General features: G+C 34.3%; 1 protein-coding gene across 1 annotated transcript; it reads right to left on the reverse strand.

Annotated features, from left to right (window-relative positions):
• Positions 1-14,579: 14,579 nt before the first annotated feature.
• On the reverse strand, positions 14,580-37,591 carry LOC146997052 (uncharacterized). Its single transcript, XM_085816456.1, has 3 exons — positions 37,446-37,591; positions 36,004-36,103; positions 14,580-24,986 (listed from the first exon to the last, which is right to left on the reverse strand). Exon 3 carries the CDS (start codon positions 16,092-16,094, stop codon positions 14,937-14,939), a length of 1,158 nt encoding a protein of 385 aa, XP_085672582.1. The 5' UTR covers positions 16,095-24,986; positions 36,004-36,103; positions 37,446-37,591; the 3' UTR covers positions 14,580-14,936.
• Between the last annotated feature and the right edge of the window lie 34,498 nt (positions 37,592-72,089).

Below are 72,089 nucleotides of genomic sequence, written 5' to 3' on the forward strand. Positions count from 1 at the left end.
AAAATTAAACTGATTGTAAATAATTATTTTTTTAAAGGAGGCATAATAGGCTATATTTTAAATTATTTTCCCTCTTTGGTTTGGCAAATTTAATATTGACTTTCAGGCATTCTGCAAAAATAAAATTTTCATAAAAATTTGCTAGTTCATTTTATAGAATGCTTCATATTTTTTTAACTATTAAGTGAATATACATGAAGAGGAAGATTTTCAAACATTTTCCTGTTTGAAGAAATTTCTCATATTTCTTTATCTCATATCCTCAACATCTTTTAACGTTAAATATGTAATTGAATGTATCCCTCCCAAATTCTAAGATTATTTAGTACCATTCCATGTACACTGCGTTAAAAAAAAAAAAAAAAATCTGAAATGTTTCAGATTTTAAATTACATCCAAAGAGGCGTTTTTTAACATTTTGTGTGTTACCTTTCTTTATTAAATATCATATTCTTCGCACTTAAACCATAAGATCCAGTGCAACAGCAATATCGCAAAATAGTTTTAAAACGAGCATATCTTTAGAATTTCCGATACAGAGACTCACGCGCTGGAGATATAAATGTTTTTTCTGCACAACGTTGCCATTGCTCGCTTTGAAATCCTTGAGTTTGCTAATCAAAAATTCGTCAAAGTTTTAAAATATAGGAAATCGATCATAAAACAAATTCCAAATTTCAAATTTGGTCTTCCACATGCTCATATTCGTTGGAGGATTACGTTATTCAAAATTGGATGACTCTATGTACCGTTATTTTATGACAATGTGAGAAATATACATACATTTACGCAGATTTTTCATTATTTAATTTCTTCAAATATAATGCAGGACTCTAACATTTTATGGCAACAGTTTGAAAAGTGAACCGACATTTATAGGAGTCCGACGCAAAATGCCAAAACGAAAGCAATAGTCCTTCGGGACTCAAGTCCCTTTGGACTAATAAATGGGACAGTTTTATATGTCCCGTTCTACTGGGCCGATTGGCGAAATTCAACTTGCGTTTTTCATCTCTCGAAAGTGCGACTTGGGATATGTATTATATTTATATATAGCATTGTTCTAACGTAATTTTGACCTAAAATCGGATCTTTTCTGAAATAACATACCAATTGTTTTCTATGATTCAAATTATGCCAAAGTGCAAGTTTTCTATAAATCGCACAAGTAGGTTTTAAAAAATTAACTCTCAAAACTTTAGCCCCTTGACATTAACCCTTTGCGGCGCACTATACGTTAACGTCGGAATTTCAACAAAAAAAGTTGTATGCAATCTATTTAGTCCTAAAGGAGTATACAGGTAAAATTTTGTAAAAGATGCACTTACCGTTTTAATTCTGTAGGTGTTTCATGAGGTGGAACACTGCGCCGCCAAAGCTTTTAAAAGTGCGACTAAGCGAGCATTGCAGTGAAGCACGAAAATCAGTAGAAGCGTTTGTATAAGAATGAAAAAATTCTGTATTATGGCTGTATACATGGTTTCCTGGATATACACGATATTCTTGAATATATACGGATCAATGCGATAAATATCTATATACACAAGTCCTATATACAAAAATATTTACAAATTTTCGGAAAGAGTTAGACCTCTCCGCGCCATTTATGGAAAATTAATAATAAAAAAATTAACTACGATTAATATTAACAATAAAGAAAAATAAGCCTATGATATATACATACACGAAAAATATATACACAATTATTGAAAATAAACGGGAATGAGACTAAAAAGCGACAGCAAAAAATTCGCTCAGGTCTAAGAAAAGATGATGAGTCAAGATACTAATAAAATTCCCGCCTAAAAAAAAAAAAAAAAAAAAAACTAGTCCCAAAAAATTCGAGATGTTAATATTAGGACTTTCATAACACAAAACACATCTCACCCCTCAATACTGCTTTGTTTGAATTCATCCCCCCCCCCAACAACGGAAACAGAAAACGTAAACAACGGATGCTCTCTCCTAAGCACAGATGTTCTGATTCGTAACAGCATGAGATCGCTAAAGGCGGTGTTCCCGCTAATGGAACATTCATTATTCAGTGATTCTGCGTATAGTTTTTGTCTGAAAGATTAAAAAAAATATAGAACAGATAATTTGGAGTACAGCAGCAAAATTATGGCTATTTTTTTTTTCCAAATAAAATTTTTTATATCATCAAAAAAATAAGAGAAAATTACTTGAAAAAAGTGGATTTTAATAACACACAATAAATGAAAATTCTGTGTCTCCTTGTAATATGCCGTTATCTACTGTTTAAAAAGAAAAGTTCAAAGTATATTATAAAGGCATTTTTATCTATTTACGGTCGAATTTAAAGGTTTCAGAAGCGATTCAATTTGGGTGTTCCATGTAGTGGAACACTGAGCCGCAAAGGGTTAATTGAATTTGATATATATTTATTAATATAGATTTTTTTATTACGCTTACTTGATTCCTTCTTCCAGAAATCGAAATTTAGGGCAAATATAATTGGCCCATTTTTTGTTTTATTTTTAAATATGTTTTTTAAATAAATTTTCTAAATATTTCAAAAACATTTTACATTATAACCAATAAAACGTTTATCATCTTAATGTAGCATCATCTTTCTATGTACACCTGCAAACAATTAGTTTTTTATTTAAAATTTACAAAGATATCCGGCTTTATATTTTCGTGCATTTTGAAGTTTGGCATATATAACATAAGTGATAGTAACGAAAATCTGGTTTACACACTTTGTTAAAATTATTTGAAAGAATGAACGACAAATTTCTTTTCCTCTCCTGCATGAATGAAGAAAAAGGAAAATAAGTAGGTTACTATAAATTAAGAATTCCGCGAAATGAATTGGCGCAACTGAAAAAAATGCGCCAATATAAATTTTTAAATTTCTCACCAAAAATTACAAAATTTAGTACCTAAGCATAATTTGAATTGTAGAATCGAAATATGGAAAAAAATTTATATGTTATTTCAGGAAAAGTCTGGCTTTGTTTCAAAATACCTATGCTAGAGTAATGCTATAAATAAATCTAATATATATCCTAAGACGTGCTTTCGAAACATGACAAATGCAGTTTGAATTTCGTCAATCGGCCCAGCAGAACGAGAAATACAGAACTGCCATATTTTTTTGCTCAGTATACATTAACACATGCGCATATACGTAGCTAGACATAATGGGGGAGTGTCGGATGGGTGTAAAAATCACTGGAGTTGTTAGATCGGCATTTTGGGGAAGCTATTGCATGGCATATATCAATTTAAACGACGTCGAGTTGCTGCATCAATGTGAAATGTCGAAGAATAAATCTGTTAGACATATCGTACGCGAGCAACCACAGCAACGGAAGAGCGTTATACATATTGTCCTGTAGGCATGAAGAAACAACAAACAGCAGGAAAAATCTCAAGACATATGGAATAGGCGTGTTAGCGTGGCCATGAAGCTGCACAGTGGCGGTCTGTTTGTATGATGACCTATACGGTGTATACCATTAACGCCTGCTCGTCGGGGAAGGTGTTTTCTGTGGTGCAGGGAACATCAGAATTGGACCGATAATTAATGGGATCGAGAAGTCTCTATGGATGAGAGCAGATTTAGTCTGAGTTGCGATTTTATACTCGTACACTTTATATCCCCTACTAAGGGCTGGATGTTTCTTGTTGGACACCTGTCACATGGATGTTCCGGCTTTGTGTTGCATTGTGCTCCATTCTGTTTTTCCAATAAAGTTTCTTTCTATCATTTTGGTTTCTTTTTTTGGGACGTTTTGCTTACATTACCTGTGTTCTTACATCTTGGGGATCTTATGGTATTATTTTTGTTGATATGGAAAGCTTTTGCACAACGTCTCGTCCTTAATTTTTACACCACCAGCATTGAAATGAAATTCGTCTCATGGATTTTTCAAAGTACAGAAGATGTAGATCTGGAATGGTATTATTTTGTTTTCTTAATGAACCTGAATGAAACCACAAAACTTCCAAAATAATAGTAAAATATTTATAACATTTTTTACTTTATTTTTAATAATGTTTACTACCTTTCATTCACCGTGCATTGAAATAGTTTTGGTAAACAAAATTTCAGAAAACATTATACGCTTATACACTTACAGCAATAATAAAATCAATAAATTCCAACATTATCAAGTATTACATAAATACATCAACTAAGAATAAATGATAATTCTTTATAGGTTTAACATTTTCAATTAAACATGTCTATTCATATCAAAATGTATAAATTCATTCATATGTCAAGATAGATACAATTTTATATGATATATTTATATATTACAAAAACAACATTTGACATATACGTTTTAATTTTTTATTTGAATTCATATACACCGAAGTGACAAAAGTCATGGGATAGCAATATGCAAATATACAGATGGCAGTAGTATCGCGTAGAAAATGTATAAATGCGAAGTGCTTTGGCAGGGCTTTCATTTGTGTTCAAGTTACTCATGTGAAGAGGCTTTGACGTGATTATGGACGCAGGAAGAGAATTAACAGACTTTGAATGCGGAATGGTAGTTGTAGCTAGACGCATGGATCATTCCATTCCGGATATCGTTAGGGAATTCAACATTCTGAGATCCACAGTGTCAAGAGTGTTCCGAGAGTATCTAATTTCAGGCATAACATCCCACCATGGACAGCGCAGTGGCCGACCACCTGCACTTAACGACCGAGACCAGCGACGTCTGCGTAGAGTTGTCAATGTTCACAGATAAGCAACACTACGTCAAATAACCGCCGAAATCAATGTGGGAGGTAGGAGGGACGTGTCTGATAGGACAGTGTGGCGAAATTTGTCTTCCTTGGGCTATGCCAGCAGAAGACCGACTCAAGTGTCTTTACTGATAGCACGACATCGCCTGCAGTGACTCTCGTGGGCTCGTGAGCATATCGGTTGGTCCCTAAATGAGTGGAAAACCGTGGCTTGGTCAGATGAGTCACGATTTCAGCTGGTAAGAGCTTATGGTAGGGTTCGAGTGTGGCGCAGACCCCATGAAGCCATGGACCCAAGTTGTCAACATGGCACTGTTCAAGCTGGTGGTGGTTCCATAATGGTCTGGGCTGTTTTTACATGGCATGGATTCGGTCCTTTGGTGCAACTCAAACGATCATTGACTGGAAATGGATACCTTCAGCTAATTGGATATCACTTACAGCCGTTCATGGACTTCATGTACTCAAACAATGATGGGATTTTTATGGATGACAATGCGCCATGTCACCGGGCCACAAATGTTCGCGAATGGTTAGAAGAACATTCTGGACAATTCCAGAGAATGATCTGGCCACCTAGATTGCCCGACATGAATCCCATCAAACATTTATGGGACATCATCGAGAGGTCAGTTCATGCCCCAAACCCTGCACCGTCAACACTTTCACAATTATGGACGTCTATAGAGGCAGCATGGCTCAATATTCCTGCAGGGGACTTCCAACGACTTGTTGAGTCCATGCCATGTCGAGTTGCTGCACTTCACTGGGCAAAAAGAGGACCGACAAAATATTAGGAGGTATCCCATGACTTCTGTCACTTCAGCGCATATGTTCATATGTATAATATTCATTTATATATTCATATTATACTTCTTCAGTTATTTACATATTATTACATAGTTCTATTAACTATAAATTTTTAGCGAATGACATATGATATGTAGTAAAGTATATAAATTACAGTTGAATCTTAAATAAATGAATCTCTCAATTAAATATATTTTTTAAATAAAGGACATATTATTAGATATTATTACTATCAGATAAACATTTTCAAAATAATTTTTTGTTCAAAAATAGTGTAAGTACTAAAAAATTTGATAATTAGGCTAAAAATAGTGAAATTGTTGATGACCAAGTGCAAAAATTTTTCAAGCAGAAACTAGATTGCGTATTGACTGTCGAACATGTAACCAAATTACTAAGAATTGATTACTATTCCTAGAATTGATGTTGTCTTAGATCAGTCAACGGATACAAAAATCTTTTTTAAAAATGATTCTCCTTATAAATGGACTACTGAATGTCAAATAGCTTTTCAAAAGTTAAAAAGATGCATTCATTTCAAGACCTATTTTAGCTTTGTTTAATCTAAAATATCCATGTCATGTATTTGTAGATGCATCTATAAAGAAGCTGTTATTGCAGTTTTAAAACAAGAACATTCTGATGGTAAGCTACATCCAATTGCTTTCCATTCTAGAAAATTGATCTTTTGCACAAATTTATGCATTTACTGAGCTAGAATGTTTAGCTATTGATGCAATAGATAAATTTTATTATTATTTACATGGTAATCATTTTATTGTACATATTGATCCCGCTGCTTTAGTCTGGCTTAAGAATATTAAACATTCTACAAGCAGGTTATTCAGATGGTCTTTGAAATTATCTATCTATGATTTTGATAAGCATGTAATTATTGAAAAGTGTGCAGATCTTCTGAAAGATTCTAATGGTGTCTTTACGCATGTGTCATCAAATATTCAAGATTGGAGTTCACATTTGAGTTTTCCATGCCCTAAGTGCAAAGTGACTATCGGTGCTTCAAAATTTTTTCCAAAGTGTATTTGGTGTTAATTCTTCAGAAAAAGTGTGCATCATTCTATAAATTCATAAAAATGTATATGATGATATGTAAAAATATATATGTTGCATATACATAAATTTTATGTATCATTTCACAATATTTGAAATATTCGATAGCGAAATTGAGTCAACAGCTTATTATTTAAAATGACAACTCCTACTCTTAAATTTAATTCATTTTTCAAAATTCTTCATATATATATATGTGTAAATTTTATGTTTCATTTCACAATATTTGAAATATACATTCGCTTATTTCAAAAATGTTTCACTAGCTCCATAGTTAACAAATTTTGTCGAAATCTCAGATACTCCATTTACTTATAGATTCAACTGTGATTATTTTCTTAGAGAAATTGTGCAATTTTGCATGAAGACATTTCATATAATGTTAAATTTTCAAATGTTACACTTTAATGTAATTACATATAAAAATGGCATTCATTCTGGAATTTGATGGAAGCAGTATAAGTAATAAATTAAAATTTAGTAGTGACAAATTTGCTTTACAGATATATCATAACAAAATCATACAAATTGGCTTATAATACAAATTACACATTTGTAGTACTATTTCGATAAAGAAATTCAAAAAAGCAAATGTTTTGGGAAAACAATTCTGTCAACAGGTTATTATTTAAAATAAAAAATATAGTCTCCTATTCTTAAACTTAATTCTTTTTTCAACATGTGGCATGTAAACAACCTGTAGGTTGAAGGATATGTGTTTGCGCTTTCAGGAAAGAAATAACCTTATCCCATAATTGAGAAAACTTTTTAAATGCGTGGCATTAAATAAAAATGATTTATCAGAAAGAGAAAAATTGTCTCTATTATTACATCTGCACGGAATGAAGATTCCAAGTGATCACCCGAAAAAACAGGTACTGCTTCTAAAGTTAAACTGTTGGCAAAAAGAGAAAATCCATCGCTACAGACATTAAAATGTCTTCAAATACATCTGTACCAAAAATAAATAAAATAATATTTTTTTAAATACATAATTTTTTTAATTTAATGATTTTTTGCAAGGCTGCGTGCGTTCATTTAACAATAGACGGGCAGAGAAAGTGGTTTTCGTTTTCCCGTCTACAAAACATTTTGCAGCGATGGACAGAATTAAAAGAAATATATTTCGATTTGTTTTCATCACGATTTGGAAGACAAGTTCCCAGCTACTCTTGTTTGTGCAGTGTGAACGTGAATGGAGAATGAAGGATATAAAACGGGAATTCTCGGGCTGCAGAGTTACTCGTTCTGAATTCTTTTACGCAGTGAAGGTAAAGGAAACTTGTTAAAAAATAGTTTCCGTGTACGGCCAGCCAGAGATGAGTGACGGTACTTTGCCCAGCACTGCAACGAGGAGAGAGCAACCAGAAATTCAACCATGCCCAGCTAGTGGAATTTGCAGAATCGAGAAGAATTACGGATGTGCAGATTTTGATGTGGGAATATGCGCACTTAGCGCACAGAGACTGCGATAGAACCGACGAAAATTCGAAACAGCACGACGAAGACCACATTGAGCAGATGGAAAATGCTAGAAAAGTTCTTCACCTCCCTGACAGAAAACGAACTGCAAGAAATGCAATTGACGTGACTCGAGCAGCCATTTACACGGAATTAAACAGAATACCCAACATTAAATACATTGAAAATGAATCGCTGATTCTAGGCAAGAAGAGACTTGTGCAACAAGTGCACTTTCAGGCTCTAGTTGGGCAGGCCATGTTTTACCTGTTTAACGTCATTGATTTCCACAAGTTAAAGTGCACAGCAGTGATTCTTCTGAGCTTTTTTATTCATGCCTATCCAAAACGAAGATACGTGTGTTTAAAAGGAAACGTGAATTCGCGGGCTGCGGAGTTACTCGCGCTGAATTTTTTCGTGCAGTTAAAGTAAAGGAAACTTATTTGTAAATAGTTTCCGAGTCCAGTCAGCCAGAGATGAGCGACGGTACTTTGTCCGGCACTGCAACTGAGAAAAGCAACCAGAAATTCAACCACGCCCAGCTGGCGGAATTTGCAGAACGAGAAGAATTACGGATGTGCAGATTTTGATGTGGGAATATGCGCATTTAGCGCACAAAAACTGTGACAGAACCGACAAAAATTCGAAACAGCACGACGAAGACCACATTGAGCAGATGGAAAATGCTAGGAAATTTCTTCACCTCCCTGACAGAAAAAGAACTGCAAGAAATGCAGTTGACATGCCTCGAGCAGCCATTTACGCGGAATTAAACAGAATACCCAACATTAAATACATTGAAAATGAATCGTTGATTCTAGGCAAGAGACTTGTGGAACAAGCGCTCTTTCAGGCTCTAGTTGGGCAGGCCATGTTTTACCTGTTTAAAGTTGTTGGTTTTCACAAGTTAAAGTGCATGGCAGTGATTCTTCTGAGCTTTTTTATTCACGCCTATCCAAAACGAAGATATGTGTGTTTAAAAGGACCATACAATTCAGGCAAGACCACATTTGCTTATGCATGGAGCTCGTTCCTCAACGGAACTGTTTTATCGGTAAACATAGACCACAGCCGCAAGAACTTTACACTGGGAAATGTGATTGGCCATAGGTACGTTTTGTTCGACGACGTAAAAGGACAAGAGACGAAGGACAACTATGAATTTTTTTACAAGGGATCTGGTTGGTCGAACTTAGATAACTACAGAGATCACATTGATGGGCACATGGAGCTTAATCTGGAAAGAAAAAATGAACAATTTAGCAAGCAAAAGTTTCCTCCAGGCATTATTACCATCAACAATTATTTGATACCATCTACTCTGATGGAGCGGATACAGGCCATAAATTTTAAAGGAAACAAACCTATGTTTGACTTGCATCCGTTCACTTTGACGAAAGAACACATTTACATCATCCTAGTGATGCTTAATTTAATCCCAGCAAAATCTCACATAATAGGGTTAATGTCAGAATCTTTCATCAAGTAGCAAATGGAACACGATACAGGCTGCAAGTTCCTTCAAAAGGTAAGTCGACATTTTAAATGGATTTTGGATTGCATTTTAAAACTAACCAGTACATTGTTAATCAGATAATCATGTTATTGTTAGGATTTAGGATTTAGGAACAGGGAAGACGGGCACCACACTTTTACCATTTGGTTATTTGGTTTAGCGCCGTCTCCCCACTACGTGATACCAGCCGTTTATTGATATTAGCAAACAGATACATAATTTGAAATGAATACAAAATTTGGAATGATATATAATTGAAATGAATACAAAATTTGGAATGATATATAATTGAAATGAATACATAATTTGGAATGATATATATAGCTCAAATTTGCAGATTTTGCAAGTCAGTAGGATGTAGTCGGCTCAGTAGGATAAGGTTCTTACATTCAATAAAAAAAAAATTTTACAATACAAACTGGCAAAATAGTTGGGAGCCCGATGCAGGCTAATGTGACAAATTCTTACTACATTAGATTAGTTCAAAATAAATAACTAACATGATGCCATCAAACTAACATTTACAATTTCTGGTATGGTAAAGAGCTGACAGAAATAATACAGTTGAACATATAGTACAATAGTACATAATAACATAGTGTATTGATAATGCTAGATTTGTTGACTGGATGATAATGCATGCTAATATAATATAAAAAGAAAAGCATACAACAATTATTTTCTTATAAACAAATATATAAATGAGAAATGCGTAATAACAGTAGAAAATACAGTACAGTACAAATACACCAACATAAAATCTGTATAAATGCTTGGCTCAAAATTCGATAGGTAAACAAGAACATATACAAATGCTATATGCTATATAATATATATAATATTTACTTTTTAATTAAAAAGTTGACAAATTCATACAGCAATAGATAGTACAATGCAATTAACTAACATGATGCCAAACTAACATTTACAATTTCTGGTATGTTAAAGAGCTGACCTAACGTATAGTACAATAGAACTTGGTAACATAATATACGGATAATGCTATACTTGCTGACTGAATGATAATGCTTGCTATTATAAAATTAAGGGGGAAAAAAAACAAGTAACTAAATGAAAAATGCATATGAACAGTAGGAGAGTACGGAACAAACAAACAAGTTATCTGTAAAAATACTAGGCTCAAATATGCAATAGTTAAACAAAAACATATACAAAGGCAGAAAGTTGCTTACAAACAAAGAAGAATTTGCGGAAAAAGCTATACTTGCTGATTGAAACTATCCATATTGTCAACAATAGCTATAGTACCAATAGAACTATATTACTGACTGAATGCGATATTTGCAGACCGATTAGAATTATTTACTGATAATGCTATACTTGCTGACTTAAGAATGAAACTAGCTAACATGACACAAGAAACAATGATATTGAAATTGTGTACTAAATAAAAAGTAGACAGATTCTTACAACATGAAACAGATATTTCAATGTAATTAGATTAACATGATGCCATCAAATAAACATTTACAATTTCTGTTATAGTATAAAAGCTCACTATAGATTACAATAGAACATACCAACATAATTTACTCATAATACTATACTGAATGAAGATACTTGTAAGCATGATACAATGATTAAGATAATGATTGTCTTATAGACAATCAACTTAATAAGAAAGCATGGCTTTAATAATAATAATAATAATACAAAATCTATTACAATATATATAAATTTCTAACAAACCTAAAAAGGTGATAGATGGAGTTCGATACACTCAAACTAACGTGATGCAGTCAAACTTACATTTCATTTGTTATTAACAGTCTAGCTACAAAAAGCAGATAGTACATGGTTAATACATTTCCTGAAAAGTATTATTGTCTATAGAAATATAGCTTTAAGTACAAATACAACGTCAGTCTAGAATAAGGCTGTGTAAAAGTTGTATAAAAAGAAGAACACTCTATAAAGTGTGTCCTTACACTATCCGCAACTAGAATTATATAATAAGAAGAGCATCCTGTAGAGAGTGTTCATATGTCACCTATTGCTAATAAGACATATAGTGTAGATTAAACTTGACATAGGTCAAGCCCAATGCTGGAGACTTTCTCCATTACGCAATTTAGTTTGCGGATCAGGTGTCTTTGCTTAACTAAGAGTTTGCAAAATGCCTGATGATTTTGCGTAGGAAATCGTATGTGTAGGCCTTTTGTCAGGGGACAATTGGCTAAATAGTGCTCCGGGGAGCCAAGTACACCACAACTGCAGACATTAGTGTCACTAATGCCAAAGCGTGCGAAGAGTTCAGGAAAAGGTCCATGCCCCGAAATGTAACGGGAAAGATGGGCATTCCCACAGCAGCGATCTGTTGACACATATGAAAGATGGTAGACAGTACGTCGACAGGTGAGGCTATTGTCCCATTCCTCTTGCCATTTACTAATTGCTCGAAGACGTAAAGTTCGCTTGAGAAAAGAATGTGGCCAAGGAATGGATATATTCTCATCAGCATCACCAGAAGCCGCTTCCTTGGTATAAACATCTGCAAGTTCGTTACCATATTCTCCCACATGCGCTTTAACCTAAGCAATATGAATAGTGAAAGACGGAGAAGCACGTAAGTCCTGTTGAATGTCTCGTATAATTGGAGAGGAATGATCAGGATTGCCAATGGCGTGGATAACAGAAAGGCTATCAGAATTGATTGTCGCTTGTGTTATATTCTAAATCAGCAAGTAGCGGATAGCGCATGCTATCGCCACTGCTTACCCTGGAAAAACACTATTCTGCATAGATAAATGTCCCTTCCAGTGGGCTAGAGGAAAATTATCATGAAAAGCAACAAAGGCGCTTCCTATGTTATCATCTATCTTTGAACCATCAGTATATATCACGTGGCTTGAAGAATTACGAAACACTGATAGTGGAATATGGAGCCTAGCTCCAACCCCATAGTCTGCTGGATGAATACTAAAAGGTGTCAATTTTGCTTCATAGTCATCAGGCAAATAATGTTCTCCATCAAATGTGATAGGCCTGCATAGTTGCACAAGTCATTGAAGAACAGCCTCTTCCTCAGTTCTAATATGAAGAGGGAGTAGACCGGCTAGAACATTTAGTGAGTCCGAAGAAGTTGTATTATATGCTCGAGTTATACTCAGGACAAAAGGGCATTGGATGGTTGAAAGATGTTTCACTTTTCTTCCCTGCATGGGAAGTGCCCAAACAGCAGCGGCGTAAGTGACAATCTTTTCTGTAACAGTAGTATAAAGAATTTTTTGGATATGGTGGTTTAATCCCCACCGATATACCTGAAGATAATGAAGCTGTTTGGCAATCATCTGTGTTCATTTTTTAATGGACAGAATATGTGGGATCCAGGTTAACTTATCATCAATGATAATTCCCAAATATTTGATTTCTCTGAGGATTTGCAACCTGTGGCCATTGAGGACAATTCTTGGTCGCCTGACCAAGGAACCTCCTTTCTTAGGTACAAGAAGTACCTTGGATTTGTTTTCAGCAATAATCAATTTCAGATTATCAAAACGCTGTTGAAAGAGTTGAAGAGACTCATCGCAATTTTTCTGTAGAACTTCACGAGAATGTCCCCGGATAACAAGGGCCACATCATCGGCATATGCATATACATGTGTATGATCAGGCCAGGGAGCTTGAAGGATCTTATTAAAAGTGAGGTTCCAGAGTTGAGGACCCGCACAAGAACCTTGCGGGCATCCTCGTCTGTACTTTTTCGATAATTCCCGCTGGATGTACTTCAATAAGACGTCTGTCTTGCAAATAGTGTTCTAAAATTTTATAAATATTACTCGGACAATTGGAGTTTACCAGAGCTTGCTTAATAGCTACCCACCACAAACTATCAAATGCACTTTTAAGATCTAAGCTGACTAATGCGGTGTTGTAGCCAGAGAATTTATTATTCAGGATGTCTTGTGTGATATCATGCAGTGCATGTAATGTAGATGAACCGGGCCGAAAGCCATATTGTCGAGAACTAATAATTTGGTGCTGATGTAGATGAAAATGCAGACGAGTGATCAATATCTTCTCAAAAATTTTCCCAAGTGCCGGAAGTAGGCAAATGGGTCGAAATGAAGTAGCCTCAGTCGGGTTTCTATCCTTCTTTAAAAACAGGACAACCTGGCCTATTTGAAAAGACCTAGGAAAAGTACCAGTTGCCAATAACTTGTTGAAAAATATAACAAAAAATACTGGTGAGGCCAAGATGGCATTTTTGACAATGGCATAGTCAATGCCATCTGGGCCTGGAGCTTTCCGTTTCGGCAAATGGGCAACAATGAATTTTAATTCCTTTAAAGTAATTTCTTTGTCTGGAGACGCAGTGGATGAGAGTTCTTCTTCAGATATCGATAAGTGATGGGAAGTACCCTCATAGAGATCAGACGGTCCAATAACAGTATCCAAGATATGAGTCAGAGTATCTTTGGTAAAATCTTGTGAGGCTGTTGAGCCAAGAGGAAGAAATAATTGAGCAGGTTTGAATAATTTGCCTGTCATTATCTTATGATGAATCCCATATGTATCATGCGATTCAGTACAGAAGGCATGCCAGGAATTCAATTTCGCTTGTAAAATTGAACGTTTATATTTTGCTCTCTCCTGTTGATATAGAGGGAGCGAAGTTGGTGGCAGATGCATTCGTCACTCATATTTGATTTGCCGTCGTAAAGCGCGGCATTTCTTCTGCTGGGAACGAAGTTCACTGTTCCACCATTGTATATTATTTAGCTTTTTGGCATGGCGTTGTGGTAAAAGATCATTACAGATTTGTTGAAGACCCCTTTGTAAAACAACTATGAAATTCTCCAAATCAGCCCGAGTATTGGCTGAAGAAAGTTGATTTGAATGGTTGTAGGCTGAGCTATTGAAAATGTAATATAGCGATGGTTGCTAAGACTAGGGATAGTTGATAGAAAAGTCGATGAAGGAAGAATGGACTCGGATGGAGATGAATATTGTGAAATAAAAAGCATGGAGGTTTCCTGTACATCAAGAAGAATGGCTACATTGTCCCTATTAGCTGCGACGACAGTCGGTTTCCAACCCTTATTGCAATTGATAATGATGGCCCTGGGTGGTTTCTCCAAGTCGCCTGTTTGAAAGACAGACCACTAAAGCAGGAAACCCACAGCAAGTCCGTCCTTAATATAAGGCTCCTGAACAAAGATGAGATCAGCCTCACGTTCTACTGCGTAACGCGTAAGTTGAAGAACAGCAGCCTTAGCACGTTGAAGATTGATCTGTATACATTTTAATTGAAAGTCCACTGCAGATAAAATCCATGTTTATAGTATCAGCCAATGCATTTCCAATATAAGGCAAGGATTGATTATTAGTTCTCGTGGTTTGTCTTATCTCGGATGGATTGCACATGACGTTGGTACTGGATACAGGCTGAGTCGTAGGCAGGATGGTCGTAGTCGAAACCAGTTCCGAATCGAGCATTGGCATCACTGCAGTTGATACACAGTGGATTTTGCGCTGTACAGTCCCGGATGCCGTGCTCCTCAGCACAGTAGGAATAAAATTGTTTTTGACTCTTGCAGTTGGCTTGTAGATGACCGAACTGCTGGCATTGGAAGCATCTGCTAATTTCAATGTGTTCCGAGACTCTTTGTGCCTGCCAGCCGAGGAAGATCTTGTGTTGTTGCATACGTGCACAGAAGCCTCGTGCCTCGCACTCGAAGATCCACTTAACGTGCCCTTTACGGAGCTCTCTGAGTCGATGTAGAGGCTTGAAGATGTTACTGGGCATGCCAGTGGCACCACTGATTTCGGCAGCGACATCCTCTGGCTTGATGGATTCGGGCAGGTCATGAACTGCGCATCGAGATCTGTGCCGGTGGGGACGGCTAATCTCCGCTGGGATGTCCTGGTTTTGGATTTCTTTTTCAAGGACATTGGCATCATCATTAGAGTTACAGATCACCTCCAAACCGCCTAGGCGGGTTTTAATAATTCTCTCAATGCCAACCTTAAGTTTTGAGCGAGGAACTTTAGCATTTAATTCAGCTTTGAGCTCAACTTCTGAGACGTCCGCTTTGGGATTAATATATATACTAGGCTTGTTATGTTTTCTAGCAATCTCCGCAAAATTAGGTATTGGTGGAGCAGGCAAAGATGTAGACTCCGGTAAATCACTTAGCAAAGGAACAGAAGGTAGTGATGGCGAGGAATGAGCTAATTCGCAACAAAGTACTGTGGAGGTGTTAACACCAATATCAACCTTGGTGGGTTTTACTACAAATTCAGGACCCGCTGAAGCAAGAGTTTGTAAAGCAGTAAGAGAATTTAAGAGTCTAGTGCATAAATCCGTGGGCAGCAAAAATTTTGAACTTCGTTTAGTAGTTGCAATTCTTCGAATGTCGTCACACAGTGCAGTAATTTTATCAGTATGAGGTAAATCAGATGCCAATACTAACGTAGGATCAAGTCCATTTTCTGGATGTGCTGAATCACCGTCAATCGGGAAAACTGATTGACAGGACATATTTCAAAGAAGAATTCTGTAAATACTTAAAGTACTCAATGACTGATCAATTGTAAAAGTGGCACGCAGTACTTAATAACCTAACAATGTTGGGTGCACTCCAAAACTTGTAACAAACTTGGTCGTTAAACTTCTCTGTTTTTCATCTGTTTTAACACTTGCTGTAATCCAAAAGCTGTTATATTCAGGTGGTACACACTGAGCACACACTATTTCAAATTGCAAGTGAGTCACAAAACACAATTTTTACTAAGTCCAAAAATTAGTGCAAAAATTTGTATCTCCGTTTCTAATTAACGGATCTGTTTCAAATTTGGAAATTTGAACCTTCCGTGTTCTTATTGGAAGTATGGCACAAGTTTCAAGTTGATATAATAATTAGCGGCCTAATTAGCAGTGGCCTGATTAAAAGCTTACTATGAAGAAATTCGCCATTGGATTTGGCCTTGACAGCTTCCTCTCCTCACGGGAGGGGAATGCGCAAATCGTCTTCCGAATCGAAATGTTGCGATGTAATTAGAGTAATTTGGCCATAATTAATTTTGCAATTATCCAATTGTCTTCACACATATCTTGAATTGAAGAGGGAATTTATCTCTACAAGATGATGTAACTTTTGGTTGCGACGGGTAACAACAGCTCCCTCAGAGGACTTCAAAGGTGGTATATCTGCTGGGAATAACACAGCTCAATGTTAATTTGTTGTAAAAATTATAATTAGAGAACTAATTGACCCACATATACAAATGAGGTATCAAATTGTTCCTGTTGATCTTAGGAACAGATAGCAACTACTATCAAGTCGATGTGAGTAAAATTTCCGTAGTTATTGAACAAAAAGACGGAGCTCAAATAGTGCGACTTACCCTTAAGATGATGTAACTTTTGGTTGCGACGGGTAACAACAGCTCCCTCAGAGGACTTCAAAGGTGGTATATCTGCTGGGAATAACACAGCTCAATGCTAATTTGTTGTAAAAATTATAATTAGAGAACTAATTGACCCACATATACAAATGAGGTATCAAATTGTTCCTGTTGATCTTAGGAACAGATAGCAACTACTATCAAGTCGATGTGAGTAAAATTTCCGTAGTTATTGAACAAAAAGACGGAGCTCAAATAGTGCGACTTACCCTCACGGAGTTTCCAAACCCATGTTATTGTTATTGTAATGGGGAAATTTGCCCAAAATCATAGTACTACTTTTTAAAGTTTCCTAAAAACTGTAGAGACATTAGGTAATTTTTGGAAGTTGGAGACATGAAAAATCAGCAACCGCCTTCGCTGGGAATCGGACCACGGACCTCTGAAATACCAGCTCAGTGTGCTGATCACTACACCACGGAGGCAGGATAGGAAAGCAGGAGAAATACCTTATATATACGCCCCTTTTTAAAGGACGACTGGGGATTTCAGGGGACCCAATCGCCAAATCCTGAGTGTCGAGAATCCTCATCCAACACCCTTTTTAGTTCAGACGCTACTGTAGAGACATTAGGTAATTTTTGGAAGCTGGAGAGATGAAAAATTAGCAACCACCTTTGCCGGGAATCTGACTACGGACCTCTGAAATACCGACTCAGTGTGCTGACCACTACACTATGAAGGCACGCTAGGAAAGCGGGAGAAATACCTTATAAAACAAATATGTTTACGAGAAGGGTCACACATTTCAAATTTAATTTCAAAAAAAAAAAAAAAAAAATACGCATTATTTTATGTATCCTATCTAGAAAACAAGAAACTTGCAGTACCTTTTCTAGTGCTATTGCAATTATTTCAGTGTCCTAGAGTAATTGTTGTTTCCTCAGTTCCATGTTACTTATATCATGGTTGCATTATTTTCTAAAATCCTATTCATGTTACGGTATATCCCAGTTTGGCAAATTAAAGACAAGGACATGTCCGAAGAACAGACAATCGCATTGCTTCACTCAATGAACAGCGATGCTGATAACGATGTATAACTGCATTATCTGCAAGAATTAATGTGCAAAAATCGTCCAAATATGTACATTTATAAATATGTACATTTGTTGTTCTCACATTTTTAAAATGAGTTTGGGATTTAATTAATGTTTAAAATGTAACTTCGTACCTGATTCCAGGCCTCTTTTAAATTCCTAAAATTTTTAAGTCACCAGTCTGATAGCCATTTTTCTGTACTATCCATTTCCTGCATTATGATTTCCATAATAGAAACATTTTTTTTTAAATTTCCGGTTGGGGGTACTGATTTTCATTCCTCAGTGTCCTTCAGTCGTGGTGGGTTTGTACTTAGGAAGAGTTCCTTTTGAAAGACTAGAAGCACAATAGAACTTTCTCTTGATAATATGTCGGGTCGATTTTTGCATATTTTTTATGCTTTTTTTAATATCCCATTGTAAGAAAATCCAACATAAACATCTCACTGAAATTTTATTTGCATTGATGGAATAAAGTTCTGTACATTTTTGTTGATAAACAGACCTTTTTTTTTATTTCAGTCATTTTTCCATCCCTGAGAGCAGCCATCATCATGCTAAATAAGTCCTGGACTCCACTCGTTATCAAAGCACACAGAGATGCACCATATCCATAACCACAGCAGAATCACAAATGTACCTCACTAGCGCCTATGCGTCACCTATTGAAGACCTCGATAACACCCTGCAAGAAATAAAGATGACTCTCCACAATAGCAACGTTCCTCGTGTGATCAATGGTGATTTTAACGCACAGAACAGCCTGTGGGGTTATTAACGTACGACCCCAAGAGGAACAGAAATGGAGGACTTTATTAACTCTAACAATCTAATCCTGCATAACGACCCTGAGGACTTACGCACTATTACCACAATCAATGGAAGAGGATGGCCCGATTTAACTCTCAGTACACACCACCTAACTCACAAAATCCAGAATAGGAAGATCAGCGAAGACTATTCTTTCTCCGACCACAAATACATCACCTTTGAAATTGCCCAGAAAATAGAAAACATACGGACGAAACGCTTTCGAATTTGTAGCAGCACAGAGAAAAAGTTTATCAAACTATTAAGTCTAAAAGTTCAATCCATTCTACAAACCATCACCCAGACTAATTCCAAAGAAGATGTCAATATATATGCAATACACCTCATGCGACTTATTCAAGAATGCTGCCATGCATCCTTTAAACTAAAGTCAATTACCAATCAAACAAAAGCTAACTGGTGGACCAGAGAACTGCGTGCAGATCACCAAAAGACCAGAGCGCTAAGACGAAGATTAAAATCCCGCACAAACGACAAAGATCGCACAGCAGCATGGGCCGAATGCAACAGGCAAAGGGCAATTTATAAGAAGAAAATCACGGAAGCTAAACTAAAATCTTGGACCTCCTTTTGCACCAGTAACCAAAATACTTAGGGAGTACTCTATAAAATGGCCACCTCAAAGATTTTCAAGCTGACACAGATACACACCCCAAATAGCATACATATGTACAAGAACGCCAACGTTACGACAGAGGCCTTAAACAACATCCTAGACCATATTTTTCCCCGTGACAACAGCGAAGAAGACACCTCAGAGCAACGAGAATTAAGAACCTCCACTAATTCACCAAGCACCCCAGATGGCACACAATTTACAAAAAAAGAACTACTACAACTCATCAAAACACTCAACAATGTGAAGGCACCTGGCCCAGATGGGATTTCAAATCAAATTTTGAAGATGATCTAAAGTCAGCCCAGAAATACTCCTAAATCTGTACAATGAATGCCTGAAATACAACTGCTTCCCAGACTGCTTCAAGCATGGGCAAATTATCCTCTTCTCGAAGAAAAATAAAAAACCAAAGGACCCTCGCTCATACCGACCAATAAATCTACTACCAGCCATGGGAAAGCTCCTTGAATGACTTCTGGTCAATAGACTAAAATACCATATATATATAAAGACAATAGAATAAGTACCAACCAGTATGGATTTAAACCCGAAAGCTCAACAACTCATGCAATAGATATAGCAATCTCTCAAATACAAGCAAACAAAAGCCATCAAATGCATTCGGCTCTCCTATGTCTTGACCTGCAAAATGCATTTGATTCTCTCTGGTGGCCAGCTGTCAAGCAGGCCCTCAGGGAGATGCAGTGTCCAAGAAACCTGTACCTTACGATTACGGACTATCTCAAGAACAGACAAAGCACAGTAATCTATGACAATACCATAATCACCAGAAAACAAACTAGAGGATGTCCCCAAGGGTCATGTATGAGCGCGGACCTCTGGAACATCACCTTTAATAATATTATCGATTATCAGTGGCCAAATCATACAAGGATTGTAGCCTTCGCTGATGATGTTGCCTTCATAATCCAAGGATCTACACGAAGACAACTAGAGGAAAACTGCAACACCACCCTTAATATATTCAACTCATAGAATAAAACTCCAAATATCACACATAAAATCGCACGCACTTATAACACACAAGCCAGGACAAACAATAACCAGGAATTCCACGCTATCTTGGAAACAATAAAATGAAGACCATTAAGTCTGTATAAACAAAGTATAATACAAGTAAAACTTAAACCCTGGCACACATGCTGCTCAAACAACCAAGATGTCTACGAACCACTCTACAGAATAGCCACCAATAAAATATTTGCCCCTACTCAACTCCACGCAAGCAACAACCAACCAAACAGCAACGGAACAACAGAAACAACCCTCAATGCCATTTTGGACGCAGTAATGCAGAGACGACCCAGAAGATGATAACCCTACCCAGCAAGAACTACGCAACAACCATCAACCACCAACCACCATTAACCATAGACAACCCACCAATAACAGCAATAGAAATAGGCAAAATCATTAAGCAACTCAACAACAAAAAAGCACCAGGCCCTGATGGCATATGCAATAAAACTGATCCATCAAATTGAACCCAGTCTCTTCCTAAACTTAATTAACAAATGCATTCAGCTAGCCACCTTCCCAAATTGCCTAAAAACAGGACAGATAATTCTATTCTTAAAACAACATAAAGCACCAGAAGACCCCTCATCATATCGCCCAATTAATTTCTTACCCGCCATTGGAAAAATCCTAGAAAGATGTCTTGTTGGACGACTAAAATTCCACCTCCACAGCCAAAACTATATCAGCGACCACCAATACGGATTCCGACAACAATGCTCCACCATCCACGCCATCATCAAGCAAATCAACCACAACAAAGCCAATAACCTACACTCTGCAATTGTCAGCCTCGACGTTCAATATGCATTCGACTCAGTCTGGTGGCCTGCCATCCGTCAAGCACTAAGAAACATCAACTGTCCCCGCAATATATACAACACCATAATCGACTTCCTACAAAACAGAGCAAGCACCATTTTATACAACAACACTATCATCACAAGGAACCGGACCCGAGGATGCCCACAGGGAGCCTGCATGAGCGCAGACCTGTGGGTACTTACCTTCAATGAAATTATAAAACAAACTTGGCCACAATATCCACAAATTACAGCTTTTGCAGACGACATAGCCTTCATTGTTGGAGGAACACACGCCATACTTGAAAAGAACTGTCAAGAAGTAGTTAACCTCTTCAAAAGTCACTGCACAAGATACAAACTAAAAATTTCACCAGTAAAATCACGCATCATAACATTCCACAAACCAGGCCAAAACCTCACCAAGTAGTTATCAGTCAAGCTGATGGCAACAAGATAAAGCATACAAAAACAATAAAATATCTGAGAATCCTCATTGATCAAAAATTAAACTATATTGAACACCTCCAAAACATCAAAACAAAGACACATTCCATCAGCCAAAATCTCCACAGAATGCATGGAACAAACTGGGGCCTCAACCCACATATCACAAAGATTCTGCTCCAAACCGTCATTACAAAAATAGTAAACTATGGAGCAGCAATTTGGGCCCTACTGATGACAGAAAGAAAGAAGATCTTAACCACCATTCAAAGACAATTCACCTTGAACATCACAAGAGCATTTCAGACAGCTCCAAACTCAGCATTAGACATACTAGCAGGCACGACGCCACTCCACCTGGAAACAACATACGAAGTGATCTACTCCACTGTTTCACAGCTCCAAATTCTAATCACCTATGAATATACAAACTACAACCTGCAATACTATGAAACCAGATCCCTACCATACAACAGGCATCCAGCAACTCCGCATACGAAAATAATAACAATCAACAATAACAACCAGCAACTCAACAATAACTCAACAATAGCCTTTACAGATGGAAAGATAGAAGAGAAGGTTGGCTGCGGTGTCTACTTCCCCATCCAAAACCCCATTAGCCAAGAAATTAAATGGAAAGGTTTTCTCCATAAAAACAGGACTCACCATAGACCAGAAATTCAATTGGATACCACATCTTCAAAAAAAAGCTAACCACAGCCAAAATCGCAAAAGCATTAAGGGCGATGAAAGGATATTCCTGGGGCCTTAATCATCGCATTATGAAAATTCTATTACAGACAGTAGTCAATAAAATAATCACCTATGGAGCCGCTATCTGGACCTTTCCCATGACAGCAAGAAAAATTCGGACCCTTAACTCAATTCAAAGACCTTTCTTGATCAATATTATCCGATCATTCTCAACAACCTCCACCAACGCACTACGAACAATAGCCGGGGTGACGCCACTACCAATTCAAACAGAAATCGACGCACTGTCCACAATCATCCTACAACTCAAGAAAACTTCGACGTACAATGGCGTAATTTTCAATTCACAAGAAGATGAAGAAAAGCCATTGAAATATAACAGACATCCCGCTTTGGGTCTTCACAATCTCCATTGCAACCTTGACAAGCCACCGCCATCAATTGATTTTATACTGCATACACGGATGGCTCAAAGATCGAAAATAAGGTAGGAAGCAGAGTCACCATAAAAAGGCCTCCACTGCAAATGGCAAGGTTACCTTCGGACGCAAAATAGTGTATATCAAGTAGAGCTCATAGCCATACTAAACAGCATTATGCAACTTAATGACTTAAATACAGATACCATCCACGTAATCACCAACAGTCAGTCTTCCATACATGCCATCAAACAACAGCACACAAATTCTCCTATAGCCCACCAAATTCAAGACATCATAAGCACAAGTAATAAGAAATTTGTCCTGTCATGGAACAGAGGGCACAACGCCTGTGAAGGCAATGAAAGGGCCGATTATTTAGCAAAACAGGCAGCTCTAGAACAAACAGGATCTCAAATTCATATCCCATGTCCTAAATCAGCATTAAAATACAAACTAAAACAAATGGCGAATGAAAAGTGGCAACGTCAATGGGAGCGAGGACCACAAGGACGACGTACATTCGAACTACTACGGAAGGCTGATGAAAATAGTACAATTTCAACATAATTCCTCACCCAGTACATCTCAGGTCACGGTCCCTTCCCCAAGTATTTTTATGATCGCAATATGGCTACGTCGGATAAGATGCATATGCGGAGAATGCGGAGACCCTGAACTTTACATATTTCAGTGTCCACTAATGTCAGCCCATCACATTCGCCATCCCACTGACACTGGAATAGAATTTAGAAGATTCATTATTAAGCACCGTAAAGTTTTCCAAAACATCAAAAATATTATTGATTTCTTACACCGCCAAGGACTGGACCTGTGTCATCCATAGCTTACAACCCCAAATAATCCTCTAAGTTCATAAAATGCAAAAATAAGAACATCCACTCTCACCCTCATACTATACAGAAGTGCTTTTAGAAAACGCACTTAAATATATCCATTTATTGAGACAACCGTAACTTTTCTCATACCATGAACTATGAACTACTTCATACTGTGCAATGTGTGACAGATGCACCAGTACTACGTACTCAACGCTATGTACCATGAAATGAATTCATAAACTGTATGCTGTATTATGAATTGCACTATGAATAATAACTTATAAACTGTGAATCGTGTAACAAAAAAACCAAATAAACAACGAACCACATACCATAAACACTCCCCCCCCCACCAACAAACCTCCAAACCGAAACACAAAAGAAATATGTATATACATATGTAAATAACTTATTGTAATTATGCATTGTAATTATTGTATCTATCCATTCAACTGCAAAGTACCCGTGTAAAGTATATCTGAGACAATATTGTCTGCAATGCAAATTATGCACCATTAATATATAACAGTGTATTATGAATGCTGCTTGCTGCAATGTAAACTAATTCCCGAGCATGGTGTTAGCGTGCCCGGTCAGGGTACACTTCTATAGATGGTTAGTGCAGTGGGGCGATACCAGTTTTGCCCATGGCGATGTTTTGGTGCCTCCTGTACTTCTTTCTGTCTGTCTGTATTTGAAGACTTTTAATGTCTGTAGCGATGGATTTTTCTCTTTTTGCCAACAGTTTAACTTTAGAAACAGTACCTGTTTTTTTCAGGTGATCACTTGAAGTCTTCATTCCATGCAGATGTAATAATAGAGACAGTTTCTCTAAAATTTAAAATTTGTTTTCGATAGCAGATGAAAAAATGAGTCATCAAATGGTGAAACACTGTATGTTATTTGCTGAGAGGTGCTAGCAATCCCTTCATCTGAAGCTTCACACACATTTCCGAAACCTTCGTAACTGGTTTGGAATACTTTCCAGGCCTCGTTTAAATCCCTATAATTAGCAAAAGCTTCGTCTAAGTGGTCAGCATTCTCATAAGGGTTCCATTGACAGTTCCTGCGATTTACTAAAGCTCTAATTTCCTGAAACATCAGCACATCGACGTTACAACACAGCAGGCGACACAGCGTTAGGCGAGCCTCCATAAACATCATCAGTCGGGATGGACCGTCCTCTGTTATTGTCCGAGACTCTTGAGAACTGAGGGAGGATAATATTCTTTAGTAAAATTCGAATTAACAAAAGTGAACAGAATACTTTAAATGACTTCACTTAAAAAGTATTCTTCCCTTAAGGGGACTTAAAATACATTTTAAGTTATTTCTTTCGATTAAGAACTTTCATCTACTTTTTATGAATATTATTAAGTGGTTTTATAAGACAAAATGATTTTAAGCTGAAAAAAAAATTTTTTTGCTAGTAATTGTTCTTAAATTTTAATTTTCTGAAGAAAACTTTAACAATAAAAATTCTTTCTTCTCCCACAATTTTCAATGTACTTGTCCCAAATTTTTTTATTGTATTTATTAGTGTTCTTCATAACATTAAGGGTTTATTTTTAAATTAATGAATTTATTTCTGAGAAAAAAAAAGCAGGGTTTTATGTAAAAACTTCAAAACAACATATGATCTCAAATACATTTTCACTTCTTATATTTTTTCTTTTCACTATTTTGCAAAACTTATCCTTGGTTCTATTAATCAAATAATTTTAAATAAGCAGTAAAAATATTAAATAATTTAGTCCATATCGGTACAAGTTTAGGACTTTAAGTAAAAGGATGTATTGAAAAATAGCAATTTAAAGAATGTAAACTGTCTGAATGGTTATTAAATCATTTCAAATTTCTTTAAATTTTTATTACTGAATTTCAGTACACACACACATATTATATATATAATAAAACCTAGTACTGTTCAGTTGATATAAGCATACGATTGATATAACTGTTGATATTAAAATAAATTACAAGCTTTAATTACAAACCTTAAGTGGCCAGAAATATTGCCAAAAAAATCATAAAATGCAAGTAGAATTTTTCTTTACCTGTTTTTGTTTCTAAAACATGTTCAAAACACATTTAATATCAGAATTAATTTTAATATATTTTCTAAAACATTTATAATCAATAGTAATAATATTAATTTGTCGTTTTATTCATTTTTTTCAAAAAAGTAAAATTTGAAATTTGAATAGACATAAAACATTTAAAACCCCTCAGTGACATATGTGATTTCTTTTCTTCTTTTAGCGATTTGTTCTCCTATACAAATCGCATTTTAAATTAATTCAGGTGTATTTTAATTAATAAAAAGTTTAATTGTTTGTTCCAGCAGCATTCAATAATGCTACAGTCAGGAACTTGATCACTTTCATTACACCCCCACTTCTGTTCTTATCGTATCACAAAGGGTATTTTTATAGAAAAAAAAAAAAAAAAAAAAAAAAAAAAGGAGGGAAATTTTATCGATTTGGGAGTACTAAGTCCCCTTTTAAATTAGATGTAATCTTCTTCGAATAAATTATTGCTATCCCAAATTGGCAGACTGAAATGAAGGTTAAGGAAACTATACGGAGGTTCCAAAATAATTTAAATATGTGGGTGTACCCCAACACAGCGAATCAAAATTTCGTCCCCCTTTTCTAGCTGGAGAATTTAACGACCACATAAAGCAAAAGTTTTTCTATCCCCTTAGAACACTACAGGGAGTCTTCATACTTTCCGAAGAAGATTAAGGCCATCTTGATGGGATTAAGTTAGTTATAAAGTTTTTGTGTAATCCGTTATTGAATATGATGTATCAGAAATTTCTAAAAAGGCTTTTTGTGAACTTAAACCCAGTTTTCTGAAAAAGTCACCTTTTGTTAAAACTTATCACACGCTTAAACTTCTTAATAACCTCATATCCAAAAATGCGTACACGGATCTACTGTAACATATAACAAGATAGTTTTTTCCAAATATCATTCAATTTGAATTAAAAATGAGAAGCATTTTCAAGACATGCGAACTGCGAAAAGATTTGTTTTGAGAAAACCGAATTTAAAGCTTTCTTCAAACTTACCTTTAATACATGGTCATGAGAATCAGCAAATTAACTTTAAATATGAATATATAGACACTGGATAATAGTTTTGTGTGATTTAACTATTTTTAATCTCATAATACTAAACTTGAGAAAAATAAACATGGCAAATTCATATGTGATTCAAAGTTAGAGGTAGAAGCAATTTATCCATTATGGAAAAATGAAACTGTTAAAATTCACCCGCATCCTATGTTTTACCTTCATTTACATTATCTTTTAATACTTTCCGAATACAATATTTTTTACTATTTCTATTTTTCCAGTTTTAAACTTCTCTTTTTGCTTTGGTTCAAGCGACGTTGATCACGCTTCCTCCTGTTCTAAGCCTATAGCATTTACATAACTAAAGTTAAATTCATTAATAGTTGTCAATACTGACATTTATAGCCTTTTTCTAAAAAATAAACACTTCTTTTGCCAAATATATAAATTATAACATCAGTAAATAACTGTTGAAGTACATTTTTTTACATTTTCTCCAAAATTTAAAGAGCAAAGTTTTCGCTGTTTACACATTTTAAATGCTTGTAATTCTTTAAAAGTTAGACTATTTCAACTCGTTTTTTTGCATATGATGTAGTTACGTATGTGGAATATTACGAGAGAATCAAAACACAGATTCAATATTTTGGTTGATTTTCAGCTATTTTAAAGTACACCGTCCCTTTAAAAAAACTGTGTGCTCCAGACAACACTGCCTCCTTTTCAGAATTTTTGAAACTTAATAGCAATATATTATCATATGCATGGGCAATAATGAAAGCATCTGATTCTATACTTTTTGCGTATTGAGTTGAAGTGTTGCCCAGCAGTGACTGTGTATTTAAAGTCGAGCATGATTTAACTGTTTCAGTTTTTCGTGAAAGTTTAAATATAACAAATATGTTTTAATGTCTTTTGGGAAAAGATATACTATGTAATAAATGGTCAAAATTTGAAAACCTTTCAAATCAATTGAACAGTTATAAGAAAACCTCAAAAATAGTCGAAGAAATGCTGGATTTGGTAACTGAAACTCTTCAGACGTGTTCTGAAAGTTCATCAGAACAGATTATGATATACCGATTAAGTTTTTAGGGAAAAGATTTCATTATTGAAAGCTAAATTCCCAACCTACACAGCTGAAATGATGACATGAACTTGCACATTATTTTAAAGCAGTCCTACGTGTTATTCTCTGATACAAGAAAGCTCGTCCTTGATTTTATGGCATCCTTCTTTCTTAAAAATGTTAACATTAAATGCTGGGTACTTATGAGATAAATACTTTGCATTTAACCCCCGACAACAAGGTTAAATGCAAAGTATTTATCTCAAAAATCTTCATGACTACAAAATCATGAAGAGGTTGGGAATCTTTTACTTGATAAGATTTGTATTAAACTTACTATTGCACATAAGAATGGTAAAACTGAAGGTTTGTCTTGTACAGATGTTCCTCAAAAAGCTCTTACAATCCAAACCATTGTGATTTCTTCAATCATATCTTCAAATAAAGAAGTTGTTGCAGTGTTTCCTGTAGATAACCTTAAGCCAAACGATTTAAAAATTCAGACATTACAGGTGTTAAAAGTTTTCATGATTGTGGCTTCGAGGTTGTTTCCATAATTTCCGACAACTATGTTAACTATAAATGCTATGTAATGGTCATATGGTGTCTGCTATTGAAAACGAATTTTATTTGGGAAAAGAGATTTTTTTACTGTTTGATTTAGTTTATTTACTGAAATATATAAGGAATAATAGGTTGAACCAAAGTGAAACCAATCATTTAAAATCATTTAATCATAATCTTTAAATGATACAGATAATAAGCTGTATTATGCAAGTCTATTCCATTTGAAAAAAATTATATATCATAGAGTAGCACCATTCTATACAAATAGCTCAAGCACTTTTGAAAAAAAGTGTTATATTCAACCTCTTTAGAAATGCAAAATGTTTCTACTGCAGTTTAACATTTTGATAAAAAAGACTGTTGTAGCACTGTAAGGTTTCCCTTAGTTCAATAAACCAAATATTCAATTTTTAATGATAATGATCGTTTTAAAAAACTAACAAAATCCCAGAAATTGAAAAATCAATCCTTATTAATACATTAATTTAATATTAGTAATGTGGAGTATCTCGTTGAAGACATTTCAGTGGGTATTTAAATTTATGAAACAGATGTTTAGTTATGAAGATGAGTATTTTTAATTGCTTCAAATTTTTACATTGAACATATTTCTAGATGTGTCTATGCATACCAAATGCAAAAAGAATCAATATGTCAAAATCTATGTGTAAACCAAATAATGAAATGGAATGCATTTATATCGCTATGTTCCCAGATTAATTCAAAAATAATATATTTTTATCTAAAAATTATGCTACTAACAATTAAATCTAAACATTGATAAATCTTATATCTAAGAAATGCATAAACTCTCTCTTGAATGTCAAACCTTTTAACTTAACATGAAATATTAATATTTGCAGCTCTCGAATTTCTGGGTACGATTTTTTATATGAGACAATAAAAACACAATTTCTTGTACTGCTTGGAAATAAGAGAAAATATTTAGTTTTAAATGCTAGTCACACCGTGGTTAAAAATTTGATATAATATTTATTTCAATTAGTTTAAAACTATTTGAAGTGTTTAATGCTATTAAACTGCATATAATGGTATGTAACAAAAGCTATAGTATCGTAAACTATTGATTAGCAAGCAAATATTAATATTATTTGAGAAACTCCCCTAAGATGCAGTCCCGTCATCTGAGTTTAAAAGATTAGTAATCCATTCTTCAGGTATTTGTTTTTAAATATTCCTTATAGGAAGAGAAGAATATATTTGTTTCTTATATACTACTGGGAAAAAGAAAGCGCCCTGACTCAAGATCAGTTTGGCTGATTGCTCTTAGCTGTGGCGTCACCAAACGTTAGTTTTGGCCTTCTCCCATCAAGATGGATTTGAGAAGACCTCTCCCTTTCAAAAAGCTGAAGGTTACAATTATACTTTCAGAAGCCAATAGCAGCCAAGAGTCATCGAACAAACAGGTTAATTACTTGAATAACACTAATAAATGCAAGAACTGGCAAAGAAAATAGAAGCTATTAGTAAAGACAAATGTTAGCATTAGAAATGTGTGTCTTTCATTAACGATTTTTCGGTACGAAAGTATGTTAAAATGTACTAGAAATATTTTTTAATTAAAGTAATCATGTAAATTTTTACAGAAATTAGTAGTTACATTAAAAAAAATAACTTAGTGTGACGTTTATTACAAAAACATTACTACGCGTTTGGAATATTGACGTATAATATATATATTTTAAATAAATTAAAATTATTATGCTAAGAAAATTTGGTACTTTTCAGTTTCGCCGGCGCAAATCTCGCCAAGCAGACTTTATTGGCGACAACATACAGTATACACATAAAAAAATATTAAAAAAACGTTAGTTCTAAGAATTCTTTTTTTGAAGGCATAAACATTTTAATATCGCATAAAATTTTATAAAAAGCCAATAAATAAAGACAATAAGTTTATAAAAAGACATTAATTTAAGAATTTACTATGCTTTCATAGTTCAACATCCTGATTCGCCGGTTTATATCACGTGACCCCAAGCGATCTCATCTCACGTAAACTACTCTACAAAAATCTAATGCTCTCAGTAATTATCTACATTAATTTCACGTTAAATCTTAATTTGGAACACAAGTTTAAATGTAAGAAATATTTCAATTCATACGAATAGCTTACTCAGAAATTATGTAAAACTGCAGTGCTTTACTTCGCTAATGCATTCTCGTTAGAATTGATGAATTTAACCCTTGATTTTACCTTTTCTATATTTTCGGCTTCGGGTTAAGTGCTGTGATTGCATCCTGATTGACTTAATTACCTAAAATGGCCTTAGACATAAAACTGAACTATCAGATAAAAATTCTATGTAATTATATGCCAGTATTGAAAGAAACAATCAATCTGATAAGAAAATGCTGCGACTTGTTTTGAAAATGAGGCTTAAAAGGTTACCAGCGAGAATATTTCGTTTGGCATCGATTGTACCATTATTGGCGACTTTGTCGCTTGCGCCGGCAAAACGGAAAAGTACCGAAAATTTTTCTAAAACTTATCTAGAAAGGAAGAATTAGATAAAGAGTACTGCAAATTAATAATCAATCAATCCTCTTAATAAATAATAGCTTAATTTCTTTTACCAAAAATTCATACTTTTTTTTTTAAACCAAAAGTCATAAAATAAAGCTCACAAAGTTAAAACACTTTCAATATGAATGGAAAATTCTGGAATAAACATGTAAGCAAAACTTGGAGAAGTAATCCATAATTCATTGATATCCGTATATTATGTTTGGGGGAAAAGTTACATATAATTTGTACCAAGATATCGATCACAGAAATCGAGTTAATTTCTTTACTTATTTTTTTTTCTTAATAAAGGGATTTGTAAAGAGATATGCTAAGGTAAAGGTGAAAAGTTTTGCAATATTTTTAAAGAATAAGTTTTAAAAATATTTTTACTTCATAAACTGAAATTTTTACAGTGCATTTTGCCACAGTAAATATGTACAGAGAAAGAAAAAGTTGGGGTAACTCTAGGTTTTGAAACTCGGGTCGAACTACCAATGTTTAATGACTTTTCCGCTTGAACGTGAGACCTTTTAAAACTAGGCTGATGAAATGCTATGCGTTGAACAGTGTATTAAAAAAATCAAAGACACAGCATTAGTAAACACAAAAGTATGCTGAATTATAGATTTACATGTTTGTGATTAAGTTGATGTGTATGCCGTTAAGAAATATTAGGAATATAACACAAAAGCCTCAACAAAAAAAGGCAATGGCAATCTAAGTCATTGCAATCAACTGTATAAAAGTATATGTATTGCTGTTAATTCCAATACTGTTGAAACATTTTTAAAAAATTATAAATGAGGTATATTATAAATTGCATGAACTCGTTGTACTATAACTACTACAGTTAGAAATATCATTAGCGAGATTTAGTGACCATCTTTCTTTACAAATAATTAATTTTGCAAATAATTAAGCCTAAAACTAGGCTGGAAAATAAAGTGTTAGAAACCTTTTCTATACTTATGATGCTAATTTATGAAAATTATCATTTAAATGTAAATTGGCATAAATGCGGTACAAAAATATACAAATTATACATACATAAAAATCTGAATACAATACAAAACGATCTATGAAAAACAAATAGATTAAGAGGAAATTAAAACTCCCAAGATATGAATATAAGAGAACTCGAATTTTTTCCATTATTTATGGAAATAGTGCAAATGTTCAGAATTATTAGTTATTATTAATTAAATTTGTATTAGAAATTCAATGTGTTTCAATAGAAACGAAGAATAAAGTACGGTTAGAGTAATTGAAAAACAGAATAAATATTTAAAGTTTATAATATTAGAATACGGAATTTGTAAGAAAGCTAAATGTCTTCAAAATAACTTCAATGTCTAAACATGGAAAGCTTAATAATATTACGATAATATTGGTGTGAATTTAAAATTTCGTAAGAAACCTAAATTTAGGTTTAATAAAGAGAATTTTTAACATTAGAACTTTTAACAATAATTGGTAAATATTTTAAATTTAAAACCATTCTGTCTAAGAAGATTTATTAATATTTATCTAGACAAGTAAACTAATTTAAAGTGCGCAACAAATCCGATATTTAATAGGTTGATTGCGTATCAGTTTTATGCTATGCATATATAAGTTGTAGATTTCAATTTGTACGTAATTCCAAGCTGTAGAATTATAAATTCCTGTAGAGAATACAGACTATCTAGCTCATTATTATGATGCAGGAATTAATGAAAATTATTTAAATATAAGTTGGCATAAATACAATAAAACAATATACAAATTCTAGATACATGAAAGCTTGATATGAAAAAGATGTTGAAATGCCAAGCTATGAATATAAGGGAGTTGGAAAATTTTTTATGAATTGTGAAAATGCTGCAGTTGCTCATGATCATCACCTATTATTAATTAAATGTATATTATAAATCAAATGTTTGTCAAAGTAAACAAAGAATAAAGTACGGTTAGAGTAACTGGAAAACAAAATAAATATTTAAACATTTCTAATATTAAAATACGGAATTTGTAAGAACATTAAATGACTTTAAAATAACTTCAAAAACTAAACATGGAAAGCTTAATAAGACATATATTAAAATAACATTGGTGTGATTTTTAAAAAGTCCCTAAGAAAACAAATATTTAGATTTAATTAAGAGAATTTTTAAAAATAAATTAAAGCTATTTACCAAAAATGGCAAATTTGAAATTTAAAACCATTCTACTGTCTAAAAAGATTTATTAATATTTATCTAGACAAGTAAACTAATTTAAGGTGCTCTACAAATCAGATATTTGATAGGTTGATTACGTATCAGTTTTATGCATGTCGTTAATATATATATATATATATATATATATTTATATATGCCCTTTACGCATATATACACTCATGTCCAAAATTATCTTTACATACCCAAAAATGATGATATTCAATGAAATATCGAATCAATGTGATCCGTATTTGCAGGGAATGTGTGAAAACCAAGCCTAATTAGCATTATCCAATCAAAAGTAATCAAACGGCTTGTGATATGCAAACCTAGGCGTTACGTCATCAAGCGCTTTGCGCAAACTGAATATTTGAGAGAATTTCTGCAACATAGCGTTTGATTTCAGTGTGTAGGGACTCAAAGCGGTTTGTTATGGCTTCGAAGTATCATTTGGAAGAATCTGTAAAGTGGTGAATTATCGGCCGTTTAGAAGCAGGGCAGTCAATCATGGAAACAGCCACATGTCTGAATATTTCAAGACAGACAGTCTCTAAGCTATGGAAACAGTTTCAAAATGATGGAAGTGTTGTAAGAAGGCCTGGACAAGGTTGGAAACGAATGACAACTGCTTCTGAAGATCGGTATCTGAAATTAACTGCCCGTCGTAACAGAAAGGCTACTGCTCGCCAGTTAAGTTCAGAACTTGCAGCTGCCACTGGAACTGTTGCATCACGGCAAACAATATACAGAAGGCTTAATGAAAAAGGCCTTTATGCCAGAAAGCCAAGGGTATGTGTTTTACTGTCTTCACAGAAAAAGAGGGATCGCTTTAATTGGTGTAAAGAACATCAAAACTGGACTGAACATCAATGGTCCCATGTTCTCCTTACTGATGAGTCGCGGTTTAGTTTAACTGGTGATTCTAAACGTGTTTACATCTGGAGGGAGTCAGGAACATGAAATGATCCCTCGAACATTGTGGAACGTGACCGTTTCGGTAGTGGAGGTGTGATGGTATGGGGTGGAATAATGATCGATGGACTTACGCCCCTACACGTGTTCAGCAGCGGATCTGTGACAGGCCAGATATATCGAGATGAGGTCTTAGATCCTTATGTAAGACTTTTCAGGGGTGCGTATGGACCTGACTTTTTATTTATGGATGATAATGCCCGTCCACATCGAGCAAACCTCGTTGATGAATTCCTTGAAAGTGAAGACATTAAGCGAATACCTTGGCCACCAAACTCTCCTGACCTTAACCTGATAGAGAACTTATGGGACTACCTTGGAAGAGCAATTGCACGTATACATCCTCCTCCTAGAGATGTAAATGCTCTGAAGATGGCATTGCTGGAAGAGTGGAGATTAATTCCCCAAACTGTGGTTAACAACGTTATTTCCAGCCTTAAATCACGTTGTGATATGTGTGTACAAGTCAGGGGAGATCATATTCCATATTAAATTCGTAAGACATAATTCTTTTTCTGAATCATTCCTTTTTTTCTTAACTCTCTTTGTCACACTTTATTACCATTTTTATTGTTTCATGCTACAATTTTATATCATATGAGGTGATCTTCAATTTTTTCTTTTGCATTTATGTGTCATCATGTTATGTATGATTCCACGAAAATTCATTAAATTATAAGTCATAGTCTCTGAGAAATCCGTGAATTTATGCATGTAAACATAATTTTGGACATGAGTGTATATAAGGAGATCTAGCTCATCATTCTTTTAAGCATTATAAAACCATAAAATGAGTGTAAAAGAAATACGTTTTTACTTTTGCACATACCAGATTTCATTTAATATTTGTTTTGCATGCACAGTTTTTACATCTGATTAAAGAAAATAGAGGCTTGAAGCCTCAGTAAAATGTCGTATTTATGGGGGATAAATGACTTTTTGTGGCTCTCATCTTGGGAATTCAGGGGGAGAGGAAGAAATCGCCCACTTCCTGAGTTACTTTTGTTGTTTTGTTCACCCATCATATACAAGGAGGGGGATGTAAAAGCTGGCTATTATTCGTTATAGGACAGTTGGCACTAACAAAGGGCTCTTCTGGTTATTTAAGTAAAGGGGTCATGCATTAAATTTCGTGCAGTTCGTATCCTACCAAATATACTGCACACAATTGTAAAACGGCTAGGGAAGGAGAAATAAGGAACGGAATATGGTAAACATCTGTAATCAGTGTTGCTTATATTTCAGACTTTAAAAACAAAAAATATTTTTTTAGCCCAAAGGGCCAATTTGGCCAGGAGGGCTTTTAATTTTCGGTCTGGTATTTTGCCTCTATTCACTATAAACAGTGGTTCACTTTTCAAGTTGTTGCCACCAAATTTTAGAATTATATTTCAAAACTTTAAATAATTGAGAATCTGCATAAATGTATGTATGTTTCTCACACTGTGATAAAACAACGGTCCCTAGAGCCATCCAATTTTGAATAATGTACTCCACCACTCGAACATGGGCATCTGGAAGCCCAAATTTGGAAATTGTTTTATTACCTAATCCATATTTTGTAAAATTTTAACGAATTTTTTATTAACAAACTCAACAATTTCAAAGCAAGCAATGGTAACACTTTACGGGAAAAAAAAAATTTTTATCTTAAAAATTTTTAACCATTGCCGTCTTGGGCGTCATATAAAATCTGAAAGCTTTTAGATTTTTTAAAATATAATTTGCATTTTGATGAAAATACAAAACAAATTAGATCAAAAGCAATCGGTCGTTACTATAAACCTTATAAATCAAAGAATAACTTACCTCATTTTCTCGAAAGGATCCAACAACAAACTGAAAAGTATGCTTAACGGAATGAGCTGGTTGATCCAGGGCTTAACCCTACACTGCATTTTTATTTTTCCTTGAAAAAAATATATATGTAATGAGAAAACATGAAAAAATATTTTTAAAAATTTAAGTCTAAATTTTCATTATTTTTTAACTAAATGTTAGGAAGCGCTTCCGCAGAGAACCCGGTAAATGTAAACATCGCCAACTTTGGCGATAATAGTTCAATCCTGGTAACCTATCGGATTCATCCTATTCCTCTGTTTGAAGGTTACAGCCATTCCTCTTGTGTTCATTTTGTTGAATTATCCCTGTCGTTGTTCGCATTTGGAGATTTATATTATTCTTCTCTTATTTATTATTATTTTTTCCGCTTTTCCATGTTATTTTTTCTGAATTTTGTAACAACGAATAGATAGAAATATTTTTGTATAATTAAAGAAGTTTTCATCGATAGATTTCGGTTCTTGGCTCCAATTTTTATGGCATAAAATTTTAACAAGATACTATATTGCTAATGCTTTTCTAACAATAACCTTTCAGAGGATGGCAGGTGTGACATAAATAGCTGATTAAATTGAAATAAAAAATATTATTGATTATCTAAGATTACATAGTAGTTTGATGCATCCCCATGGTCATCAAAATTAGCAAACCACTGCTAGTGTAAGGAATACTCAAATGACTCTTGAAAAATAATAAAATGTATAAAGTTCTAGGGTTTAATCCTAGTATCCGGTGCACACGGGATTTGACTACTTTTGGCGACTTTATTATGAGCAGTAAAAATGGGACATATACGATGATTATTTAACGAGTCATTCAAAGAAAATATACAGTTAAACATAGTATATACTATGTATACTATGTGTGTATATACATATACTATGTGTGTTATAGTATACATATATATAGACGTTCTTTGGATCATTTTTGGTATTGGCGATAATTTTCAAAGTCGTGCCAAGGTTGCACCATATACTAGGATTTTACCAGTTCTAGTTTTATTAACAATGCTATTGAAGAAAATTTGATTACTGTTGAAGGTTATTTGTATTGTCAAATATATTATGAAAAAGACAGGTTTATTTTCGTATATCCAGTTTAACCGGTTAGTTTTACATCTACATGCTTATTATCTGTGAATTTTTACTACCATATGCTTAATATATTATTTTGTCTGCAAGTTTAATATACTATTTTGTCTGCTAACTTGAATTTACATGCACTAAAAATCACATTTACGGCTGCGAGCTTGGCGAGTAAAAATTGCAATGCCGCCAACGGGTTCTCTGCGGATGAAAACCCAAATGTTAGTTTGTTGCCAAGTGGCAACATCGTGCAGTTAAGCATAAAAAATAAAAAAACAAACTGTGCCAAATGGCTACACCATGCATTCAAGAGAGAAAAATTACTGTAAATGATAGTCTCTAAAACAGTTCTTCTCTTTATAAAAACATAGAGGAATTGAGCATTTCATGCACTGTACTCTTGTAAATCCTTTGCAATTCAACATTTTACATCATTGTTTATATGTAGAATGCTCTGGCCTGTGATCAATTCTGTCAAATCTGATCTTTTGGAGGCTCTTTTCGAGAAGCATTTTTTGATTGTTTTCCAACTGTTTCCTCTGCACTTGATGGTCTCCCTCTTTTTAGTGATTTTACTTGTCCATGTAGGCACAAAGTTTTTGCTAACTGCAATCTAAAAGTAACAAGTTTCATAGGCTTTTCATTATTACACTTTTGTTTGTGCACTCTCTTGCAAAGCAACCAAGCATTGATAATTGTCAGGTCTAATAAATGGTAAAACAACCGATAATACCACTTTTTGCTTCATTATTATTTTATACCTTCCAATCAAACTGTCAAGTAAGTCCACACCTCCCATGTGCTTGTTATAAGTTGTTATAACATAAGGACAATTTACTTTCACATGACATTTTTGTTTCCTGTCAAAGCGCTGTACTTCACTTACCGGTTTGTACCAGCAAATGTAAAGAGCATTGTGACACTTTTATTATCTTTCCATGATACGTTTGACAGTTCACAACCAACATATTCAGCGACAAACTCAGTGATGGATCCACGAACGTGTAACTTCAGCTCCCTTTCAGTTGGAAGTTTGCAGTCTGTAATTCTATTTCTTCTAATAGTTCCAAGAGATAAGATTCCTTTTTTCTTCAAATATACTTGCAGAGGAATAGAATTGTAATAATTATCAAAGTAAAGTTTGTGATTAACATTTTCTTGAACAGGACGAGTTAATCTAATAACTACATTACTACTAGCTTCTAAATCAGGCTCTTGAGCAACATCAAGTTCTTTGCCACCATAAATATAGAAATTGTATGCAAATCCGGATATTCCACTCAAAATGAAGAGTTTGTAACCGTATTTATGAGACTTGTCAGGCATATACTGTTTTAAATGGTGTCTTGCTTTAGTAGCACGCATTTGTTCATCGACACACAAAGATTCTTCCATAGGAATGGAAAGGAAAGATTTTTGAAGTTCATCAATCAAAGGTCTCAGTTTGAAAAACTTATCCTGGCCTCCTTGCAAATCAGTTGAAAATGAATTATTGTCATTGAAATGAAGATATCTTCTTATTTTTTCAAATTCGTTAACTGGCATAGAATTTTGAATGAGAGATATTCCAACAACAGGATTCCAGTACAATCTAAAGTCTTTAACACTTGATACAGAACTAAATATACAAATTCCCAAATATTTTCTTATATCAGATGATGTTACATTGAGGGTTCTAGTGTAGAATTGGGTGCCCCTTCGATTAGTGACAATTTTTTAAAATAAAAATAGATTGCTGTGTACATGGACAAATTTAAAGCAGTGCGCAATGCCTAGTTTGTGCAATTCTGGGATGTTTTTTTAAGTGAAAACAGATCGATGTGTACAAGAACACAGAGTTTATGCAATTCTTTGGCTTATTATTTTGGGGAACAGCTTTAGTATTGGTTCTTTTGGCGATTTTTTGATTTGGCGACAAACTTCGATAGCCAAGGTAGACCCGGCTTTGAAGATCGGAAAAAAATGGCGGATTGTCAACAAAACCTGATCTAGACTAAACAATTCTAAAAAATAAGCTTTTGATCAGAACAAACAGCCTTTCTCTAATTTTCAACACTGAACTAGTACTGCTATGATAAATTCTTGGAATACTACCGTAAATGAATTTTAGGCAGTGATTATGTTATGAGTAATGAAATTTACAAAAGTTTAGTATTTTAAATTACAAAATATAATATTAATGTATTAAACATTAATATTTTAAGTAGTTAGTCAATATTTATATTATATTTAGCTAATATTTTAAATTTACAAAAGGTTAATAAATGCATTTCAAACTAGTATATGTTACTTTAGTTTCTTAGGTTCTGTTATTAAAAGAAAGTAAAAAAATATTTCAAAGTGAAGGAAATCAAATTAAATTATAATGAGTAAATTTTGTGCCAGCATTAGAAATACTTTTTATGATTAAATTTTTTAAATGGTAAAAATATTAAGAAGTGTGTATTTTTTAATCACTATTTATTACAAGTAATTTATGACTATAATTTAAAAACTAAAATTAAATTATCATAATGAGTAAATTCTGTACCAATGGTAATAATAAACAACAACAATCATCATAACTGATGATTTCTGTGAAAGATTCGAACAGTCACTGGAATCCACTAGTAGTGGAGTGATAAGCCACTGAACAGTGGTAGTTCAGGCTGGCTATATGGGAGTTTTTGTGGTTTTCCTTACATGTAATGTGAATCTGAGCCAGTTTCTCTTAAAAAGTCCTTTATGAAAGCATCCTTCTGCTAGCCAGCGTATATATTTATTTTCTATTCTTACATACTCTCTCTTCTTATTTCTTAATTCTAAATCTTACTTCTGAAGTGAAGAAGTGTTGCATCTATAGGTCAAAAAATATAGTCCATATGTTTGCAAAATCCTATTCAGTTTTGGACAGCATTTAAATAAAATAAATAATTTGATGCAAACAAAAATGCATTACACTATTTCATGTAGTGAATAATTAATCAGAGAACAATGTATAATGCAACATTCCTTTATTTTGTAACCAGAGTTATTTTATGTTTGGGATCTTTATTGTCAATTTCCCCATCAGGATCCAAATGAAATTTTTAGTTTCTAAAACAAATGGTGTTTTGCCTTTAGAGGCCATGTTACTAGGTTGCTAGATAAGATAAGATTTGTAGTCTTGCATTATAATTGCTGATAGTTGAATTCCATCCCGGTTAAGTTTTGAACCAACTTTGCATTAAATTGATTTGTGTAGCCTTTGGTTACAAATTTATTTGAATTTAAATTTTACATTTGAACTTAATTGTTATCATAAGTTATCTTGCCACAAGTGGTTGACTGAGTCGTAAGCACAAAGTGTGCCTTCTGTTCTGTACATCTAAACTTTATAACAGAATAAGAGTATATCTTAATAAGAATATATCTAAACTTTATAATAATTACATTTAAAGACATTGAAATCAGTATCTAAGTGCTTGCCATGTAGTCAAATTTTTATATATAAATTGTACTCTTACTTTTATTAGAGTTTTTATTACACAAAAAAAAAAAAAAAAAAAAAAAAAAAAAAAAACAGATTTCTGTTAGATTAAATGTTAAAGTAATGTAGAAAATTTGCATAAAATTTAAAATAAAATGTCGACTGTTATGTCAACATACTATTAATAAAAGTAATAATACTCAGTGAAGGTTATTCATTTACAGCTATTAGATTGTGAGACTTACAAAATTTGAGAACTGTAAATTATAAGCAATTTATTCCATAATCTAAGCAACATTATATTTTTTATAGTCAAATTCTAAAAATGTTATAAAAGCATTAATGAAACCTGATTTTGGTCATTCAAGCAATTACACATCCCTATAGTTCTAATTTAAGAAATGAGGCAAAATATTTTTAGACCATGGTTTATAATATGCAGAGTTGACACAAGAAATGTCAAGACTCATATGATGTAATATTAAAAGCAACAGTTTTAACTATCAAATTTTGGCTTTTTAAAAAATATTTTAAATGTTGTTCTTTCCTAACACGAAAGTAATTTTAAGAAAAACATGCTGTTTATACCTCTTGCCATCAATGCTCTGATACCTATCAAATTCGTTAAAGTTACGTGGACAGAAATGGCGGCATGTTTTTCAGCTCAGTATTTAGGGTTACCATAAATAACAAGGTTATCATAATTTTTCATTCATCGTGCCAAAATAATTTCTCACCAAAAAGGACTAATACTAAAGCTGTGCCTATTTTGGATTTGAGTAGCGGCCATCTTGAAATTGTGTCTTCCTGGCGCCGATCTTGGCGTCAAAAAAGAATCCCTAAAAGACAAGGGGCACCCCTACATTGAGAGATTTCTCAAGTATCTGTTGTACACTATATAGAATACACTGGTGTGCCAAAATTAAGGACGAGACGGTTTTTTCAATATAACATTGTGCAAAAGCTTTCCAAATCAACACAGTAATACCACAAAACGTAAGAACATGGGTAATGTAAGCAAAACCGTCCCAAAAAAGGAAATCAAAAGAATAAAAAGGAACTTTATTGAAAAAGTTGCATGGAGCGCAATGTGACTGAAGGCCGAAACATTCATGTGACAGGTGTGCAGTAAGAAACATCAAGCCTTTATTACGGAATATGATCTCCCCTGACTGCTGGGCAGGTTTAACATCGTTTGTCCATGCTGAGTATGAGGTTGTCAATGAGTTGTTGTGGCACTGTTGCCTATTCCACTCGTAGCGCCAATCGCAAATCCGGAATCGTTACTGGCGATAAGTTACGTTCTGCCACGTGTCTCCATAAAAAGCCCTATACATGCTGGATGGGCTTTAGGTCTGGAGACCTTGCTGACCAGTCCATGTGTTCAATAGCCTCACTCTCCAACAGCTCTTTGGCAGCAACTGTACGATGAGGTGCAGCATTATTGTCCATGAAGAGGGACTAAGGACCCAAAGCACCTCTGAAAAGAGGCACGTAAAGAAGAACCTCGTTACAACAACGGCCCCTGGTGATTAAACCTTCTTGTAAGATGTGAAGGTCGGTACGGCTAGCAAGCATTATGCATCCCCAAATGAGAAATCCGCGACCTCCAAACCAGTCCCATTTGATGATGTTAGAGGGGTTATTGTGGGTTCCCTGCTCTCTCCAGATGTGTGTGCATCTAGAATCGCTACTCAGACTAAATCTGCTCACATCTGTAAAGAGTATTCGATCCCACTGATTATCTGTCCAATTACGGTGTTACCTGCACCACAGAAAATGCCTATTCCGATATAGGCGTTAATGGCATACGCCGTACAGGTCGTCATGCAAATAGACCACCATTGTGCAGCCTCCTGGCCATGGTAAAACACGATATCGGTTGTTCAATCGCCTGTTCCATGTGTCTTGAAATTTCTCCCTCCGACTGCCACCTGTTCCTCTTTGCCTGTAGGGGAATAAACCAGTCATGTCCTGCCGTGGTTGCTCGTGAGCAACCACTGCTGATCTGTCGGATAGCTGTTCCAGTAGTCTGAAATGCTTTCCAAAGTCGTGAAAGATTGCTGTGTGTAATCCCGAACTTCGTAGCCACACTTGTTACCTTTCGACATGCACCAGTCTTTCCAATAATTCGACCTCGGGTAAAATCATCCAGATGTCATCTAACAGATTGATTGTTCAACATTTCACACTGAGGCATCAACTCGACGTCGTTTAAACTGATATACGCCATGCAATAGCTTCCCAGAAATGCTGGGCTCACACCTCCAGCAATCTTTATATTCCTCCGACACTCCCCCATTATGTCTAGCTGCAAAAATGCGCATGTGCCTGACCCTAGTTAATCTCCTGATTCATCTTTCAGTCTGATTTTCCTCTTTGTTTCGCTGATAAGCTAATTTTTTAATTTCGTCCTTAATTTTTGCACACTAGTGTAGTTTGTTCAGTAATAAAAGTTATGAGATCTGGATGAAAAAAACTCACAAAGTGTTTCCAAATTCAAAATATTTTGAGGTAACTGTGTATCTCCACTGAAAGTTATGAGTTCAGGATTTACTTGCAAAGACTTTTTCTTCCATATAAGTTTAATTTATGCCTTTTTAACTTTCTTACTTTTTTTCTCTAATGTCTTGTTACCTGAAGTTGAACTTTCGTTTTGAATATTCACTTCATTTTCACATGATTCAGAATCATTTTCACTGTCAGAAATATCCTCTGGATTGCTATTGAAGAGAACATTAGGATTAAATGTAGGATCTTCATCACTATCATCCGAATCATCATCACTTCCACTTGAAAGAGCATTCCATATTTCATCTGTCAATAATTTCTTTTTACCATCTGTGTCAACAAAGTAAACAGACCTATGCCCTTCCATTATTCTAGCTTATAGAATTTCAAATAAAAAATAAATTGCTTCTAATTATATCACAAAACTCATAATTAAAACTCCATAGACAAAATAGAAAGACAAAAGCTAACGTAAGAAGCATACACAAACCACATGCTTTCTGAACTACAGTGTTGAGTTGAATTGTTCATCGCATCCTTCCTGCATGATGTTGCCAAATGGCTACAGATACATATTGTGGCTTCAATTTTTTTAAAATATTCGCTTTAAAATAAAAAGCCTAATAAACGAATTTTAATAGTTCATTTTATGCATATGATTTTTAATGGACCTAGGAAAACTTTTAATAGTAAATAAAAATTTCAAAATATGGCCATTTATGTGATTTCAAAAGTCTACTGCTATGATTCCATTTACTGTTATCCACGGACACCTACCGCCATCTATTGAGAATAAATGTTGATAACTGAATAAAAAGAAGTCCAAACATAATTTTAATGCACAGTGTTGCCTCATGGCTACATTTTTCTGGTCATGAAGAAGACAAATCGCCAGTGTAGCCAATTGGCAACATGATGCAGTGTAGGGTTAATTTTTAAAATTAGAAAAGCCGGAGCACTACCGTAGACCCTCAGGAAAGAAGAACAAGAAATAAATAAAATTATTAATCATTAAAATAATTAATGGTTAAAGTGATAAATAATTTTAAAAATATATTAAAATTTATTTCTTTGGTGATTTTAAATATAATTATTAAATATACTATATATTAGATTATTAGTCCAAAGGTGCTTTGTCCCTGAGGACTATAGTTTTCATTTTGCGTCGAACTGTTGCCACCAAATATTATCGCCTTGTATTATATTTGAAGAAATTAAATAATGAAGAATCTGCGTAAATGTATGCCTGTTTCTCGCATTGTGATAAAACAACGGTACCTAGAGCCACCCAATTTTGAATGACTTAATTCTTCTGCGAATACAGGCATTGAAAGCCCAAATTTGAAATTTGTTTCATTATCGATTTCATATTTTGTAAAACTTTAACGAATTTTTGATTAACAAACTCTACGATTTCGAAGCGGGAACATTTTTATCTCTAGAGCGTAAGACTGTGTATCGGAAATACTAAAAATATGTTCAATTTAAAATTATTTTGCGATATTGATCTTGAACTGAATTTTATGATTTAAGTGCAAGATAAATTGAAACCAAGAAAGCTTGAGAAATAGTCTACGGCAGCTATGCCAACTTGCAACTTGTCCATGATGAATTTAGCTGATTTAAACTTTAGAAAGGCTTTCTTCGACGGTTTGCTGAGAAGTGGAATCTTGAGATTTTTGTAGTTTCGCGAGAAGTGATTTCAGATTGTTTAATAAGCCTGACCGTTTTTGGAACGGATTAAAAGATTTTTCTCCGCATCCTTTGTCCTGAATTTGAGAATTATTGAAGAATTTAGCTATTTTCAGGGAATTAATTTTGCGTGTAACAGATTCAATTGTTGGAATAGGTGTTCCATCCTCTGTGTTCTCCATGATAACAATTGCTCAAGCTTTAATACTGTAGCCTTGGCTACTAATGTTTAAAATTAATTTATGACTAGTAACAGCATGAATTATAAACAAAATATTAAAGTTAATTTTGTAAAATAATTAAACACATGAACAAATATATGAAATAAAAAATAATTATTTCTCATGAAATAACTGGGCCACTACACTACTCCCCCACCAGTAACTAAGTTACGTTACGAAGATGGAGAAATAGGTAGTAACTAGTATTGTAGTGTTAACCACTATCAAAATAATTTAGTCAGTCCTTGAATCTAACAGGTAAACGTATAGTTCTGCCTGTGCGAGAATGTTTTTGATTCACATCCGAATTTGAGTCCGGTCTTTGCAAATTAGTGTAGTCAGGTTGTATCAACTGAGAATTTTCCTCAGCTAAAATATATGCTGGTTTCAAGCGATCCAGGGATACATTAACATGTTTTCCTTTAATGCTAATAGTAAAATATTTGTCCTTGCGATCAATAACAGGAAATGGTCCTTCATAAGGAGGTTCCAAAGGTTTTTTTACCCGATCTATTCGCTGAAACACATGAGAACAAGTTTTTAAGTCTTTATGGACAAATATCTGTCCAGATGAATTTTTACGAATTAGTCTCGGTCCAACAACTTCCATCTGTTTCTGGAGTTTATTAGCAAAAGTCTCCGATGCTGTCTGGATACTTGGTTCGCTGAAAAACTCTCCAGGAAGTCTGAGACTCTGGCCATAAACTACTTGCGCGCTAGAATGATTGGTATCTTCTTGAATAGCAGTACGCAAACCCAAAAGTACTGTTGGTAACGTGTCCGTCCAAGATATGTTGTTGTGGGCTTTTAATGCTGTTTTTAATGTTCGATGAAGGCGCTCAACTTTGCCATTACACGAGGGGTGGTAGGCAGTAGTGTGTTGTAAATTGATGCCACAGATTTTGGACAAAGCTCGTAATGTATCACTTTTAAATTGGGATCCACGATCACTAATGAGTTTACTTGGCGTTCCGAAACGCGCAATCCAGTTGCTATAAAAAGCTCCTACGACGTTCTCAGCGGAAATATTTTCTAAAGGAATTGCTTGCATCCAATTCGAAAATCTATCTATGCAAGTAAGACAATAAATATTCCCTTTAGATGGTGGAAGTGGTCCTATGAGATCGATATGGATGACAGAAAATCTTCCTGGTGGTACTTCAAACTCACCTAATTTTGTTTTGGTGTGCCGACTGATTTTAGCTTTTTGGCAAGGAATGCAGGTTCTTGTCCACAACTGTACATCTTTTTTTATGTTAGGCCAAATGAATTTTCATGTCATTAATTTCATAGTCGATTTTATTCCTGGATGTGATAAACCATGAATTCGTTGAAAGACGTGTTTTCTGAAAGCCTGAGGAATGTACGGCCGAACATGTTTAGTTGATGTATCACACCACAAATATTTCCCCGAAGGTAGAGAACATTGCTTGAAATTCAAGGAAGTAGTGGTTTGCAAACTCTTCAGTTCTTCATCTTGAGTTTGTTCATCAGCTATTTTATCATAATCTATCGATGAAATTTCATTAACTCTAGATAATGTATCCGCCACAATATTATTCTCACCTTTTACATATTTGATATCAGTCGAAAACTGGGAGATGTATTGAAGTTGGCGAGCCTGTCTAGGTGCTGCTTTGTCGAGTTTTTCACGAAAGGCGAATGTTAAGGGCTTGTGATCTGTATAAATTGTAAATACTCTTCCTTCTAGATAATGCTTAAAGTGTCTAACTGAAAGATATATGCTTAATAGTTCTCTATCATAGGTGCTATATTTTTGCTGAGTATCACTTAATTTTTTAGAAAAAAATGCTATTGGCTTCCACGAGGAGTTTTCATATTGTTGCAACACTGAGCCAATCGCCGTATCTGAAGCATCTGTAAATAACGCCAGAGGTAATTCAGAATTGGGAAAAGACAACAGTGTCGTGTTCACCAGGTCATTCTTGCACGTTTCAAACTGTTTTTCAGCTTCTTCAGTCCATTCGATTTTACGTTTGTCCCTCTTTTTAGCTTCCTTGAGATACGCATGTAACAATGCTTGATTCTTCGCTGCATCCTTTATATAAAGACGATAAAAGTTAATTATTCCAAGAAAGGTTCTAAGTTCATGAATTGTTTCTGGTCGTTTGTAGTTAGTAATAGCTTGAACTCTTTCTGGCAAAGGACGGGAACCCTTAGGTGTAATTAGGTAGCCTAGAAACTCGATTTGGGGAACAGCAAAGACAGATTTTGAAACATTAATTCTTAACCCAAATGTATGTAATCGTTCGAAAACTAATTTAAGGTGATTTTTGTGTTCTTCATGGGTACTGGATGCAATGAGTATATCGTCTAAATAGGGAAAAACGAATTCTAATCCTCTAAAGACTTCGTGAATAAATCTTTGGAACGTTGCAGGAGCATTTTTTAAACCGAAACTCATTACATTAAATTCGTATAAACCGAAAGGAGTGATGATAGCCGTTTTACATTTGTCTTCTTCTGCAATGGGAATTTGAAAATAAGCTTTGAATAAATCAATTTTAGAAAAAATATTTGTACCTCTTAAAATATGATGAAAATCTTCAATGCGAGGAATTGGGTATCGATCAGGTATCGTCTGCGCATTCAATCGTCGGTAGTCTCCGCAAGGACGATATGAACCATCCTTTTTCGTAACAAGGTGCAGGGGGCTTGACCACTGGGAGATTGATGGACGAATTATTCCATTGTCAAGCATAAATTTAAATTCCTCTTTAGCTATAGCTAAGCGTTTTGGATCGAGCTGTCGTGCCTTTGAATAAACGGGTTGACCATCAGTCGTAATAAAATGTGTAACACCATGTTTAATTTGTGTAGGAAAAAGGTTAGGTTTAGAAATTTCGGGATATTTCGACAGTAAATCGAAAATTTTTATGGATTTATTTAATGTGGTTACTGAGTAATCACTGGAAATAGCAGCGACATCACACTGGACACAAAGTTGTGTTACGCCATCAATTAATTTTTTCTTATTTATATCGATAAGCAATTTATATTTGTGAAGAAAGTCAGCTCCTAAAATACCTTTTGTGACATCAGCAATTATGAATGGAAACTGAAAATCACGACGTAATCCCAAATCAAGAGTTAGCGTTTTTATGCCATAAGTGGAAATATCTGTGTCATTAGCTGCATACAGTTTATATTCAGTTTTACATTTATTCTGTGAAGTAGCAGGAATTATGCTTACGTCAGCTCCGCTATCAATAAGAAAGTGCAAATTTGATCTTCGGTCACGAACGAATAAACGAAATTTGCGACAATCCTTCATGTTTTCTGCAGCAGCGTTTGCCGCTGAACCTACTGCAGATTCGAGTTTTCCTGGTTTTTGAAATCGTTTTTTACCCAAGCACACGGAGGCTTGCATTTCTCTGAAATGCATTTTGCTCCAAAACGAAAGTGATAAAAACAAAATTTGCCAGTAGGGTCATATCGTTTACGAGATCGGCTTCGAGATCGTGAACGTGAATTACGTAAATCCGAGTCCCTGCGTCTTGAGCGAATGGTTATTTGATCAATTTTTTGTTCAAGAAAGGTAATTCTTTGCAACAAATCATTTGCGGGAATGGAAGGAGCATTAGCACTAAATACTTCTGGTTTCCGATTCATATCACTAATTTTATCTGCCATAGACGCTAACTTGGTTACATCTTCATCACTAACTAATAATATATTTTTTATGGAGTCAGGTAGCTTCTCCAGCCATAAAGTTTTGATTAGATTTTCAGACACATCTGTAGTAGCAACTGATCTCAACTTCTGCAAAAGTTGGCTTGGTTTCATGTCTCCAAGTTCGATACCAGTAATCAAACGTTTAATCCGTACATTTTCACTTTCTTTGAATAAATGTAATAACCTAATTTTAGCATCCGAATATTTTGTGGCACTATCGTTCGTTACAATGTCCCAAATATTTTCGACGAACTTGGGTTCAAGCTGTGAAACTAAATAATTAAATTTCGTTTCTTCTGAAACGATATTACTAATTTTGAACTGAGCTTCAACTTGAAAAAACCATATTTCCGGTTTATCAATCCAAAAAGGAGGTATTTTTACACTCACCTTATGAAGCTCCGGTGACTGCATCGTATCTTTCATAGCAGTTTCAGAAGAGTCATTTGTTGACATTTCGAAAATTAATCAGGGTCACCACGATGTAGCCTTGGCTACTAATGTTTAAAATTAATTTGTGACTAGTAACAGCATGAATTATAAACAAAATATTAAAGTTAATTTTATAAAATAATTAAACACATGAACAAATATATGAAATAAAAAATAATTATTTCTCATGCAATAACTGGGCCACTACAATACCAAGCAAACATAATATAGTATAATAAACAATATACTCACCAGAAGTCAAGTTTGGGAACTTTGGGGGGTGGACGCGTTTCAACGAGCTCAGCGCCAGGAATGAGGAGAATGAGCGTTCCTTCTTTCCTTATCCTTTTCCTAGTGACTGGTCTTCAGCCCTTACCAGTTTCCTGTTCTAAAAAGGGGATCCTAATGAGTAAATACTCCAGAAAAGGAAATTATATTGGTTCCTTTTTTATTATTATTGTTAACGTGGGTCATAGTGTGTGTTGTACATTAGCAAAATTCTCCCTCCATCCCCGCAAAGTATATCTTTTGCCATTTGACCAATCCCATACCGTCTTCTTCAACTGGACTGGGGGTGGGGACAGAGCGGTCTTGTCTTCTGAGTGCGTTCTGCTCTTGACGAGTGGTAGCTTAAGAACCCTAGTTTCTTGGGGGGGCACCAAAAAATTTAAAATATAAGTATAAATATAGTATCAAAATATAGAGACTTATAAATGGTGCCATATTTCAAATAGCTTAGGGCCTCATCAAATCCAAAACCCGCCCTGCCCAGTTAGATAAAAACATCCTACAAATTCACACAGAAGTGTGCAAGAGATTGCAGAAAAAGACATTTTTAAAATTTATTAATCACAAATTAACTAAATAAATATTTTTTATAAGATGTATAAGGAAAAACGAGATAAAAAATTGAGGGAAAACAGAACATTGTTGTATTCTAACAGCGTCTTTCCGAAATTATATTGCTCGCATCGTCCCCCCTCGACTTCCGAATTTATAAAATTAGTAAAAAAGTAGCAAAATTATGCTACGAAATACGGCAATTTCAGGCAACGCGCTGATATATCGTTGCATGTTCGACATAAATTTGTCCCTTCTCTTTTAGGCCTTCTACAGTTTTTGCTATATTGGCAATCTTTAAGCTACTTAGGTGTTAACGGACAAAAAGACAAAACAGAGTGACGACTTTAGCACCATAACACAAATTAATCGCTACTAGAGCCGCATGAAGTCGCTAAATGTTAAATAAGCCTATAAGTCGCAATTTTAAGATTTGGTTTCGTTTATTTAATTAAGGCAAAGGTCTCTGTCTATTCACCAGTGTTCAATGTTAGTAAATATAAATAGAACAAAATTTAGAACAAGGTATAAAATATCAAAGAAAAGTTCTTAAATATACTATATTCATTTAAGTAAATATATTTATGTAATATCAGTACAAATGGTTAGTCAGGTTTTGAAGCAATTAGAAGTTTTAAAATTATTATATAAAAATTTAACTACATATATATACACGCGCACACACACACACATATATGTGTGTGTGTGCGTGTGTGTGTGTGTGTAAACCAGACAAATTCATACTTATTTGGATGAATTTGTCTGGTTTATTTCATTACAGCAAAGCACTCGAAGGCTATCTGTCTAAGGGTAAAGATGCTTCCGTGGAAGACTTTCTAAGCAAAACTGACTCGTATACACGTTATACATTGGAAAACCACGAAAGCGTCTATGCAGCTATCCCGTTCACCGGATTAAAAACCCGGACGGAACTACCAGTGTTCGGTGGACTTAGCGCTCAGACGCTAGTGAGCCGCCTTCCCGCCATTACATAAATAAATAGAATAACGTGAATTTATGTTTATATGTAGTATATACATACATTTTAAAAAAAAGGGATTAAAGTCGATTAACATTTTTCTGGGTTCATTTTCCTTTGTATTACGCTTACGTTACTTATACATATGTAAGATAAAAAATGGATGAATCAGAATTATAATATAACTGTAAACATTAATTCTTCCTCTCTATTCTAAAATCGTAATAACTTCTCTGCATTGTGTCATTTCTAGATCATTCTATGGCCCGCGCAACTCTGATGACGTAATAATTGAGAACTGAAACTGCCACTGTAAACCAAAACTTTTCTCTTCGCGTGCTTCCATCTTTCATAACTACGCACTTCGACGTAATAATTGAGAACTGAAACTGCCACTGTAAACCAAAACCTTTCTCTTCGCGTGCTTCCATCTTTCATAACTACGCACTTCAGCTTTTGCTCTGTGCTGTGCTAAGATGTAATTTCGCTGGCTTGCTTTCTATCTCAAAAATATCAAAAATGTAAATCTTCGGTGGAAAGGCACGACTAGAGTGCCAAGTGATTGTGGCCACAAATGTCAATTGGAAATAAAAATGGAATTAAAACTGCCTCGACTGCCAAGTTCTTTAAATACTACGCAATCAAAATTCTTCTTCAATATAGGATAACTACGCATCTACAGTGTTCTGTCTTTTCCTTTTCCTTGTGCTTTTATGATGACAATTATAAAAAATTAATTTTTTTTAAAAAATTCTCTTTTAAACATTTTCCTGATTATGACCTTTAATACCTGATTTAGACTTAAACCCTAGCTATGACAAGTTATTTTCCCGACTGTGACAAATTATTCTCCCAATCTTGACCTTTTATATCTTTCACATAATTTGAATTATTTTGTAGCAAAAATTTTCTTCTTATTGTAGAATAATATTTGTTTCTAATTTACAACATTATAAAAAAAGACTTTAACTTGATTATACAAGTTATCCGTCTTATAATTTTGATTTTATATGATCTTTTATTTTTCTAAAACCACTTTGAGGTAATGTACAATGCCAAAAACCAGTTACCTTCTATTAGGCAACGGAGGTTTTTCGATATTTGTACCTAGCACCCCCAACCATCAGCAAGTAATCACGCTGATCTGTTGGCGAGGACATGCCATAGTTTTAAAGTCAAAGTGTTCATGTTCTAGTGTATAATTGTATTATTTATATTGAATTGTTTTTTGAATAAGTATAATATTTTGTATTGAAGTGTAAAACATGTCAATCTTTACGATGAGAGGAAAAAATGCATCATATTTGTGAACTATCAACATGCATCATATTTGTGGACTATCTGGCATTTAGAGATTTTACCAGATAATTTCATTCTATTCGAACTCTTTTTATGAAAAGGACTTTCAAAAAAATAAATAAATAAATAAAAAATAAAAACACAAAATGGACATTTTTAACAAAATTGAGGACTTTTGTAATTATAACTTATTTATTTATCAGTATTCCATATTTATTATGTTATAGTCTTAAAATTAGTCATATATTGTATATTTATTTATAACTCATTGTTTTAATGTTCAAAATTTCATATGCTATAAAGTCAAAATTTTATATGAGAAAGTCATGAACTATGATAGGCCATAGTTAAAGCTTGTACGCTATGTTCTGGATGTTTTCATGTCTTTTCTCATACTTTTGCTTCACTCCTGTACTAATGCTTTTCTCACCCCGGCCTCTCTTTTTGACGGGGGGAAGATGTAAAATAATAATAAAAAAAAAAAATACGATGGCTTTGCTCTTTGCGAACCAGCAACCTTTAATTAATTTTCTGCAATTCAGGATCGTCCCCTAACCCAGTACCTGCTAGAACATTCACGCCTATTACATAACCTCTTCATATAAATGCTGTGTCATAAGTTTTATACATTTTTCTAGAAGCTACTCTGTTACATAACCATTCATATAAATGCTGAGTCATAAGTTCTCCTAGACAGATGCCTTCTCGCCTTCGTCCTGCTAACGCTTCCGCTATGCTCCTCTTTCTTTGTTAGAACGTTATGATGTATTAAAGTTTAAAGTCAGTCGTATCTAATAGTTCAATTACTGAATAAGTTATTTGATTAACTTCATCTGGAAAAAGTCATCTGCTATAAATTAAAATAAAGATATGCTTGCTGTTAAAAGTGAAAAGTCCTGAGTCGTCATTTTACTCCGTGTTTCAATCACCCCAGCTTCGTTAACCATCTGCCAGAACGTGTAATGGAATAGCCTCACCATTCGCCCACGATGTGTTGGAAAAACTGAAAACATTACATATATATATATATTTAATAAAATAAAAGCACAAGTAAAGGAAAGCCAGAGCACTATCGATGCGATTTTAGATCCACATTGAAGACGAAATTTTGATAGCGTAGTAAGTAATAATAGCGTAGTAAGTAAGCGTAGTAGTAATGTCAACTTGGTAATATCTAAAGAACTTCGCAGTTGAGGTGATTTTAATTCCATTTTTATGCAATGTCTATGATTCCTCATAGACTGATACCTAACGAGACCTAAAAATATCTTTCTTTTAAAGTTTAACACACCCGTTTACTGCCCTTCGTGATCAACATGGAGGTCAACCTCATTCTCCGCCCCCCTTCCCCAGCAAGGAATCCGCCGACATTCTCTTTCTAACGGTTCTGCAGAATGTCTTTCAATATCCTGGCAATTTGTAGCTGTGCGAGCTAGCGCTTTAGAAATCCCTGCAAGAAATGCCATCATCCAAATATGTACGAAATAGGTATAAAACTGTTCTCCGTATCTGCATTAGATAAATACACATATTTGCAACGAACTTTTTTTTTTTTTTTTTTTTTTTTGCTCCCTCCTGGGCCACCACCCTTGATTTTTATCCTCTGTTGAAGTGGGATATCGAAAAAGTGCAAGATTTCATTCCCCGGCCTGAAAACTTACAGCTGCAGTCCCCCCCCCCCGTCTGAAGCAATACGACACGTTTGAAATGATTTTGTCTGTTTATCTTCGGGGGTGTCCCCGAGTAAATGATTCCAAACGAGATGACCAGATGAAAGCAAATCTCGCGACAGCTCTTTTTCAACTTCACCTACATAAAAAATCCATGTAAAGTCATAAAAATTCCTGTGAGAAATGTTGCTTATCCTGTGTTGAAGCACAAAAAAAAAGGGGGTACTTTTCAGATCGTAACCTGCACTTGGAAGCATTTCCCTTATCGCTGTAGTGTCCGCCCTTCCCGTCCCAAGGAACTTTAAGGATAAAGACACATCTGTAAGAATTAGCAATGTTTTTATAGTTATGAAAATATGAATTTACACCTTGCATTAATTTGTTTCTGTTTGTACTCGGAAATATATTAATTGGCAGTTCCGTAGAAAAATAGCCATCAAATACAGTTGTTACGGTGAAACACCGAAATCTGGAAAATGTCGACTTTCACCAGTGAATGTCAACATTCGCATAGTCTCTCGGTGTATGTCCGAAATATTTTCCAAATACTCTTATTTCTGACTTACACCGGTCAATGTCGACATTCACTATGTACTAATGGGGAATGTTGAACATATAACAATATTATATTTCTTCTCCGTAATTCATTCGCGAATAAGCGCACTTGAAACTTGTAAACTAAAAGTAGAAGTGTCGAAGCCCTATGAAAGACCATCACGAAAGAGGAACAAGAGTAAATAAATAAACAAAATGACTATTAAAATCATTAATAATTTAAAAATTAAATAGTTAAAGAGTATCAAATTAATTAATAATTATTTAATTGGTATTAATATTTATTAATTATTATTTAACTTGTAATTATTATTTAATTAATTCACAATTTATTATTATTTATTACAATAATTAAAGATTAAAGTAATTAAAGTTGAATAAAATGTAAAGAGATATATTAAAATTTAATAAGCGATTTTTTATATAATTTTATTGCTAAAAATGAAATTTTCTAGATCAGATTTCTACTAAAATTATTGTTCCGTTACATAACAAAGTGCCGGAGCCTTCTTATTCAGGACTCCGGCGCAATTTAAGCTCTGATTATGGCACTTTAGGACCTCTCTTTTCGACTTTCACCAAAGCATATCTGTGATTGTCGACATACACCGGTGAGGGTCCGAATATACAAGAATGTAGTGAAATATTCGGTCTTTCACCGACGTATTTGGTGAATGTTGATATTCTCCGGTGAAAGTCGACATTCTCCAATTTCGGTCTTTCACGGTAACATAGTCATTTCAGACATAAAAAAACATAATAACTGCAATTACATTTATAATTTTTGAGTCATTGAGTTATTTCAGAGAAGGAAATTGGGCTATTAAATGTGTTTTCGACGGAGTATGAACACGAGACTTTCTGATTCCGATTTGTAGCCGGATGCGATTCTAGGTCCAAGGTTAAAATCGAGCAATTTTATTTGTTATATGAAAATGCTATTTAAAACAAGATTGAACATTTCAGATGATATATAAATATACCGACTACGTATTTAACTGATTTGATACAAAATTTGCATTAATATTTAAAACTGTTCCTTAGCGATATATACGAAAATCGTATATAAATATAAAAACAAGACAAACGCATTTTTGGGAAAATATTTCCTTTTGTGACATGTTTTAGTTGTACCTTCCTATTGTGGCAGCGCCATAAAAAAAAAATAAAAAGGATTTAAGTTGCCATGGAAATCGCAGATGAATTTTTACTTTTAGATTTTGCAATCTAACGGTTTAAGTTAAAAAAGTGCAGTGAGTGTTTTCTAAATGAAAGTAAATAAAATGAATCCTTTTTAAAATACAGTCCACTAAATTTCTTGTAAAAAGCGTCTATAATCACTAACAAAATGTTCTATTATTACAAAGGGATAATTTGCCCAGAAGGAATATTAATTTTGTTTTGGAATTTTACTTTGATTCACTATAAATGTCGTTTCGCTCTTCAAATTGTTGCCACCCAATATTAAAGCCCTGCATTATATTTAAAGAAATTAAATAATCAAGAATCTGCACGTGCTTGTATGAGGTTCAAGGTCAACAAACATTTATAGAGGCGTTCTTTTTATCGTAGAAAAAATGATGAAACGCAAAATAACTCTCAGACAATGATATGAAACTCTTCGAACTAAAACCTTAATTAGCTTATAAGAAATGAAAACATATAATTGTATTATTTCTAACCTGATAATAGTCAAACTGTTGGTTGTACCGAGAGAGTGGTGATTAGATGTCTGTTGTTAAACCAGGGCCTTGAAATTTCTTTATCATTTTGCAATTTGTCATTTAAAATGTGGATAGATCACTTTATTCTGGATAATTCATTGGTTGGATAACGCTTGTAATTTCAGATGACAGAAAATGTCTTTAGATTATTAGCTAACTACCTTTTTTCTTTTTTTTTTTTTAAACTTCCTTATCGAAAGTAAAGGAAGCGTTGTAATCCAGAAAAATTCCAGCTATCATTTTTTAAAGCAAATATCCATTTTGACCGCTTTCGAATCTATTTTGAACGATGTCTTTGTGTGACGTTTGTACGTATGGACCATGGACCTTATAAGAAATAGACTAACCCAGTGGGCGGGGCGCGCGTCACCAACATGTCGGCAAGAAAGAGTAGGGACGATCTGGTTTACTTTAACACTGAAACTTATGGCGTTTGTATCACATAACTCTTTTTAATTATTAAATGTGATTCGTTGTATAGTGATGAGATTATGAAAGCCACAGTTTTTCCAAATAGGATTTAATATATCTCATTAAAGCATATTTTACTGCATTTCGCGCATTTTTTTCACGCGTAATTCTTGTACAAACATTTTTACTTTGGTAAAACGGTAAAAACTCTAAGCACAAAATTTATGAACTTCATTTTGCGTAAAAATAAAGTAAAATTAAATTATATTGATAGTACGGGATGCTTTGGAATAAATCAGGTAAAATTAAACAAGATTTGATATATATATATATATATATATATTTAATTTAATGAACATTTTCAGACAGTGATTTTCAGAACTATAATAACATTATAAAACGATTACTTAGTTGATTATATGATCATTAAATTATTAACATTAAAGTGGATTATTTATTTTAGTAATTTATAAATTTCGGAGCATAAAATTTTCTGAGTGTAATGCAGGGGGAAAAAAAAGATAAAATCAAATCTAGATGCATTCAGATTTTATATTACGCCCAAAAAGGACTTTTTTTTTTAACGTTTTGTGTGGTACCTATAATTCTTGAATATCATGTTCTTCGCCCGTAAATCACATACATTTGAAAACAGCATATCTTTAGAATTTCGGCACTGGAGATAAAACTGTTATTTTCCGTACAGTGTTACCATTGCTCGCTTTGAACTCGTTGAGTTTGTTAATAAAAAATTCGTTAGTTTTACAAAATATGAAATAGCAACAAATTCGAAATTCGACCGTCCAGATGCCCATGTTCGGGTGAGGATTACATTATTCAAAATTTGATGGCTCTAGATTCGGTCGTTTTTGTCACAGTGCGAGAAACATATATGTATTCATGCAGATTCTTAATTATTTAATTTCTTTAAATATAATACAGGGCGGTAATATTTGGTAACAACAATTTGCAAGGAGACACGGACATTTATTTATAGTGAAACAGCGCAAAATGTCGTTTCGAGCTAATAAAGTAAATTAACAGTAAATAAAAAAAAATCTTACCCAGAACTAAAAATAAATTTTAAAAATAATCACAATAAAATACAAGCAAAATTAATTATTACGGTTAAATACAATTTTAATATTAGAGTTAAATGTATAAAAATTTTTAAGGTGTCAAAAGTGTTTATCACTATGATGTATTACGAAATATAATTGAAATAAAATTACTTTATAGAAATTGTGCTATTATACTCATCTATAATCTTAAAAAAGCAGCACAATTTAGAATTTTAAACAAAACGTTCAAAAATTTGTTTTGAAATATTTTAGTACTTTTTACTTATTTACACCAATAAAAAGCATAAAAATTGCAAGAGAAACTTGCTTGTTTGAAATTTTCTATTAGTTCATATTTAAAATATTATTTTCTAAAAGTAGTAGTTACAAATTTCCTTACAGCATAGGAAAAGCTAAAAAAATATCCAGGCCTGAAAGCATGCAAGTGCTTTATAATTATTTGCAACGTTAATTATGCTTGATAAATATCCTACATTTTTAAAAATCAATCTCAATTTCAAAAATAAAAGTATGTAAAAACTCTAATTTGTGTAATGAGGCGCTACAACCAGCTTTTTCTTGACAATTATACACGCTGCAATAGGCAACCAATGTTAAATTTCTGCAAGTCGTCCCTACTTCTACGGATGTGATCAAGGTGACAGCCGGCAACGCCTCAGACCTGGGAGAAAACCCGTTTGGGTTAGTCTATCGAAAAGTTTTTGTTTGTAATAAATAGCTGTTGTAGGTAACTTTTGTTTCAGGCTAGGGTAATTGACACGTTACGTTAATTCTTTTAGTGATAGAGTGAGAAAGTTCTTATACAAATACTACATTAAATTTAAATCATGACTTCATACGAATACGTATTAACCTGAAGTGTCGAAAGTTTTTGTTTCCTGGTATTAGGAGATAGTATTTTATACTTATTTATTTCCTAACATAAACATGAAGTATAGAACAAGCAAAAAGACATTTATAAATACAAAAAACGTAAGTGATGCCATTCACAAAAAGGGTAATGTTATTTTTAATAGTTCTCTGGCTTTGCCGCAACATCCTCCCCACCCTGGTCAACCTCCAGAGGGATGACCAGCTGCACAGATCGGGTAATGGTATGTCCATTGGTGCGCAGAACACAAGTACGGACTCTTTTGCCGCGGCCAAGGATTAGCTCCTCAACACGGGCCTTCTTCCAGGTGTGGCGAGGTCTAACATCTTCTTGTAGTAGGACAATGTCCCCTTTCCGTATTTTATTTGTTTCAGATGGATTCCGCACTTGATGAAATGTACGCAAGTCCATCAAATATTGACGATTTTTCCACATATGATTTAAATTTGTTTCAGGATTTGTGGGGCTGGAAGGAATAGTGGTTAATTTCTTTCCTATGAGAAAGTGCGAGGGTGTTAAAGCTTCCTCAGAGTCATCTTTTATTCCATATTCGTGGACAATCGGTCTACTGTTAAGAGCGGCTTCAATATCACATAATACAGTGATCAAACCAGCGTCATCCAAAAGAGCCTTACCTAATGTTTTCCGAAGTCATCGCTTAATTGAGCCAATCATTCTTTCCCACCATCCTACCCACCAAGCCGCTCGGGGGGCGATGAATTTCCATTTGATGTTGTGGTGGGCATAAAACTGTTGTGCCTTGGCAGAGGATATAGTATCCCACAATAACTTCAGCTCTTTGTCCGCAGCGCAGAAAGTTGCGCATTATCAGTGTACACTGTATGAGGAAGTGAACGTCTAGAGACAAAACGTTGTAATGCAAGTAGGAAGACGTCAGTACGCAGATCGGAAACTAATTCTAAGTGGATAGCTTGAGTTGTAGCACATGTGAAGATGACAATGTAGGCTTTTGTAACGGAGTTATTATTTTTAACGTAGAGTGGTCCAGAAAAATCAATTCCGGTAGTTTCGAAAGGAGATGACTTTTGAATTCGCTCAGCTGGTAGTGGAGCTTCTATCTGTTCACTTCTCTTTTGTTTCAGTACTTTACATGGAAGGCAAGTCTTTATCACTTTTTTAATGGCTTGTCTTGCTCTAAATATCCAATATTCTGAACGAAGCTGAGAAAGTACAATCCGAACACCGAGATGATGCATTCGTAAATGTGTTTGGCGTATCAGTAGGCTTGTAAAAGGATGAGAACCTTCCAATAATATGGGATGTTTTTCAGCATGAGATAAATCAGAAAATTGTAGTCGACTACCAAGAAGTATAATATTCTTCTTGTGGTATTCTTGTGGTATCTTGCGGTTAAGGGTTAAATTGTTTTATCCTTGATTTCGTAGGGAGTGATTTTCCTGTCAACAGAGCTTCATATTCTGAAGGAAAGGATTCTTTCTGAACGGTCTGTATCCAATAAATACGAGCTTGATTCAGTTCTGTGGCATGTAACTCACCCACTAACTTTTTTTGTTTCCTACAGTTGTGAATAAAGCGAAGAATCCAAGATGTTACACGTAACAATCGAACGTAAGAACTGTAGTTTCCAGCCTTTATGATTGGTTGAGTAGATACGATGTGAAGGTTCTGAACTCTTTCTTTCTTTGCCTCGAAATTATGACTGTAATCTTGAGAAATAGTATCAGAATGAGGACAGTATTCTAGAGATTTGACTAACCATGGAGGGCCGTTCCACCAAATTTCCAGGTTTTTTAGTGTTGATGGTGAAACACCTCGAGAAAGTTTGTCAGCTGGATTGTCTTTGCTAGGGCAGTGTCTCCATTGTGAAGGATTGGTATAAGAAATAATTTCTGTCACTCTGTTGCTAACAAAAGTTTTCCATTTGTTGCGGTCACTGCGTATCCACCCTAAGACAACTTGAGAATCACTCCACAATGTTGCATTTGACGAATAGATGTTTCTTTCAGCACAGAAATATTGCAACAATCATGCTCCCATCAGGGCGGCCAAGAGCTCCAAACGAGGTAAGGTAACTTTCTTTATAGGAGCTAGTTTGTTGCGACTACACACTAAATTCACATTCGATTGGTCACCTTTAAAGGTAACAATGTACAGAACTGAACCATAGGCACGTTCAGATGCGTCAAAAATACATGAATAGCAAAAGGAACATGTGATGAAATCCCTATGCATCGAGGAATTTGAAGGGAGCAAATGTCATCAAGTTCTTTCACAGCTGCATACCATAAAGTTGATAAATTAGCAGGTAGTAATTCATCCCACTTGATTCCAAGAATCCATGTATCTTGGAATAAGATTTTCCCAAGAATAGTAAACGGTGAAAAAAGGCCTAAGGGATCATAAAAACTAGCAATGCAGCGGAGTAACCATCTCTTTGTAAGTGGTTTGTCTGTAAAAACACAGAGGGAAGTCTTGAATGCATGCTTCAAAGTATCAGAAGTTGTATTCCAGCCAATACCTAAGACAGTTGTTTCCGTTTTGTGAGATTCTTCATGTGTTTGTAGTACATCTTTGAGTTTCAAAAAGTTTGTAGCCCATTTTTCCATAGGCAATTTTATTAGAGACATTAAATTCTTGATCTCGTGATATAGCATTATAATGCGTGATTCAGTTTCCATACTAGCAAGAAAGTCATCCATATAGAGATGTTTATCTATCATTGGTGCAGCAATTGGAAATTCTGCGATATGTTTTGCAGCCAATTCTCGTGTCGCAGCACAAAGTAAAAACGGACTGCAAGTAAGGCCAAATGGTAAACGAGTAAATCTGTAAACAGTTATTTCATCTGTAAAAGTAGTAGGTTGAGATGAATCAGATTTTAATTTGTACCAGAAAAATTTTGTGACGTCCCTATCTTCTTTATGTAGTGACAACTGTAAAAACGCTTACTTACCATCACATGTAACAGCGAATTCATGCAATCGAAATCTTAGTAGACTACCAATAGATTCAGGAAGAAGATTCGGGCCAGCTTCCAAGGTATCGTTCAGTGAAATCATTCCTGGAGCATGCGAGGAAGCATCAAACACAATTCTCCACTTGGTTTCAGATTGTGTTTTCTTTCTTACAGCATGATGAGGAAGGTAATATACTGGCTTCTCATTGGATTCATCTATGGAACAAACTTCAACATGCTTTTGTTCAATGTAATTCAGCATGCAGTTGTCATATTGTGTCTTTAACACATCACTAGATGCAAGTCTTTTTTTAAGAGAATGAAATCTGTTTTCCGCTATAATTTTGTTTGTAGGCAAAGGTGTGACCAATGGTTTTCTAGGCAGAGACACAATTCTTCGATTGTCTTCAGTGTTGTAAGTTTTGTGAAATTCTGATAAAATTTCTTCATCTCGAGTAGTCATTTTTCGTTTCTGCACATCTTGTATCCCTATGGAGTCTAATTCCCAGAAGCGACGTACCTGATCATTTAAACAATCAGTTTTAACTTGCACACAAACTTGATGGACAGAAGTCTTCTCAGCGATTGTAGTATGTGTTCTTGTTCCACTAAGAACCCATCCAAACACTGACGGTACCATAACAAAAGATTCTGAAAGCTTGATTGGAGCTTCTGTGGAAACAATTTGCCAATAATGATCACCACCAATAAGTATTTCTATGGGCAGTGAAGAGTCATCCGGAGGATCAGCAATTCTCAATCTTTTCTTCTGAGCAAAGTGAACTATTTCTGGTGGAGCAGTAGGATGTGTAGTATAGGAATTGGAGCTTTCAAATGCGGAGATCAAAAGTGCTTGGTTGCTCCACAAACTTGAAAGTGACAGTTGGACACATCTACGTTGTTCTTGTGAAGTAAAAGATTCAAATGCTTGAACTGAAAGTGAGGCAGAACTGACAACTTTAAGCTTCAGTTTTTCAATGAGGTTTGTGTGAACAAAACTTGCTTGGCTACCACCATCTAAAATGCAACGTGTTAATTTAGTAATGCTTGTGGGGCCAGTAACGTACACACGAGCAGTTTGCAAATGTGTGAAAATTGTTTTAGGAAAGGTTATGTGATTTACAGCACTGTTAGTTATCCGCAGTTGATTGTTTTCAACAGGAGTACAAATAGAAACATGATGCATTTTCTTGCATTTACTGCACCGTGCAGTATTTTTTCTTGGGCAGTTTGAAACTCTATGACCACGGTTAGTACACAGAAAGCAGCAATTTGAAGTTTTAAGTTTCTGAACACGAGTATCATAGTCTGTAACAGTTTCACAATATTGAGGTCAATGTCCTGTAGTATCACAAAATGAACAAAATGGTGAAATTTTCTTACGTTTGTTTACTGTTTTGGAATTGATATTAAAATTTTCTACAGTGCACTATACGGTGTGATCAGAAAAAGACGTACCTTTAACTCTTTGTGCTGCAACTACACCTTCCACTTCTTCTGCCAAGAACTGCATCAATCTAGTAATATTACCTTCGTTTAGTTTTTCACGCTTGGCATATATAATCCAGCGGCAACAAATATCATTGGGGAATGCACGAATAATTTTTGACACTAGGATTCTACCGTATGCTTCAATATTTTCACCCAGAGCAGTTAAAGCTTGAATTCTTCTGTTACATTTTATGTAAAGACCATTTAGATGCGTAAGAGATGGGTCTTGAATAACATTTAAATGTTCGGTACTTTTCCGTTTCGCGGGCGCAAACCTCGCCATTTCCCTTTCTCCGGCGCAAATCTCGCCAAGCAGACCTTATTGGCGACAACACACAGTATACACATAAAAAAATGTTAAGAAATGTTAATTCTAAGAATTTTAAACATTTATTTATTTATTTATTTTATTTTGGAGGCATAAATATTTTAATATCGTTTAGAATTTTTTCAAATGGGTCTTTTGTGTCCTTTCGCCACATAAATTCGGCGAGGTAACTTTCTAGATGATGCCGAGCAGTCCCTCTGTGTTTCATTTTGCGCTTCCCCATAGTCTTTCAATTTTTTGCTTGTGCGTTCCAGTTTCCGGATCTACAAAATTGTATTTATGGTTCACTTTGAAATGTTCGAAACTTTCCTCTTCCAGTTTTTCAGTGCAATATGATTTCCATGAATCGGAATATATTGTAGTTCCTTTTTCGATGTTTTCATTTATTGCCTCTAATATAATACTCATGGATCGGTTTGGCACCATCACAAGGAAACATTCGTTTGTTTCACGACAAACTCCACCACTGTTGTGGTAAAATCCGTCCCGCGTTGTTTTTGCGCTTCGTGAACATACTTTCATCCACTTCAACGATCATACCAGGGCCTCCTATTTTGCGTTGTTGACATTTAAGTAAAGAATCCACACAAACCTCTCGCATGTAAAAAAAGTTATTCCAATCCACAACTGTTCCGTGACTGATTCCCAACTGCTTTTCACACCATTTAACTGAAGTTAATTCTTCACTCCAACCATAAATGAATCTTAAACACTTCCAGAAACTCAATCTCGATGATTCAAACCATGTGCCTTTCCGTATACTTCTTTTACTGCGGCAAGTTGAAAGCTTGCAACGCCATTGAATTTCCTCTCCGAAATATAATTTCATTTCATGATTATTTTCCCAAATAGCAATGTTAGGCAAAATGCCTTTCGCTTGAAAGAATCTAACGGATTCTTCCTCTGTCCTGGGCAAATTCCAAATTTTCATTGGTTTTTCATCCATTTTTGACATATTTGTAAAAGACGTTAATTTAAGAATTTAAAGACGTTAAATTAAAGATTTACTATGCTTTCATGGTATAACCTCTTGATTCGCAGGTTAATATCACGTGATCCCAAACGATCTCATCTCACGTAAAATACGCTACAAAAATCTGATTCTCTCAGGAATTATCTACATTAATTTCAAGTTAAATCTCAGTATGGAATACGAGTTTAAATGCAAGAATTATTTTAATATTATAATTAAAAAAAATTCTATGTAACTGTATGCCAATACTGAAAAAAAAAGGTAAATCTGATAATAAATCTCAGCGACTTGTTTTGAAAAAGTGCCGTGAAAGGTTATCAGCGAAGATATTCGCTTTGGCATCAGTTCTACCATTTTCGGCGACTTTATCGCTTGCGCCGGCGGAATGGGAAATTGCGCCGGCCAAACGGAAAAGTACCAAATGTTCTAAGTAATCTAAGTGTGATTGGATAATTCGATCTTTATTTCCATATCTTTCCTCCAACAATTTTTTTGTTGTTTCATAGGTGTCTCCTATTACACTAATTCCATCAACAAGGCGTTTAGCTTCACCATCTAAATAACCTCTGAGGAAAACATGTTTATCAATAACAGAAAGATGTGGATTGGCATCTATAGAATATTTAAACTGTTCCCAAAAACATTGCCACTGTTCAATTTCTCCTGTAAATGACTGTAGTTTAATTGTTGGCAATTTAACTGTATATAGTTGAGTCATAGGCACTGTAGTAGGTGGGTCGCCAATTGTCATCGCTAAATCATTGGTATCCATATTCGAAGCAGTAACATTATTTGGAGTTGGCGATAATTTATTTTGAATAATTTTTCGTGCTTTGAAAATTGCGGATTCACCAGTATCTATGTAGTTTTCACATTGCAAATTATCACTTTCATATTCATCGTCCGAAAGGAAGTTGTGAATTTCGTTATCTATTAGTTTCATATCATTTAAAGCAGTTGTTAAGCGATTACAAATATATTGAACTTTCTCAATTGAGAAATCATCGTTCAAAGTATCAATTTCAGTAGAAAAGCGAGAAACATTACTTCGCACGGCTTTCCGCTTTCGTTTCAGTTGCGTCATTTTGTCTACAGCTTCACCGGTCGGCGCCATTGCCCGAGTAGTAGAAAAGAACAAAAACAAAACTAAGTTTTAATGTCGGAAGTAAAATATTTCAGCAAGAATAATCCAACAGTAGGAAGTATAAGTTCAAGGTCCTGTTTCGTAAATGGTTTTTTCGGCACCAGATATTGGGAGATAATATTTTATACTTATTTATTTCCTAACATAAACATGAAGTATAGAACAAGCAAAAAGACATTTATAAATACAAAAAACGTAAGTGATGCCATTCACAAAAAGGGTAATGTTACTTTTAATAGTTCGCTGGCTTTGCCGCAACACCTGGTATATAATATAAGGTCAGTCTGCTGTCAAATTTCTCCGGGCTTTTGACACTTTTTTCTGCTTAAGCAAATATAAAACACATTTTATTTCAGATTCCTTTCGGATTTCCTTTAGTATAACAAGCTGAAGAGCTTTCCTATAGGGATATTGGAAGGAAGGAGAGCAATGTTTCAGTGGAAATGCCCCACCCCTCGGCTTCATTCCTTGTTTCTCACTATACAGTTCCTCTCCACATGGCTATAAATTTCCAGGGTTGTGAAAGTTACCCTGCACAACCCCAGAAGTTGAACATCCGCGGATTCCTTTAGAAAACTGTTTACCGCTCGGTCGCTTTTCCTTGTTTGGCAACAAGTGATAATTTATTTCTTATTTCTTAAAACTTTAATGATTTTTTGATTAACTCACTCAACCATTGATAACGAGCTGTGGTATTCGAAAAAAAAAAAAATGCAAGATAATTATCTTTCGATTTGTGTTAAACTTGGCTCTATGAAAGCAATGTATTGCAGGGGTCGAAAATAAAATAATTTTCTGACATGTTAAAGCGATTATTCTAGATGCTAAAATTAGAAAGTGTGTTTTGATTTTTCGAAGATCAAGATTAAAAGTTAAATGTTTGATTTATTCAGTTTTGGCACAACACACTAGGCTATCTGCCTAAGAGGAGGGATGCCTTCGTGGAGGACTATACTCCCAAAGAAAGCCATTATTCTTACTACAAAACTTCGTAACGGAAGATAATTATCCTTTGACAAGTAGTAATAAATATTAAGCAAATTTGTGTCGTCAGCTTTTCAGTCGCATTTATACCATAGTGTAAATATTTCTTGATTTTCTAGAGAGTTACTGTTGTTAGTTTTAGTAATGAAGATGGTGTAAATTGGATTCGAAAACACAAAAGCCTTAAACATTTTCTTGAAATTCTTCTTACAATAATAAGAAGACAAAGATGCATTCTTCTTAAACATCTTTCCAGTACATAATATGATTTAGAGAATTATCCAAACATAGTAAGCTTATTATTGAAATTTCTCGGATTTCCGATAGACAGTCTCTTGCGCTGCAGATAAAGCTTTTTATTTCGTACAGTGTTGCCACTGCTCGTTTTAAAATCATTGAGTTTGTTAATCAAAAACTCATTATTAAAGTTTTACACAATTAGAAAATATATGATTTGAAATTTCGAATAGATTCCGAAAACTAAAAATAAAAAGTCGGCTGCGATTTCCATGGCAACACAAATAGTTTTTTTTAATTGATCGCCCTCCACAATAGAAAAGTACAACTAAAACGTATCACAAAATGACATAATTTCGGAAAATGTTTGTCTTGTATTAATATTTATTTACGATTATCGTAAATATCACTCGGAGACAGTTTTAAATATCGATGCGAACTTTTTATCAAATCATAAAATAAATACGCAACCGGTATATTTATAAACTGAAATGTTCAATTTGTATTAAATAGCATTTTCATGTAACATATGAAATTGTTCGTTTTTAGGCTTCGTGGTTTAGTTGGAAGCACGTCTTACAAGTCGCAATCAGAAAGTCTCGTCTTCAAATTCCGTCGAGAACATATTTGATAATCCTGTTTCTTTCACTGAAACAACTTAATCGCTCAAAAATTATAAATGTAATTTTCGTTTTTATGTCTCAAATATCTATAATTGAGATTTTTCGATTTTACATGTCTCTGAATTTTTAAAACGGCTGAATACTCGTAGTTCGATCTAGATTGGATTCTATTGCAGGCAGATGTGTTAGCTGCTTTGCTGGCATTCATGGGTCACAGTATAGGTAACGCGAATAAGAGCCAGTTGTCCTTAGAAAAAATTCTTCACTAAGGCATCCATCCTCTTCCGCGCATAGCCTTATTTGCTTTACCAATTAACCTAACCAATTTAAATTACCTAACTTGAACATTTCCTGTGTCACGTAAGTTCCCGCTATATTGTGCTACCAGAATTCCATTTCCAGAATACCTTCATAGATTCCATTTCCAGAATATATTATATTCCATTTCCAGAATACCTTCATAGATTCCATTTCCAGAATACCTTCATAGATTCTATTTCCAGAATATATTATATTCCATTTCCAGAATACCTTCATAGATTCCATTTCCAGAATATATTATATTCCATTTCCAGAATACCTTCATGGATTCCATTTCCAGAATATATTATATTCCATTTCCAGAATACCTTCATAGATTCCATTTCCAGAATGTATTATATTCCATTTCCAGAATACCTTCATAGATTCCATTTCCAGAATATATTATATTCCATTTCCAGAATACCTTCATAGATTCCATTTCCAAAATATATTATATTCCATTTCCAGAATACCTTCATAGATTCTATTTCCAGAATATATTATATTCCATTTCCAGAATACCTTCATAGATTCGGACTTCACCATACAAATCTCTGTACCTGTGGGAATGAAGGCACAATTGATGATTATCTCTTTCACTGCAACCTTACTAAAGATTATCACCTTAAAGCATACAATTTAACTTCTGCTCAGTTATGGTTTCAACAGTTATTAAAAAGTAATATTCTAAGAAATCATCTTCATAATATAATAAATTATATCTCCGCAAACATCGATAATCTTAAAGGAACTTGAAATCATATTATTCTTTGTTGATTTAAACTTACTTAATACGCCATTCTTTCTGCTACCTCATTTTAATGCTTTCACTCAAAACCATCTTTATTTAAGTACACCTTCAAGATCTCTCAAGCTCAATCAAGAATTTAAGGATATTTTCTAGCTCCATCTCCTTAATATATTAATAAAGTCTCAACTCAAGATTTTTAGTCAAGTCTTTTACTCAAGAATGACTCTCTATCAAGAATTTCCACAAACTTTTCATTCAGGTCATCCTAATTTATTCAAATACTATTTCTCATCAACTTTTATTCAATTCTGCTCTTCATTCTACATAATGAAATACTTTACTCTTTACATATCTTACATTCTCAGCCTCTTCTATTCTCATACATTATGTTGTTCATTTTCAAAATTTGTAATGATCTTCTTAAGTATTTACTTATGTCTTTATGTTTCATTTACTTTCATATTTATTTAGGTATTATGTTTTTATATATTTAATTTCTTCAATTTTTATTATATAATTCTCAAAATTATGATACTTTATTTGACTTCATATATAACAACATTGTATTTATCTTATTCTAAATTTTTAACTTTTATTTATTGTATTATTTATATATTTATTTCTTGATATTTTATTTTTATTATGTAATTATCAAAATTCTAAAATTTTATTGTATTTTACATAACAACACAGTTGGTAGATGATTCCATCAGTTGAGCGTAAAAGCTGAATGTCTTAAAGGCGGTGCAGCTGCTCATCTGATGGTAAATAAATAAAATAAATATATTGTACTACCATCGCATTTATCGTGCAGTTTCTGAAAATGCCTAATTTTCTACGGAACTTAAAACTGAGAAATTTTTTTAAAGTACAACAGAAACAGATTTACGCGAAGCATAAACGCATCTTTGTTATGTCTTCATTTTTACTTCCCTGTAAATGAATCTTGACTGCTTTATTGTTGTCTCTGCTACTCCTTAGGCCTCAAATCAATCACAAGTAATTACAGAAGGTTAAGGTGCAGCTCACTTGGGGAAATTGTGCTTGGAATGTGAGTTCGTGTTTGCTTCTCAGTAATGGATTGGATTTTGTTAGACTGATTATAAAGACCTCCACGGAGCATCCCTACCCTAAATAAGTGAGTGTAATGCCTAAGGGTGGAGCAGTGTGGGTGGCAACAATTTGAAAAATGAAACAACGCTCGTAGTGAATGCACGCAAAATGCCAAAACGCATTTAATAGTCTTTCTGGGCAAATTGCCCCTTTGGATAAATAATAAAATTATTAAAAATAAAATCTGAAACCTTTCAGTTTTTACTGTCTTCTCTACTACCTTTATTTATTAAATAGCATGTTCTTTGTACTTAAACCACAAAATTCACTTCAACTGCAATATCGAAAAAAAAAAAAAAAAAAAAAAAAAATTAAAATGAGCATACTTTGAGAATTTCTGATACAGTCTCGCGCTGGAGACAAAAATCCCCCCTTACACTGTTGCCTATGCTAGCTTTGAAATCGTTGAGTTTCTTAATAATAAAATTCGTTAAACTGTTACAAAATATGAAGTCAATAACAAAACAAATTCCACGTTTGGGCTTCCAGATGCCCGTATAATTTCGTTATTCAAAATTGGATGGCTCTAGGTAATGCTGTTTTATCACAATGCTAGAAACATACATACATTCATGCAGATTCTTCATTATTTTATTTCTTTACATATAACACAGGACGATAATATTAGGTGGCAATAGTCTGAAAAGTAATACGGACGTAACGCAGTGTGGTGTTAGCACAGGAAGTCTACAAACGATACTTTGCTTCGAATCACAAAAGAGTTGAATCAGTTTTGAAATTGTTGCCACCCAATATTATCGCCCTGTATTGAATTTAAAGGAATTAAATAATAATTTCTCTCACTGAGAATAAACAACAGTACCTAGAGCCAGCCAATTTCGATTAGCATTGTGCTCCACCTGGAAGCCGGAATTCAGAATTTACAGTTTGTTTTATTATCTGCTTCATATTTTGTAAAACTCTTAGGAATTTTTCATTAAAATACTCAACGATTTCGAAGCGAGTCGAGGCAACACTGTACAGAATAAAATATTTTAATCTCCACCTCTTAGGGTATTGAATCGGTAATTCAAAAATATGCTGTTTTTAAATATTTTAGTTTAAACGTCGTTAGCCAGAATGCTCTTAAAAGGACTGTCATATAAATTACAAAAATTTCAAACGCAGCACAGCTGTACATCTTTGAATTCACGATGCGGCGTAAGTATTAGCATACATTTTTCAGTCTTTTCTCGGTTAATCATATAAATTCGGCTTCACGAAACTCTTTATTTATTTATTTATTTTGTCTTTTAATTATTAACGTTCTGTGCATTCACTTGATTTATTAACTACCACGTTGTTAGCGGTCGCGCCGCATAAAATTCCATTCAACACTAAAAGCACAAAATATTTAAAAACAGCACATCTTTAGGATTTTCGATAGACAGACTAGTGACTTGCACATAAAAATGTTGTATTCCGTACAATGTTGCCACAGCTTCCTTCGAAATCGTTGAGTTTGTTAATGAAAATTTCATTATTAAGGTTTTACACAATATGAAATAGATAATAAAACAAATTGGACATTCAAAGTTTGGGCTTCCAGGTGTCCATGTTCGGATGGAGGCCTACGTTACTCAAAATTGGATGGCTCTAGGTACCTTTGTTTTTTCACAATGCGAGAAACATGCAGATTCGTCATTATTTAATTTCTTTAAATATAATACAAGGAAATAATATCGGGTGACTTCAGCTCAATGGCGTCTTTTATGGCACTATTTACTATTTAAAGCTATGATTATTATTAAATTACTTCTCATTCATTAAGTGTATTTCAAAGTAATTCGACTGGTTTAGATCCCCCCGGGGGTCGACGTAGAGAACTCTGCGAAGCTACTGGATAGGATCTGTACCTAGGCAGTCTCGGCCACGGGGGTATAAAATTTATGAACTTGGTGGTTCTGAAGGCTCTGGGAAAGGTCACTTATTGGCCGGCCTCGGAGTCTGGCACGTCCTAGCGCGGCGTGGTTCTAGTAACCCGGGGGTCTCCCCCGGGGTCGCTGGGTAATGTCCCGCTGCGACGGGCTCTCCCAAGCGACTGGTAGGAGCATTAGACGACCGGTGCTGCCTGGTATCATATCCAGGTGGTGCGCTGCTCCCTTGGAGGGTAATAGTGAAGCCAATAGCTTACTAACTTACTTATTGGTTTAGATAATGGAAATTAAGGCCAATAGCCTGTTTCACAGCTGACAGATACATGCTGAATTTTGTACTACTAATATTTACGAGTGTTATAAAAAAAGATATATCACTTAATGGTATAATTGGTGTGGACTCCTTCATCAAGGGGAAGTTCAATAAGCAAAAATCGTGCATACGTTTTATAAATTTTTGCATCTGCGCATTATTTTCTTGCGAATAAACTATGAAAGATTTGAAAATCGGTGTAAATATTATCAGTATTTTTCACAGCAGTTTTCAAAGTATTTCATTAATAAATCTTAAATGTGTCTATCATTAATACGAAATTTTCGTTTTCAAACTCCTAATTTTATGCGCAAAATTGTATTTTAAAAATGGTTAACCAAACTGTATTATGAAAGACTTGAGTTTTAAGCCATAATCAACAGTGTTTGCTTGCGTACAATTGCAGTGCAGGTTAGCAATTCAGTTCAGTTGTTTAGTTGGTTGCTTAGTTACTGTTGTTGC

Source organism: Stegodyphus dumicola, chromosome 5 (genome assembly GCF_044657685.1).
Source record: "Stegodyphus dumicola isolate Sdum_Otavi_A_Nest chromosome 5, ASM4465768v1".
Taxonomy (NCBI): Eukaryota; Metazoa; Arthropoda; class Arachnida; order Araneae; family Eresidae; genus Stegodyphus; species Stegodyphus dumicola.

Bases quoted from the DNA above. Each gene is read 5' to 3' on its own strand.
- LOC146997052 (XM_085816456.1), bottom strand. From the start codon at position 16,094: ATGTCCTGTCAATCAGTTTTCCCGATTGACGGTGATTCAGCACATCCA.